Source organism: Ochotona curzoniae, unplaced genomic scaffold (genome assembly GCF_017591425.1).
Source record: "Ochotona curzoniae isolate NIBS_2020 unplaced genomic scaffold, NIBS_Ocur_1.0 contig_4105, whole genome shotgun sequence".
NCBI classification, from domain to species: Eukaryota; Metazoa; Chordata; class Mammalia; order Lagomorpha; family Ochotonidae; genus Ochotona; species Ochotona curzoniae.
In genome coordinates this window covers 6,735,671-6,803,507 of record NW_024466129.1, presented here as the reverse complement: position 1 = coordinate 6,803,507, position 67,837 = coordinate 6,735,671, and the positions used below count along the sequence as shown (strand labels likewise).

The 67,837-nt window shown below is 56.6% G+C and overlaps 1 protein-coding gene across 1 annotated transcript; it reads right to left on the bottom strand.

Annotated features, from left to right (window-relative positions):
• Window positions 1-23,868: 23,868 nt before the first annotated feature.
• Window positions 23,869-55,991, bottom strand: QSOX1 (quiescin sulfhydryl oxidase 1). Its single transcript, XM_040984346.1, has 12 exons — window positions 55,671-55,991; window positions 45,480-45,580; window positions 38,432-38,477; window positions 38,047-38,149; window positions 36,852-36,942; window positions 34,505-34,650; window positions 33,148-33,282; window positions 31,558-31,687; window positions 28,931-29,053; window positions 28,171-28,318; window positions 26,697-26,876; window positions 23,869-25,477 (listed from the first exon to the last, which is right to left on the bottom strand). The coding sequence occupies exons 1-12, from the start codon at window positions 55,936-55,938 to the stop codon at window positions 24,777-24,779; spliced, it is 2,172 nt and encodes a 723-aa protein (XP_040840280.1). The 5' UTR covers window positions 55,939-55,991; the 3' UTR covers window positions 23,869-24,776.
• Between the last annotated feature and the right edge of the window lie 11,846 nt (window positions 55,992-67,837).

Genomic DNA, 67,837 nt, shown 5'->3' with positions numbered 1-67,837 from the left:
GCGGCAGCAGGTGGTCCGGGCAAGGCGAGTGGCGCGCGTTCCCCGGGGGTTCTGGGGCCCGCGTGCCGCGTCCTCCCCGCCCCTCGGCTCGGACCGGAGGGCGACTCAGGGAAGGGAGGACCCTCCCGAGGCCAGAAACGCGTGGCTGTGTCTCCCTCCCGCCCCCCACCCCTGGCGCGCTCTCGCTCCCCGGCTGCTCTCCGCCGGACTGGGCGCGCTCCATCACCGGATGACTCCATCCCTTTCCCTCCTCCTCCTCCTCCACGTCTCCGGCCAACTCCTTTCTCGCCGGCACTTCCCAGTCCCTGCTCGCTCTCCCCCGCGTCTGGCTGAGGCTGGGCCAGGGACAGCCCGTACTCGGCCCAGAACGCGCGAATCACGCAGTCGCCGGCGGCCGGCCGAGCAGAGAAAAGCGGCCGGCCCGGCGCGCGGTGGTGGCGGGGCGCGGCTCCCCTGCGCGCTCCCGCACGCCGCGGGGATTCCGAATTTCACTCCCTTTCTGTCCAGTCCGACCCCCGCGTTCCCCGGCTGTGGGATCTCCCCGGCCACCCGGGAGTGTGTCCGCCCAGCTCTGGCTTCCCTCGCCCCTAGAGACCGCTCTGCCTCGCCGGCTACAGGAGCGGGCGCCTTGGCCAATCCCGGCCCTCGTGTGCGGATAAACGGCAGCGGGCGCGCGGCCACGGGGCTCCCCAGCTAGGACGCTGCGCTGTTGCTGGTGGGCGCATCCACCAGACGCCCACAATTGCGAGGCGTGAATGGAAACGTTTCCCATAAGAGCTGCCCAGTGCGTGTTCTCGGCGGGAGCGCCTCAGAAGGCCCAGGACTGGGGCCAGGGCTCCAAAGGTACTGGAGGTAGTCCATCCGAGATTCCTGGGAAACCCACCCTGCCTGCCTCAGGACCCAGCCCCCTCTGGGTCTCTCTGCGACACCCCCCATCCCGGATTTCGTTCCAGGGATGAAGATGGACTCATTTCCCCCAGCCTAAGGATGCCCAGCTTGAAGCAGAAGAGAAACCGTGACCCCTCCCCAGCCTTCCAGAGAGTCCCCAAGGGGGGAGGGCACCTGTCCACCCTTCAGAGTTGGCGAGGGAAGGGCTTGGGGGTGGGGGAGGGTGGCACCGTCAGTGTGGTCACAATGACTTCCACGCGTACTGAGATGGGCTGGCACCATCTCTACCCGCGTATACCTGTCAGGTGACTCCAGTTCACCAGGTAGACAATATGCTCGGGGGGGAGGGGGGGTGGGAGGGGGGGTGGGGAAGGAACAAAAGCAGAGAACCCAGTGACGTTTTCGGGGTTTGCCAACACGCTCTCTTTCTACAGAAACGTAACTAGTAAACAAACACAAACGGGGAAATGCCAGGCAACGTCCCTCTTTTTGCTTGTGAAACGTCCCACTTAGGAGGGCAGTCACGGCGTTCCGGGCTGGCGCGGGTGCCAGGGAAGCGGTATTCTCGCCAGGGTGACTGCTGTGCTCATCACCACCATATCCGCTTTGGGAAGCAGTTTGACAATTCCCAAACAAATCCATACTTTTTTTTCATGCACTTTAGCTCAAGGACTCCGATTTTGAATAAATCTAGAAATTTTTAAAAGTTTCACGCATGAAAATGCATCCTAGTTGGGGAAAGAGGGGAAAAAAAGCCCTACATTTCAAACAAAAGTGACTTGGTAGAGCCAGATTTACCTGGTAAGTTGGCTTGGTAGGATCGTTGAAACCGTGGCATCTAGCAGCATGAGACTGCTAGGGGGATACTGCAGTTTACAAAGCAACATGCGATAGTGGCCGATGACAGATATGTTAGGTAGAAAGGGGCAGTGATTATTGGTTAGGGTCTGGGGAGGTTAACAATTTCCTAAAGAGTGCACAAAGAGGGAGCATGCTTTCTGGGCAAGTTTTTTGACAATCTGGTTTACTTGCCTAAAAATGTGATGCATCTGACCCAGTGCATGTACACGTTTATCCAAGGAAACAGGCAACACTGCTGACGAAGAGGGAGCAGTCAGGTGTTCAGTACCACTTTGAGAATAACGTAGCTAGCCCTCAATGAGGGGTTATTTAGTAAATCAGGGTAAATTATTAATGAAAGTAGAGTGCGTGGGAATGCTATGAAATCATTTAAATAACGCAAAAGAGGACCTTCAATAATTAAACAAACAAAAAAAGACTCGCAGTTCCAGGACCTAGGAAAGCAACCTGCAGCAGTGGTTTCCGATTTTTCGGGAAATTAGCATGCATATGCAAATAGGCCACACGGTAAAAGCGATCTGCCCATGTTTATTTTGTTCTTTTTGCTGTTTCAGTTTTCTTGATGAGAACATCATTGTACCAAGCAGGAAACTAATAAAAGTGTCTTGTAACACTGGGAAAGAATGGATTGAAATATTATTCGAAAGTAATTAGAAAAAAATTGTGCAATCTTGTTCTTAGTTTCCAGACTTCCTGCAAAGTGTATATATGTTATAGTAATAATGATAAAAGTTAATCTATGCAGGGAAACACAGAGCATATATGGCACAGCTTTTATCATTTAAAATGTGTTTAGAACAATTCCCTGCCACTCTTGCTACCCTGCTATGAACCTACTGGTCCCCTGCCCTCCTCCCAAGGCATGGCACTCAGCTACCACTGGGCGTGAACCAGCAGCAGTGTGGTGGGAGCGCCTGTACCCCCTCTTATACCTTGTCCCTCAGTTGCCAAGCCTGTGAGCAGTGGCTCTCCCTGCGCCCCACACATGTGCACCACACAGTTCAGCCACGGTGTGCCTTCTCTACCTTCTACCAGGAATGGGGGCCATCTGGCCGTGTAAGACCCTGCCAGGGCAACTACAGGTGACACCCAAAATTCAATCAATCTACAGCAAGTTGATGATTTCATATGACCCACCAATGATGTAACTATCCAAACGGCTCTTGGCAGATAAGAAGGTTCCCCAACCCTGTAAGAGGCACTTGTTTGCTCTAGGGTCTGAATCCCACCCCCCCAAGACCCCCCAACAGTGTCTGAACATGCCATTGCCTTTATTTTCCCTCCAGCAGCCTCAGCCTTCCCAACCATGACCAAAGAAAACCCTAGTGAAAATTGAATACATATGATGGTAATTATTACAGCTGGTATTTAGTGGAAGTTTACACCTGTACTCCTGATAATGTAATTCCATCTATTTCTTCCAATGATCTAGCAGGTGGTATTATGATACCTACTTGGTAAATGTAAGAAACCAAGACTCACAATCTCATCCCACAGAGACTGGAAGAATGGCTGAATCCCAGAAGGAACAGAATACCTGGCCTGTGAAACAGCCCAGAAAGCCTCCTTGTGGAGGTAGATTTTTGAACTGACTTAGCAGGTCTTTCCTCCTGAAGGGGAGGCTGACAGGTGGCAGGATGGCAGGCACCTGCTGTGGTGTAACTTCTCCCTGGTCTAAATTCTGCTACAGAAGACAGTGAGAGGCCAGTACAGTGGACCTTTATATATTACAGTTCTGGGAACCAAATCCAATGTGACAGTGACTCTAGAAGGGAAAGAAGCAACCCAGAGCAGGAAAAACAACCATAGCTTGCAGGAGCACAAGGCTTGGCATTGCACGAACCTCCTCCACATACTGTTCCATCTTTGTTCTTGCCAATTCTGCTCTAGTGAGGATTACCAGGAAACAGAGAGGTTTAGCGATCTGCCTAAGGTGACACAGCTACTAAGTTGCAGCCAACTGGAAGTTAAATTCAGCCTTTTGCCTCACAATCTGGTGCCCTTTTCACTCTGCACAACCGACAGAGCATTTTCTGACCCACAGAGTCTGAGAGTTTGGCCGAGTGGGAGCATTCACTCTCAGATGCCAGGAAGCCAGAACTCTACTTTCCCTCTTCAACAGAACAAACCTCACCACCTCCACTCCCTGACATCCCTTCCCTAATCATCCCCTCCCAGCCCGGGTCCTCTCAAACCCTCTTCCATCATTTGCATTTTGAAACTATTCCCTTAATTATTCTCCCGCTGTAGGAAACCTGCTCTCCCCGGCTCCATGGCATCCTTTGATTTATCTCTGTCTGGATAACAGCTCCCCGATTCTCCGTGGGGAATTAAATTTTCATTCATTTTTCGGCTGGCCTAGATTGATATAGACCCCCTGCCCTGGTCCATATTACTCATCCCAGCAGAGAGAACCAGGGAGACCAACCCTCAGCCCAGCCCCTGGGGAGCCACTGTCTTGTTCAGGGAGCCACAAGGAGTTCTCCAATAAAAGGACAGGGGCCTTTGCTCTTCTCCATCTGTCCACCCAGTCCTCCAAGCCATTTGTCACAGGCCCTTTCCGTGGGCTCACCACTTTGTCATTTGTCTCCTTCTCTTCCCAGAACCTGGCCGGGATCTCACCCACTGGGATGCTGCTCAGAAGTTGGTCACTGCTCATCTTAAGCCTGCCCTGTGTCCTTGACACGGCAATCCAAGGAACAGGCACAAGAGCTGGTCTTGTACTTGAGCATCTGACGCTCCAGTTTCCGACTCAGCAAGGGGCTGAGAAACAGATCAACAAAAGGGTGCGGAGAGGTTTGCAGGAAGAAGCACGCAGCACCAGCTACCCACGCCTGCTCTGGAGCTCTCTATGGGTTTTCTCATTGAGTCCTCACCCAAGCAGCAGGGCAGGGACAGTCAGGATCCTACAGATGAGCAGAGTGAGGCACAGAGAGGGCAGGCGATGTCCCCAAGGCTGCACAGGAGCACAGGAGCATGGCACCTGGGGGGCTGGCTCCATCCCCCTGACAGCAGCACCGCATCTACCAATAACTCTGATCTGGAGGTTCTTTAGACACAGCTTGGTGCTCCAGGGAGGATTCCTTGTCCCTGTCCCTCTCTGTGGAACCACCACACTCCATGGTCTGTGTGCAGGGGAGCTATGGAACAAACCAGGGAACTGAACTTGGTCTCATTCAAATTCCAGAGTTAGTTCTCTTTATCTCCCACTCATTCAGCATCAACAGTAGGGTTGACATTGTGTTGGAGTGGGTAGAACTGCCACCCGAGGAGTTGGGCCCTCACATGGGCACTGGTTTGCTGTCCTGGCTGCTCTGCCTCCGATCCAGCTCCATGCTAACAGCCTGGGAAGGCAGCAGAAGATGGTGCCACTGTTTGAACACCTGTCACACACATGGGAGACCCAGCAGACGCTCTTGGTTCCCATCTTCAGCTGGGCCAGCCTTGGCCATTGTGATCATCTGGGAAGTGAACCAACAGATGGAAGATCTCTCCCTCTCTGTCTCTCTGTAACTCTATCAAATAAATTAATAGAGGGGCCCTGGGTGGTAAGAATGCAGCTGATGCTGCTCCAGAACCAAAAGGTTCCTGAGAGAGGATGTCAGCGCACCCCCTGCAAGTGCTTTTCCCTCCCTTGGACTGGCATGGCATCCCAGAAGCAGCCTAACCATGACATGGACTGAGCTTAGGGTAACTGCGTTCACATCCAATCTAGATAGACCCCAGCTGAGAGACCACTAGCAAGCTGTTTGCATTCCTCTTGTTCAACAGCTGAACGGGGCTAAATCTGTGTGCTTGCAGGGTGTCACTGACAGCACATTGTGGGTTCTCTCCCTGGAAATGTGAGCTGGTATCTTGATCGTACCTCTCTGCAGTATTTTGCCTTTTTCCCCTTTTTTTGTTTGTTTGTTTGCTTGTTTGAACGGCAGAGCATAAAAGAGAGAGCTCTTCCATCCACTGGCTCACTCCCTCATTGGCTGCAATGGTCAGGTCAAAGTCAGGAACTTGAAGCTCCATCCAGGTCTCCTGCAGGAGTGGCTGGAGGCCGAGTGCTTGAATCATCACCGGTTGCCTTCGTGGTGCATTAGCGGGGAGATGGATGGAAGTGGAGCAGACAGTACACAAGCTGTCACTCAGATTTGGGATGTTGACATCACAAGCAGAGGCTTAACCTGTTGAGCCACAACACTCATTTCTGCATGTTTTTTTTTTTAAAAAAAACTTCATTTTTTACAGAATATGTGTGAGAAACCAGGGGGAGCAAACCAGGAAACTGTCTTGGATATTTTGAAGCAAAGACCAGACTTGGGAAGTTCCTCTTTCCTAAGAATGCAGGTGGCATAGAAAGCCCCAGGGCAGTGACCACGGGGAATTCTTTCTTGGCCTAGCTTTGGAGATGGAGACGTGCACTTTCATCTGGCCATGTGTGAGGGATGGCTCCCTGAGTGTAAATGCAGCCCTTGAGGAAGCTGCCACGTTGTCCTGGAAGCAGCCTGGGTCCCACACTTGACCCATACTGAGCTCCCAGCGTCTGGTCCAATCCAGCTCTGGCTGCCGTGGGCATCTGGGGAGTGAACCTGCAGATGGAGAATGTTTTGGTCTGTCTCCACCTCTCTGCCTTTCAGATAAAGAAAATGAATAGAAATTGTAGAAAAGAATTCATGTGGTGGCTGCCAGCCTGATAGTCTTTGCAGGGTGCTGGGGCTCCCTTAAACTCCCTTTCTGCTCCCAGTTCCCCCTCAATTCCTACCAATTCCTGCCAATTGCCAACTGCAGAAGCCCCAGAAACTGGAGCTGCCTGCACAGCTGGCACGGGGGTTCCCTGCTGCTGCTTCCAGCTCCCACCAGGCAGCCTGTGTTCGTAGCTCATACCCATGGGAGGAGGAGGAGTGGAGAGGTAAGGCCAGCTGCACACAAACAGCTGCAAAACATCTGTAACACCACCCCATCAGCTGCCTGGGTGAGACCCTTTCCTGGAGGCGCTTAACTCAGCGGTTTCCCCTCGTGAGCTGTGGGCATGTCAGATGTGGGTAGAGGTCCTGGGTTTGGGTTTGGAGGAGCGTTGAGGGGAGGAAGGGGGATGAACCCTGGCCTCCAGAACCAGGCAGGTGAAAATGTCGGTGCCAGGGCTGCTGGCTGCCACAGTGGGGCATGCCCCCAGCCTCTGCTGGCCTTGCTGCCAAAGAGGGGAGGGCTGTAAGAGTTCCTACTCAGTGATGCTGATGATGTCAGAGGGATGGGACTGTGAGCGAAGCAGGCCTGGCCGCTCTCTCTGTGTGATCCCTCCTCCAGTCTCAGCCCTGGCTCACAAGACAGAACTCACCCCAGGCCACCAAACCTTGGCCTGCATTAAAGGGCTGGTGACATCAGGGCTGTGTCCGGCTCACAAGACAGAACCCACCCCAGGCCATCAAACCTTGGCCTGCATGAAAGGGCTGGTGACATCGGGGCTGTGACCACTTTGGGCAGTCAAGAAAGAAATCCTGGGCACTTTGGGGGCCAAGGGACTTCCCTAGGAGCCCTGTGGGCAGGTGCTCTTCAAGAGACACAACCCTGGAATCCCTGACCCATGCCTGAGAGTCACGGCCAGCGCAAGTGAATTCTGGCTTCCTGTCTGCGTGAGGACACCAGCACTTACTTAAGTTCTCATGGCAGGTGCTCCCCAAGCAGTATTTTTGTTTTGTTTTGTTTTTAAGAGTTACTTGTTTGGAAGCAGTTACCGAGAAGAGAGAGGCAGAGAGAGACAGACAGAAATCTTCCATCTGCTAGGCCACAATAGCCATAGCTGGGCCAAGCTGAAGCCAGGAGCTAAGAGCTTCACCCAAGCCTCCCATATGGGCAGCCCCAAGCAAGGCGGCCATCTTCCAGGGCTTTCCCAGATCATTAGCAGGGAGCTAGATCAGAAGTAGAGCAGCTAGGATACACACTGGTGTCCATATGGGATGCCAGCATTGCAGGCCACAGCTTCACCTGCTGTGCCACTGTCATGGCCCCATTCTTCACCATACTTCCCATGGCTCCCCGGACTGCCCTGGGCCTGGCATCTCCTGTCCCTCCGTGATGTCCAAATCTGACTCAGTGGGCCTGTAACCTAAGATTTCATGCTTCTGATGAGTTAATTACCCCGTGGCGCCTGGTGCTGGCCTGCGGGCTGTACTGTGTAGAACACTCAGGGATCCTACAGTGTAGCCCTGCAGCCACTAACCAAGTGTGGCCTCGGAGCACTGACATGTGCTGGACAGAGCCCCTAGGTGCTGCAAATGCAATCAATGGCATGGATTCCCAAAGCTTTGTGCAAAACAAAGGGTTGCCCAATAGCTCGTTCAGATCTTTTTTAAAAAAGAAGAAGATTTTGGGCTGGGCATGAAGGCTTAGCAGCTAAATCCTCACCTTGCATGTGCTAAGATCCCATATGAGCGCCAGTTCATGTCCCAACTGCTCCATTTCCCATCCAGTTCCCAGCTTGTGATGTTGGAAAGCAGTCGAGGACAGCCCAAAGCGTTGGGATCCTGGACCCATGTGGGAGACCTGAAAGACCCACTGGCTCCTGGCTTCGGATCGGTGCAGCTCCGGCCATGGCGGCCACTTGGGGAGCGAACCAACAGAAGATGATCTTTCCTTCCTTCTCTTTAAATCTGCCTTTCCAATTAAAAAAAAAAAAATCTTTTAAAAATACGATTTAAAAAAAAAAATTCATGGTTTGTGGCTATGGCAGTATTTTGGCTATTGAGGGGGGCAGCTAAATAAAGTCTATTAACATTCATTTCAGGCATTTTTCCTTTTAATGTGGCCATGGACAACTTGCAGGGGCACACGGAACACCTGTGCTGCTTCTGTTGGATGGCGCTGCTCGAGGGTGCTGTGAACACTCAACGTGCACACACATGGATGCGTACACACGCATGCACACATGCCTGCATGCAGACAGAGGTGTCTTTCCTCCTCCAGCAGCCAGCACACTTCCGGCCCAGAGGGAAGGGCGTTGGGCATGTGAAGGCACCCAGGGGAGGCTCCCGAGCCAGGCCCAGGAGCCCACACAATGAGAAGGGGAGCTCAGCTGTGGCACAGGGAGCTGAGCAGGTGGCTGAGCCTGAAGAATGACCAGCTCCTCCTTGCAGTTGACCCTGACCTGAAACCCATCCATTCTCTGTCAGCCCCAGCCCACCCTCTGCTCTTTTCAAGGCTTTGATGGCAAAGAGAAAGGAATTCCAGGGCTGGCTGGAGAGGCACTATCTCAGGATCGCACTCTCCCTCCCCTCCACACCCCCAGGGCTCACATCACCACACAGCTTCTTTCTCTGCTGTCTGCACCCCATCCCTACCCAAGGGGAATCCCAAGACACGGAGCACCAGGGAGTCCCATGGGCCTGGACACACCACCCTGAGGCCCTGTGTTCAGAAAGAGAAAGGTGAGGTGACCCTGAGAGTGACCTGGGTGTATGTGGAGGGGGAGACACCCCTGAAAATCCGGCTCCCCACTGTGTCCCCTCCTCCCCGGGGCCCTGTCCTCTGAGGCTTGCCATGAGGGTCAACTGAGGACAGATCATCCAGGGAGGGTGCCCGGGGGGGGGGGCTCGGAGCTGCTCCCAGTCTCTGTAATCAGAGCTCCCCAAACGTGGAATGGGGAGGGGAGTCTACCCCCGACCTCCACAACTTCCACATCGTCCTCTGTGCCCACTTGCCAAGCCCACGACAACAAAGCCGGACAAAGAGAATTCTCAAAGCTCGTGAACTCACCAGAGGTCAGGAGGTGGCTCTGCCTCCATGGTGTGGGCCGGAGACCAGCCTGGGGGCCCGGATGCTCCAGGGGCAACTCGGGTGCAGCTGGCAGAGGGTGCAGGTCCCCTCTGGGGCAGGCGTGGTGGCAGCGGAGGCCGGAGGAAGTCTCTCTCCTCTTTTCTCCGCAGAAAGTGCTGTGAGCCCCCTTGGAAGCCGGGCACTGAGGGTCTGCGGAGGGGAGGGCAGCACAAGGGCTGGAAACCGCCTCAGAGAAAATTAAATTGCACTTGAGGGCAAATTCTATTAGGGAATAGAGCCTGTCTCTCAACAGCCCACGTCCATTTAGGTGATTAGCTCAGCCCAGCACCTCCACCAGGGGCCCCCCGGGGAGTGCTGTTTCTCCCTTGGCTGGGGGAACCAGGCAGGGAGCTTTGGGGATCCCCTGGCCCCAGCCCTGGGAGGACCCTTCTGTCACCACTCACATGTCCCAGGCCACCTGGAGTGCGTCTAGCCTGCCCTGCGTGGGGAAGGCCTGGGATTCGTGGGGGTGATGGTGGCAGGAAAGACAGCGGCAGAGGCCCGAGAGTCCGTGTGGGTGACTTGTGGTGCAGGGACAAGAGCAGGGAGAGGTTGTGTGAGGGAGAGACCCATGGGCCTGGAGTGGTGGGAGGGCTGGGAGACAAAAGGGTGGGATGGGAGGGGCTGCCATCAGTGGCACACGGGTGGCTAGCCCTGAGGAGACAAGGAGGGAATGGAGGAAACAGCGGCACCTGGCAGTCATCTCAACCCTAGGATGGGCATGGCAATCCCGGTGGGTGCTCGTGGGGTCATGGGACTGCTTGGATATACACACAGAGTTCCATGAGGGTCAAGGGTCATACTTGGTTGGGCAGACTGAAGAAAACAACAATGATTGATTTATATTATTTCAAGGAGCGACAGACAGAAATTTCTTCCAACCACTGGCTCCCACTCCAATTGACAACAACATCCAAGGCTGGGCCAGACTGAACCCAGGAGCTTCCTCCGGGTCTTCCGTGCAGGTACAGGGGCTCAAGGACTTGGGTCAGCTTCTGTTGCTTTCCCAGGCCACAAGCAGAGAGCTAGGATGGGAAGTGGAGCAGCCAGGACTTGAACCAGTGCCCTGATTGGGGATGCCTGTATAGTGAGTGGCAGCTTACCCTGCTGTGCCACTGGGCTGAGTCCTAAGTGTGCCTTTTGAGAGCCTGTGCTGATGTGTGAAGCACTGTCTCTGGCTGGGCTTGATCAAGGGCTGATCTAGGTCGTATGCCCAGCCCCTACACACCCTGAAACATGGAATATCAGCCCAGGCACATGGCTAGACTGCATCTGGTTTGTGAGCTGAGAAGGGGCATGATTGCAAAGGGAAGGAGTCCCCCTCCCCAAGCCCGGAGGGCAGAGGATGTGTGTGCCAATTAGGAACGGGTATTCCTCAGGCTGGTCATCTGCTGGATAAAGTCCTTGCTTTGCACACCCAGGATTACACAGTATGCAGGTGGCTCCACTTCCCATCCAGCTCCCTGCCTGTGGCCCGGGAAAGCAGTGGAGGATGGCCCAAAGCCTTGGGACCCTGCACCTGTGTAGGAGACCCAGAGGAGGATCTAGGCTCCTGGCTTCAGATCAGCTCAGCTCTGGCTGGTGTGGCCACTTGGGAGTGAATCATTGGATGGAAGATCTTCCTCTCTGCCTCTCCTCCTCTCTGTATATCTGACTTTTCAATAAAATAAATAAATAAGTCTTAAAAGCCAGGCCTATTCTGCCCATGTCATCCAGCCCAGGGCCTCTCTCTGTGAGGAGGGGGTCAGTTCCTGACCCATGCCCAACTGACAAAGCTTAGTGCTGGCATCTGAAATTACTGGTGAGTCTAGGGTTCTGGCTGCTGTGACAGAGGGCACGGCCCCATCCCTGAGGAGGGTGCTGGGGTGCCCAAGGCTTCAGACACACCCCAAATCCACTCTTATCAACACAGGGGTCCTTTCCCTCTGTAGGGTCCTGGCTGATTTTAGACCAGGAACACCCTGATGTTTATCCTCCCGGCCCGGCTGCAACCAGGGACCTCTGGCCACAGGGACCCTGTGTGGTGACTCCAAGAAACCATCAGCTCCGTGCTGGACAAACAGCTCACCTGCTTCCCCACACGGCTTCCTCAGGCCCTGCCTGCTGGGTCGCTGCATTCAGTGCTTACCCTTCAGGGGCAGCAACGGCACAGCGAAGCCCCCAGCGTGCCTTTCTTGATCCCCAAAACAGGATCATGTTCGCTCTTCCACCTCTAACCCCAAGTATATTGCCCAGCATAACGTGGTTGCTAAGTAAGCACTTTTGCTGCTTGAGAGAGAGCTTGCATCCTCTGGTTCACTCCCCAAATGCTCTGAACAGCTGGGACTAGGCCAAATCAGCACTGGGGCCTGGGGTTCAAGCTAGGTTTTTTGCACATGAGTGCTGGAGACCAGCAACTTGCCTATGACTCTGCCAGCAGGGTCTGTGTTAACAGGAAGCTGGAACAGGAGTGGGTACTTGGACTCAGGTACACTGCCGTGAGATGCGGGCATCCCAAGCTGCCAGTCTCACTGCTGGTCCGGACACCACCCCTGCCTCCTTGGTGAGCGTTCCAGGGAGGGAATAAGTGAGTTTGCTGGCAATGCGCGTGGCTGAAGCCCAGGAATGGGGAGAGGCACGAGCTGGGAGGAGGGCTTGTGGGCCAGAACTGCCGAGCAGCCGCTGGTGGCGCTGTCAAGTCCGCTTATGGCAGCAGGGCTGTTATTGGTGTGGTCAGCTGGCTGGACGCTAGCGGTCACGCAGCTGTCAGGGCCCCCACTTACCGCTCCTGTCTAATGCTCCCTGGCTCCTGATGTACTTCCTGCTCTGCTGCGGCACTCTGCGGACTTCATTACCGTCCCCACGTGGTCGCCTGGGATGACAGCCACCAAGGATGGGAAAAAGCTGGGGAAGCGACGCGGGAACACAGACACCAGCCTTCTGTATACTTCTGTTCAGAAGGGATCAGGCTGGGGGACCTGACTCCACACACTCAGGGTGCTGTCCCATGTCCAAGGATGCTCTGCCCTGCTGGACTTCCAACGCCTTGGCCCTCAGTCTGGCTGTTGTCAGAAGTTCTGTCTCCAGTGCCTCCTGCAATCCCAGCATGGCTTCCAGAGGCTGCAAGGCGTTCTGGAGGTCTTCAGGCCGGACCACTCACCCCTGCAGGACCGTGGGTGGTGGTCTCTGGCTGCTGTGTTATCCACAGCAGGTGTTGTGGCCTCTGTTCTCAGCTCCACAGCAGGCCCACCACCTCCCACATCATTTGCCTCTGAGTAAGTTCAGTTGGAAGTTTGATTTTCCTGGCTGTATGTATAGGTTACATGTGTTTTACAATTTATAGTAACACTGTAAACATTTTTTAAAGATCTACTTATTTACTGGGAAAGCAGAATTACAGAAAGAAGGAGAGACAGAAAGAAAGTTTTTTCATCCACTGGTTCACTCCCCGAGTGGTCACAACGGCCAGAGCTGAGCCTATCTGAAGCCAGGAGATAGGCACTTCCTCTAGCCTCCCATTAAGGTTCATGGTCTCAAGACTTTGGGCCATCCTCTACTGCTTTCCCAGACCACAGCCAGGGAGCTAAATGAGATGTGGAACAGCTGGGACACAAGCTGATACCCATATGGGATCCTGGCACTTGCAAGGTGAGGATTTAGCCACTGAGCCACTGTGCCAGGCTCTGAAAATACTTCTGAAGTAACTAGCATAAGGAGCCATACGCTTTCTGCCATGTCTTTTTGTAATGATTTATTTTATTATTTGTCTGGAAGGTGGAGATGGAGAAATGGAAAGATACATATATAGAGAGATCTTCCACCTGTTGGTTCACTCTCAAAAGGGCTGCAGAGGCTGGCATTAGACCAGGCTGTAGCTGGAAGCCTCTTCCATGTCTCCCTTGTGGCTGCAGGGGACCGAGGACTTGGACATGCTTGTTGCCCTCCAAGGCATAGTAGCAAGGAGCTGGATCAGAAGTGGACTAGTTGGGGCTCAAACTAGCACCCATATGGGATACCAGCACTGCAAACAAGGGCTTCAGCCTAGCCCAGCCCTGGCCTTTGCAGCCATTTGGGAATTAAATGAGCAGATGAAAGATCTCCCTCTCTCTGTAACTCCGTCTTTGAAATAAATGATTTTTTAAAAAGATTTATTCATTTTATTGGAAAGGCAGATGCACAGAGAGGAGGAGAGACAGAGAGGAAGATCTTCTGTCTGATGATTCACTCCCCAAGTGTCCGCAATGGCTGGTGCTGCACCAATCCGAAGCCAGGAGCCAGGAACTTCTTTCCAGGTCTCCCACACAGGAGCAGGGTCCCAAGGCTTTGGGCCATCCTCGACTGCTTTCCCGGGCCACAAGCAGGCAGCTGGATGGAAAGTGGAGCTGCTGGGATTAGAACCGGTGCCCATATGGGATCCCGACGCGTTCAAGGCGAGGACCTTAACCATTATGCTATCGTGCCAGGCCCCGAAATAAATGAATTTTAAAAGAAGAAAGTCTAAGTTCTTTGCTGCAAAGATCACATGTAAGAGATGGGGAGAGAGGCGGAGAGGGAGAAAGAGCGAGCGAGCTGTCCCAGGCTTAACCTGAGCCGTCCCTCAGCCTGCCGGCCAGTTGATGGCAGCCACATTAATGACCTTGGCAAGCCATGCAGGAAGCTGCCCAGCTGACACCAGCCCAGACTGCAGAGTCTGAAACAAGAGCATGCAGAGCAGCCAACAGTAGGTATAACTGCAGCAGGCAGCTCCACCATTTAGCTGGACTGTGTGATTGGAGGAGAGAAACTGCGGAGTTCGAGCGCCTTGGCATGTGTCACTTCTCTCAGTCTGTCGCTGGGATGGTTCGCAGCCCAGACTGCTGGCAGAGCAGGTGCAAGGGCTGCATCCCCACCCCAGCCAATGTTTGCGGCTCTGACAGGTGCATCACCGCTTCTGCTGAAGCAGCAACTCTCCTGTTCCATGTTAACCCCAGGATCACGAGCTTCACCAGTAACCCAGCGGGACAGTAGCTGCAGTAACAGATGCATGCCTCTGGAACCCAGGCAGCAGGGTGCTGGGGGCGCACCTCAGGGGGGCCAGGGAGCACATTCACAAGGGCCTGGGTATGAAGAGCCTGAGACCTGGACATCACAAGTCCCCTTGTCCCAGGTGGGGGTGACCAGAGGGGCAGCTGGAGAGAGTAGGCAAGCATCCAGATTGGGGCCAGCCCATCCCAAGATCAGCATCTCTTTCTCAAAGCTGCCTGAAGTGCTCTGCCCACCCTGTGGCCTGCCAGGCCCACATCCTGCCCAGCAGCACACCTACCTCCTCCCCTGCCAGTCCCATGACTTCATGCTCTGCATTCTTGCCACTTCGCCACCAGGAGGAGGATTAGCACCTGGGCATTCTGTCTTGGGTGAATGGCACTGTCCTCCCCAATACGCCACCTGCCGCTTACACTCCTGCCCATGGAAAGGATGGGGATGAACCTGACTCTGCTCTCCCAGGGAGGGAAACCAAGTGTCAGGAGTGACATTTCTCTGGGACACTGTCCCACAAACTGAGGCATCAATGACCCCGGGCTCCTGGGGCCAGGTTTCCTTTTTGTTCTTTTTTTTTTTTTTACTCCAGGTTTCATTTTAAAATTTTTATTCATTCATATTCATTTTACTTGAAAGACTGAGAGACACATATAGCTGAAAATCACCCATCCCTGGGTTCACAACCCCAAGCACTTACAACAGTCATGGCTAGACCAAGTTACAGCCTGGAGTTGGGGCTCCACCTGAGTCTCCCCTGTGGGTGGCAGGGACCCAAGCCCTTGAGCCACCACCTGCTGCCTCCGGGGTGTGTAGTACAGGAAGCTGAAGGGCAGGCAGAGCTGGGACTCACTTCTAGGCACTCCCATACAGCGGCACCAAATGCCAGCCCCCTGGAGCCAGTCTTTAAGTGCCATTTGCAAATCCTTCAACAACCTCCTCTGAAACACCACACCTACTACACGGATTTGGTCTTGCCGGCCACCGAGATGGGACAGTGGGGAACAGAAGTGCTGCTGGACATCAACAGGGAATTCTTGCAGAGAGTAGCAGCATTAGCCGCCTGGGCTCCCTGGGGCTGGGAGGTGACAGCTTGCTTTGGGCTGCTAATCCACCATGAAGGCCGCATTTCACACTGGCCTCCCAAACAGGCCTGAAGGGAATTGCTCCAGGAGAGTGAAAATTGGAACTCGTCAAGGTAATTTGTGCATCCCGCCACACACACACACAGAGCTGTGCAGCCTGTGATTAAGAGTGGTCTCAGCCAACCCAGGGCTGAACCTCTGACCCAGGCTTGCGAGAGGCTGGCCAAGCTGATGGGCACGCCTGGCTGCTGGCCCTGGTGGCCCCTGACTGCTCTGTCATCCCAGAGTCACTCACCCCAGCGCCTTGAGTGTGCATGGGGAGAGCCGAGCACAGGCCTGGCCTGGGGGCCAGCTCAGAGCACGGTGGCTGCAGCTTTAGACATACCAGTCTTGTCTCATCGTGACACAGCACTCCTGGGACCCTTCACCTTCTGGCTGGTGCTTTTTGTCCTGTTGAAGAAGTGTTCCCCGTCAGCTGGTGCTGTGGGCTAGCAAGCTAATCTTTCACCTGGACCCTGCCCTCCTATATGGATGCTGATTTACAGCCCAACTGCTCTGCTCCCAACCCAACTAAAGCACCTGAGAATGCAGAGGAGAGTGGCTTAAGTGCTTGTGCCCCCCGCATCCAAAGTCAGATAAACATGCAGAGAGGAGAGACAGAGAGGAAGATCTTCCATCCGATGTGGCCTCAACAGCCAATGCTGTACTGATCTGAAGTCAGGAGCCAGGAACTTCCTCCAGGTCTCCCATGCGGGTATAGGATCCTGAGGCTTTGGGCTGTCCTCAACTGCTTTCCCAGGCCACAAGCAGGGAACTGAACGGAAAGCAGGGCTGCCGGGATTAGAACCAGCACCCATATGGGGTCCCGGCGGCGCGTTCAAGGCGAGGACTTTAGCCGCTAGCCCACTGCACCGGGCCCCAGGTTTGTATTTCTTTATTTGAGTTGACCCTTCACATTCTTGGTCCTTTAAGCATTTCTAACTATACAAGTAGTATGTATTTATTGAATAAAAAAATGAAAAAATAGAGATAAAAGAAAGCAAACACCCCCCAGTCCCACCGCTGATCACTTACGCTGTCAACATTTTGCCTTGTGCATCCCTGGTTTTGCTTATACTTCCAACAGCCATAAGTATACGGCATTTTCTTTTTCGAAAAATAAGATCATGCTATAGTGAACCATTCTTGTAACTTGATATTTTCTCCTAAATAATTATGAAAGTAATTTCAAGTTTAAAAATTTACATGGGAGCCATTGTTGGTGGTGTGTGCACTGTATTCCATTGTAATGGTGTACCAGAATTTAATCAACCCCCCATTTTGGACTTTAGGTTAATCTTGTTTTGATATTATAAATATTCATCATGTAGCAAATCTCAGTAAATAGCCTCTGTTACTTCCTTAGGATAAATTCCAGAAATAGAATTGTTGGAGCAAAGGTTACATATTTTCTTAAGGCTTTTAAAACACTGCCAGTTACATCGCATCACAAATTACACATTTCCCAAAGGCTGCAGCAGTTCATGCTGCTATTGGCAGTATCTGAGAAGACTCCGGGGGCAGACTGCACTTTCTTAAGGTGGCCTCAACGTATCTCCCACCGCATTCGGTCCAAAGGGGGGACCCCAGGACTCCCGCTTTGAACCTGCCTAGGCCTTGGGCAAGCCATCATGTCAGACTCAAGCGCCAGACGATGGCCAGACGAAGGCTGACTTCTCAGGCTAACACTTCAAAATGCCACGCGTGACTGCCTTGTTCTGTCTGGATACTTGTAGCTACCAAGTGAGAAAGTTGCAGCAGCCCAGGAGGGGCTTATGTGGGAAGAGAGGTCTTCTGCCCGCCGCCCAACCAAGTGACCACGTGGTCAGGGAAGTCAGACCCTCGCGGTGGGAGCCACACCTACACAGGTGTCAGACCCTCGCTGTGGGGGCCACACCTACACAGGTGTCAGACGCTCACTGTGGGGCCACATACACACACGTCAGTCCCTCCTGTGAGCCACACACACACAAACCAATCCCTTGCCGTGTGACACACACACATACAGAGCCGAGGGAGACCAGCTGTTCTCTGTCGAGCTCTGCTCACTTTTCAGGTTCAAGTGCAAAACGAAGGCCGTTAATGAAAGAATCTCAACTGACCTTGAACCGTGGTAATGCAACAAGGTGGAGGAATCCACCATGGGGGGAGGGCTAGGGAAGGGGTGGGGGAATCCCAGTGCCTATAAAACTGTGTCACATAATGCAACGTAATCAATAAAAAAAGAAAATTGAAGGCTGTTGCTCAAACAACTACATTCAGTGGAGACGGTGCCATTACGCTGCAACAGATACCTGATACCTCCTCTTTCCTCTCACATTAGCTGACACTATATATTATTACTGTTGTTGGTTCTGGATCCTTGCCAAGGACGAGCCAAGAGCCACATCCCGGGGCGAGTGCAACTGGTAGGTCGCCGTCTGTGACACTGCTATTCCACACTGCAGCACAGTTTGAGGTCTGACTGCTCTCCTTCCCACACAGCTCCCTGCTAATGCACCTGGGAAAGCAGCGGGAGATGGCCCAGTGCGCGGGCCCTGCCGCCCGTGGGGGAGGCCTGCACGCAACTGGGGTTCTTTGGTTTACGTTCACCCAGGCTCACTTTCCAAATGGAACCACTAGTTGTCTGGCCATAGTTTGATGTATATCCTTTCAAACTTTTTTTCTAGGCCATTCTTAGCGCATGTATGTATCATAGTAACTCTGTTTATAGAAATGAATCCTCCTGGAGCTGGTGCCACGGTGTAGCATGCTAAGCATCCATCTGTGATGCTGTGATGGGCACCTGTTGGATTGCAGTTGCTCCACTTCTTATCCAGCTCCCTGTTAATGTGCCTGGGAAACGCGCTCCTACACGGGAGACCTGGAAGACGCTCCAGGCCCCTGACTTTGAACCAGCCGAGCTCCTGCTGCTTGTAGCCATTTGGGGAGTAAGGCAGCAAATGGAAGACCTCTGTGTTTCTCACTTCTCTCTCTGTAAATCTGCCTTTCAAGTAAAAATAAATAAATCTGAAGAAAAAAAAAAGAAGAAGAATAAATGTGTCCTTAAGGGTGGATCCTTGCAGACCCAGCTCACTCTTCAGATACATACTACACGAAAGTCAGACCCTTTGCCGGATCAAGGCACATGGCTTCCCAGGTTTTCAAAAGGTTCTGTTGATTCTGTTCGTTACTTTTAGCTTATCTTTGAAAACTGGTGTCAAGTCGACCGGATGCAATCTTCAACTTTCTAGTGTTTTCCTGCCTCTGGTTTCTTTGTCACACGAGTTGACCTTTTGAAATAGATTAAAAAAAAAACAAAACATTTATTTACTTATTTAAAGTCAGAGTTATAGACACTGAACAGGAGATAGAAATACAGCTCTTCTGTCTGCTGTGTCACTGCCCCAGTGCCCACAGTGGCCAAGGCTGAGACAGGCTGAAGCCAGGAGCCAGGGAGCTGCATCTGGCTCTCCCACTTGGGAGGCAGGGCACCAACTACTGGGGCCATCCCCTGTGGCTCTTCCAGCTGCATTAGCAGGGAGCAGCCGGGACTTGAGCTGGCACCCATGAGTGGGATGCTGGGATTGAAAGGGCCTTACCTACTATGCCACAATGCCAGCCCTTATTGAGACAGATTTGGGGTTTTGGTATGAGGCTGGAGTCTTAGTTCAAGTCCCCCACCCCATCCCTAAACTCCACCCCCAGACCACTTCTCCCAATAATCAGTATTCTCAGTCTCATTTGCAATACAATTCACCTTCCCAAAGGCAGAATCAGCTGACCTGACCATGGGAACCACTCTGAGTGGGTGCTCTGCGCTGTGAACGGCAGCGCCCCCAGCAGGCAGTGGGAGCACTGCTGGGGGCCAGCGCCCTCCTTCCCCTAGAGGGCCAGGCCTGCCCAAATCAGCGCCTGGACTTGCCAGACACATCTGGTGACTCTCACCTTGGCATCTGCACAAGGCTTCCTGAGGCCCCTCAGCACACCACTCCCCGACCTTTGCCCCGTCTGTGGTACACACCTGCCACACACCAGCAGCAGCGAGACTCAGTAAACGGGCCAGTGGGAGGACCAGAGAGCCAGAGCCATCAGCCCTGTCCATGCCCAGCCCTTGCTGTGGCCTTGGCTCTACTCACAGAGTCCCTCCTTCACCTCAGGGACTCCCTTCCTTGCCAGGAGGCCTCCTCTGTGGTGAAACTTACCAGGGCTCCAACAGCTGCAATTCCGGGGGCCTGGGTCTCTGCCCAGGGGCCTGCATTGCTGGGGCCACGTGGAGAGCGTCGCCCGGGGAGGTGGGGGAGCGGGAGGGTCTGCTCTCCTGAGTGTAGGTAACCATGAGCCACGACCCCCATCCTGGTGGGGTGGGGGCGGGGGGAAGGCAGGGCAAGCAGCAGAGAAGGCAAAAACAAGTGTGGAGGCAGGCAGGCCAGACACTGGGGAGGCTGCAACCCTGCCCTGGTGCAGAGGGCACGGGTGCAAATCCATCACTGCTCCTGCAAGTTGGGTGGAGTCCTCAGCGCTGGGGCAATCCGGAGGAGCGGGCAAGATGCTTTAGGAAGGAGCAGCAAGCCCACGGGTGCAGCTGGTGTTTCAGAGATGAGGACACTGGGACGCAAGAAGCAAATGTGGCGCTCGGCTCTCCTGCCCTCCTTCGGCTGCTGGGGACTCATCCACGCCGCCCCACCCCTTGGCCGGCTCCCTGGGTGTGGGGAGTAGAGCTCTACAGGGGTGCTCCCTGAAGGATGACCCCACAGCCTGCCCCACAGACACACTGCCAGGATGGCTCGGTACGGGCTCCTCCCAGCCACGGTGCAGACGACCAGCCTGCCATGGCAGCACCAAAGCCCAGTTGGACCACAGTTGGGAGGTGAGCCCAGCAGCCCTCACATGACATCCCAGAAACAACTGCTCAGCTATTCCAAATGGGGTGCCACTTGATAGGCAGCAGTCCCAACAGGAGGCTCTAACAGTTGGGGTGTCAGGGTCAGGGGTGGGAGGGTAAGATCTGGGTTTAAGCCCTGGGTCAATTCCTTACCGTGTATAAGAACTAAGGTGAATTGAGTTATCCACCTAGAATTGCTGGCACAGATAGATGAAAGGTCTGTGAGGAGGGACCATCAGTACTGCAGCAGGACATGTTTTTAACCCAGAAGCAAGGGGCTGCCATTGTGGCACAGAAGATTGAACCGCTGCCCGTGACATGGGCATTTCATAGGGGAGTGTGTGTATGTCCCAGCTGCTCTGCTTCTTCTCCGGCTCCCCGTTCCTGAGCCTGGGAAAGCAGTGCTTGGGCCCCTGTGGCAGACCCAGATGCAGCTCCTGGCTCCTGGCTTCCGCCTGGTCACTGTGGCTTTTTAGGAGTGACCCGGTAGATCTGCCTCAATTTCCATTTCTCCCTCTCTTGTGCAGCTCTGACTCTCCATTATCACTCTCTCTTTTCTTAAAAACAAAACAAAACAAAAAACTTTGGTGTTGAAAAGGCCGAACTAGAGAGGAGAGACAGATCTTCCATCCACTGGCTCACTCCCCAGATGGCCGCAGTGGCCAGGGCTGGGCCAGGCCAAAGCCACCAGTCAGGAGCCAGGAACGCCCTCGGGGTCTCCCACATGGATGCAGGGTGCAAGCACTTGGTCCATTTGCCGCTGCTTTCCCAGGTGCGTTAGCAGGGAGCTAGACTGGAAATGAAGCAGCTGGGATTTGAACTGGTACCATATGGATGCTGACACCGCAGGCAGTGGCTCAATCCGCTGTGCAACAACACTGACCCCAATACATCTTAAACAAACAAAACCAAAAATATAGAAACACCATCAAAGGCAACTTAGGAATCCCGGCCCCCAGGAGGGGCTCCACCACTACTGAGACAGACTGGAGGGTGGGCCCTATCCCGTCAGGCGTGAGAAGCTCTGGGTGGAAGCACTTGCCCGGGTGGTTGGGAGTTGCCACCTTCCCACAATGCCCCCAGCCCCAGCGGGTCCCCAGGGTCATGCGCACAAAGCCGGGAGGCTGTGAGGAAGCGCCTTGTACCCAGCCTGGCCACGTGATGTAGGAGTGTCCAATACTCGCCGGATGAGGACAGGGCCACTGCGGGAAGTAAACTGCCCCAGCCACAAGCTTGATGTGTGGAAGCTGGACTTGAATCAGACGGCGGCAGCCTGCAGCTGAACTGGCCCCTCTGCTTATCCCCAACCCCCTCTGCCAAAGCTGCTGGGGAGCAACCCGGTCAGATGTGGGGTCACCCTTGGGCTCCCCAAGAGTGCTGGCACAAGCAGCCAGTGACCCTCAGGTTTTGTCCTCCTGGGCTGGGAGGCCTCCTGTCCCCTCCCTTGCCTTTGGAGCACTTAACCCAATTTGCAAATTGGTTCCATTTGTTATCTTCCCACCAGCCCACGGAGCAGGGAGTCTCCGAGGCCAGCACAAGACAGCACCCTTCATTTTGGTATTCACTGGACCGGCCTGGGCTATCTTTCCCCCCCACTTCTGTCCGGTCAGCACCTGCCACTCGGCCAAAGCCCAGCTCGGCCATGTCCCAGAGGACACCGTTCCCCTGTTCTCACAAGCAGTTAGTAGGCCACGCAGGTGCCAGCATCTCCATCAGGTTCCAAGAACAAGGGGCTTTTAGCTGGCCAAGCTCCTATGGGGACCTTCTCCTGGCATGGGACTCTTCCCCGTAACTCAAGATGCAGGAGAAAGCATCCGGGCGCGCGGGGGGGGGGGGGGGGGGGGTGCGGCGGGGCCAGCTCCCAGCCTGGCAGAGTGGCCCGGGGGAGGGGACCAGCTGGTGGGCCACGCTGGTTTATCGATGCTGCGGAGGATGCAGGGAGCCCTGGGGAAATCAAGGTGAAAGGCTGCAGGCCTGCCGGGGAGGACGCCCACCCGCCTATCAATCAGTGGGCTCGGGACAGGCAGCTGTGTGGAGGGAGCCTGCGTTCGGTCCGGGCACCTCTGGCTCCGCGCGAAGGCGATTTTGGCAAATTCTCAGCTCTGCCCAGTACCCACGGTGTTGATGTGTGTGTGGGTGGGGAGACAGTCCTGAGCATGGGGACTAAGATTCCTTGAGGGACCCACCCTGTGCCCACTCTGCATTGCCTATCTCGGTGTCAGGGTCCAAGTTCACCTTCCTCCCAATTGCAGGTGCTGGGAGGCAGCAGGTCCTCGGGTCCCTTACCTTAGAGACCTGCACCCAGTTCCTGGCCTGAGCACCTTGTGGGTATCTGGGGCAGTCAGTCAGCAGGTGCAAGCACTGTCTCCAACACTCAGCCTCTTAAATTTTATATGTACATAATAGACATATGTACATGTGTATTTTATACATATATAAAATGTGTTTATATAGAAATAAAACACACATATATGTATCTTTTATTCTTAAGACAGTATGGTCACCGGAGGTCCACGGCTTGCTGACAGGAGATCCTCTGCACCTGACATGGGCCACCAAATTGTGGGGAAGAGACGTGCTGGGTGTTCTGGCACACTTGGACACTGGGCCCAGCGTCCCCCGCCTGATCCCTCGCTGCCTGCCAGCCCGCCTGGTGGACCAGCAGGAGGCCGGCAGAGCCAGCCCAGCACTGGGGAGGGAGCAGGCGGGGTGGCTGCTGCAAGAGGCTTTGAGAGGTCAAGTGGAGTGATACGGGCAAAGTGGGCGGGCCCTGCCCCCCCTGCCCAGCATCCCACCCCAGCTGCCCAGAGAGGGAGTGTCCCACCCTCAGCCCCCAGTGCCGAGGCCATCTGAGCAGAGTGAAGAGGTCAGAGAAAACCCCAAATCGGATTGGGGTCCTTGCTCCCCCTTAATGAGGTTCATTATCAGCTGCTCTGATCCTTGTGTAAAACCCAGCAGACCGGATTAGGGGCAGGCTCCGTAATCCGCTGTCTCTTCTCTGCTGCCAGCAGCCAGTCCAGACCTGACCCTCACCCCCCCGACACACACGGAAGACCTGCAGTGGGGTGGGGGCAGGACACCCAGCCCTGGAGGGAGGGGCGGCAGGGGCGGGCCTGCAAGTTCCTCGCAAGGTGTGGGAGCAGAAGCTAGCAGAGTGGGACATTAGCAAGGTGCAAGGGCCGGGCACCAAGAGCTCCGTGCACAGTCGGAGAAGATGCCCCATCCCTCGCCCCCATCGCGGCCAGCACCCTGGTGTGGCTGGATCCCAGCTACTTTGTCCTCACCTGGATAAAAGGTTTCCAAGTAACAGGTTACAAAGCACGCACACTGAAGCTTGCCTTAACAAAAATAATTTATTCCACAGCCCTCCCAAGCAGTGGGGCAGAGCGGGGGCCAAACCTGGGTATAGCCCTGCCCTCACTTTCTCTCCTCAGTGGGAGGTGGAGGCCCGAGAGGGCAGGCACTCCGTTGCTGTCCTCAGCCCACAGCTTCCACATCCAATGTTGGCACTGATTTGGGGACCAAGAGCAAGAGGCGAGACCCAGTGTGGAGGGGCGGACGGAGCCCAGCTGCTGGCTGCCACCTTCTATAGCTGTGGCTTCCTTCTGCCCGGCACCCACGGGGCCCAGAGCAAAGGCACTGCAGATCTCGGCTGTCCCAGGCTGACGCGAGCACCCACCCAGCCAGGCAGGACCACACAGATCCCAACCAACACTCCCTGGAGCAGAGATCAACACCCAAACCTCACCTGGGGGTACCAGCATGGAGGCTTCTAGAAGCCAGCCCCCACTGGGAGGTGTGAGGAACAGGTGCTAAGGCCTTTTCGTGTCTGGAAGGGCACAATGAAGGGTCTACCTGCAGCCTGCCCAGCCCAGGGAACCCTCCTCGGAAAGAGGGGGAACCTTGGAAACCGGGGTCTCAGCTGCCCCCACGGAGGGCCAAGACCAAAGCAGGAGAGATTAAAGCTTCAGCAGAGAATAGGGCAGGACTTCAGAGGAGCTATAGACAGAAGAATCCGGTACGCAGCAGGTGCAGGCGAGGGGTGAGCCTCCCTGGATCCTGCTCTTGTCCTTTGTGCATGGATCTTTCCTTTCCAGCTGACCAGGGCACCCTGCTGCTGGACTCACTGGTTCTCCTGGTCACCCCACGTGGCCTCCTAGGCGGGACCAGGGCTCCACAAGGCAGGAGGGAAGGAAAGGAGAGAGGCAGCGAGAAGACCCCGGCCCCCCAGTCCTGGGCTGGGAGGCTCAGGCTGCAGAGTGGCTGGCGTGGCCCTTCAGGGCCCTCATCCTGGCCCGGAAGAAGCTGTACACGGCCAGCAGGCCCATGAAGGACAGGGAATAGAGCCCCACACACAGGCTGGCATCCAGGTGAGAGAAGCCCCCACCCAGTACCTGCAGCCACTGGCCAGGGGCCCTCCTAGCCCGGGCTGCCACTGCCACCATGGGCTCCTCCTCAGGCATGCCTGCCAGCAGCTTGGCAGCCCCGCGGCCCACGCGCCTCAGCTGCCAGGCACCCTGGGGACCATCCTCATGGGGCTGGGGCCCTGCCAGCAGCACCGCCCCTGTGTCCCGCCTGCTCAGGCGCCGCTGCCGCCCTGGTACAGCCTCCTGCTGCTCTAGCTCCAGCGTGTCTGCCTCAGGCTCATCTGCCTCGGGTCTCTCGGCAGGCACAGTGGTTCCTGGGGCCTCTGACACCTCAGGACTCAGGGTGGAAGAGTTCTGCGTGGTCAGCTCCAGGGCTGCCACCACACCCCGGCGGGGGGCCGACCTAGCCGGAGGGGGGTCCCGGGCAATGTTTCCAGGGGAGAAGTGGCTCTTGAGGAAGTTGAGGGTGGCGCCCACATCCCACACTGGCATCGGGCCCTGGAGTTCATTGTGGCAGGCAGAGCAGAGTTCACGCGGTGGCCATTGCACCTTGGGAAACTGGGGGTCCTCGCTGGGGGCTCCTGATGGGGAGAAAACACATAGGCCGGCTGAGGCACGTCGCAGCTCTCCCTCCTGCCTGCCCATAGCTCAGGGGGAAGCAGGCAACCCTGAGAAAATGCACTGTTCTCACCAGCTAAACGGACAGGACACTTCATAAAACATGAGAATCGCACACACGCCCTTTTGCAGCTAAACGCAGCCTGAGGGTTGGGGTGGGACGCAGTGGCCCCCAGAAGCAGGGGTTGGGGAATCTCTGGCAGGTGTCCTGGGTTCAGGCTGTTGGGATGTCAGGAGGGGTCAGAACATGAGGCTGAGCCCATGTCACCCAGGGAAGACCTTGACCTAATACCCCAGTAGGAAGTACCTCTTGCCCAGGTTCAATGGGGAGAGCGAAACTGGTTAGCACATTGAAGCAGCCCAGAGGGAGGTGTAAGCACAGCGGCTGCCCTGGTGGGGAGGGGCGAGGTGGCAAGGGGCAACAAGTAGATTCCGAGGGTCTAAGAGCGGTCACAGCCACCAGGCCTGGCCTGGCAAGGCAGCGCTAAGTCAGTACTCACTAATTACTCCTGTGATCTCAAAGGGCCCCCTGCTTCCCCACTCCGCCTCGCCAAGCAGGGCGACAGGGAGGGGGCACCGGCTGCTCTGGGCGCCTTGGGGGTTGGACGAAGCTCTTGGTCGTCCAGCTGCAGCTGGGGGCAGCTGGGGTCATGGGGCTGCAGGGTCAAACGGAGCATTTGGTGGCAGGGGCGGGGCGGGAGAAGCAGCCAGGCACGCGCCTTCCTTTCAGAGTCCCGCAGGAGGCCCCAGGAGGCCCTCAGGCGCCTGCACCACCACCTGCTCAGTTCAGCTCCTCCCCCAAGCCGCCCACAGCCACGTGCACACCACTGTCACCACAGATGGCTCCCCCCGCCCGGCCTGCAGGCCTGAGGCTGAGTCGCTTTTGCCTGGTCGTCCCACCCCACTCCTGTGAACCAGAAAAGGGACAACAGAGAGCAGCGGGCCCTGGCATGGGAAAATGAGTGGGCAGTGGCCTAGGAAGACCAGGGTCTTCAAGTGCCAAAGCCTTGCTATCTTCATCCAGAGAATGGGTCTAGAGACACCGGCCCTGGATTGCAGGACTGGCAGAGGACCTGTGAGCTGAGAAGCACCTGTGCAACCGAGGGGACATTCAAGTGGCCCTTGCTCACCTGAGTCAGGCTCCCCCAGGTGACTCCAGCTCTGCTGGGGGTCCCTCCTTACCTGCGAGGCGAGCGTTGACCTGGTTGTGGCTATTCCAGAGCCAGAGGACGGCGTCATTGGTGCTCCCCACCCGGTGCATGGAGCGGGCAGCCATCTGCTCGAAGTGGCCCGCGCACTCTCGGCAGCCGAAGAAATGACGGACGTAGCTCCGGATGGCCTGCAGCACCTCCTGGCCCTTGGCTGCCGGGGAAGGAGAGCCATGTCCAGGAGCCCTCCAGGCAGTCAGCCCAACCCCTGCCCCAGCACACGTCACCCCTGCACAGGGGCCCTACACCCTACAAGAAATGAGGTCACTTCAGGGGTCTCCCAAACCCCTATACTCCTACACGATTACATGACAGGTTCCCCCCAAACACACACTTTTTTTTTTTTAAGATTAATTTATTTGAGAGTCAGAACTACAATGAGATGGAGGAGAGAGAACCTTGCACCCATTGGGTCACTTCTTGAGCGGCTGCAAAGGCCAGGCCGAAGCCAGGAGTCAGGAGCCAGGAGCTTCTTCCTAGTCTCCCCTGTGCCTGTGCAGGGGCCCAGAGACTTAAGTTCTCCTCTGCTGTTTTCCCAGGCACATCAGCTGGGAGCTAGACAGGAAGCAGAGCAGCTAGGACTCTAACTGGAGCCCACGTGGGTTGCCGGCATCGCAGGCAGGGGCTAACTTGCTAAACTGTGATGCATTTCTCTGGCACCATGCAGGCCCCTGTCAAAGATGCGACACTGCAGCAGGATGCACTGCAGCCAGAGAGAAGGGGGTGGGTCGCAGCGCCCCTCTTCTGTCCTCGCCGCTTGGGCATTCCTGCTCCACCTGCCTCCATCCCCCCGGCTCTCCGTCCTGTGCCTATGCATGGGCATCAGCCAAGGCTCCATTTTCCTGCTCGCACTGGAATCGGGCTCCACCCTGTAGACACCGCTCCCCCCAAAGCCTGCTCTCCCCCGTCCTGTATTCCTCAAGCTGCTGCCAGGGCTTCTAAACCCTCTCCCCTCCCCCAGGCAGTCCCCACGCATTCTCCCCTCAAGACCTCAGCAGTCCTGGCCGCCATCTCCACTACTCCCCACCACAGCTCTTGCCCTCCCACACCTTCCTTCTGAAAGCACTTCATTTTGGAGCTCTCTTGAATTACAGCCGGGACTCCTTTCCAGCTGCTCCGCTTCCAAACTAACTTCCTGTTAGTGCGCCAGGGAAGGCAGCAGATGGCCCGGGTGCTTGGGCTCCTACCGCCCACGTGGGAGACCCAGAGAGGGTTCTAGGCTCCTGGCTTCAGCCTGATGGAGCCACAGCTGCTGTGGCTACTAGGGGAAGTGAACCAGCAGATCCAAGATCTTCTTCCCTGACATTCTGCTATTCAGATAAACTATAAGCCCTCGCCTCCTGGGACGGGCTTCAGGCTGATGCTGTGGTGGCGTCAGGGGATTCTAGAAGGGCCCTGCTCCCCATCCCCATGGCTGACGGGCCAGGGCACGCGGGACCTGGACTCACCCATGTCTCGTGGGGGTTCTGTGCTTCGCCGACTCGCCTGCACCGTCAGGAAGTGGAAGAGGACCCACAGGGAGCAGGGGAAGCCCCGGAAGTGTGGCTCACTGCCCTGGCAGCCGATCCAGTTCACCTTCTTGGCCAGTACAGCGTCCTGAGGAGGCACGCACGGGAGAGAGAAGGCTGAGTGTGGACCTAGACAGGCAACGCAGCAGAGACCCCAGGTCGGTGTGCAAAACCCAGACACTGTGGCCCCTCTGGCGGGGTGGCAACCCCAGCATGGTATGTCCCACATGGCAGCTCTGCACACCAAGCTGTTCTCAGGCCAGCCCCAACCAGGCTCCCCGCAGGCTTCCTCGGCCCACCTACCTGCAAGGCTCCGTGTGTGGCACCCATTTCTGCCCACAGAGCACGAGGGGTCTAGAAAGGTGTCCCCACACCCCCAGAGGACCACACTGCGTGCTTGCAGGGAGCACGGAGCGCTTGTTAACAATCCCTGTGCCACACACCAGCTTCTGACCCCAGCCCGGCTGCTGGCTGGCTATGTGAGCTCAGACAAGCTGCTGACCTGTTCGAAACCTCAGCTTCCGTACCCGCACCTGCTAGGTGGGGCTAACACCCACCCCCACTGCTGTCTGCACGACTACAGCAGATGGAGGACCCAACCTTCCCGGATACAGACCGGAGAAGGGGCGCGTGTGTGCGGTTAGCCCTGCTTTCCACAGAAATCAAGGTAGGGGAGAAAGTCCTCCGCCCCCAGACTCACCTCCCTCCTGCTGTCCAGAGCAGTTTTGAAATAGCTGTAAGGGATTTTCTTTTTCTGCTGCCTCTTGAGCCAGTCATCTACGGAGTACAGGAAGTTCTGTACCAAGGGCCGGCCAGGGAAGTACTGTGGGGAACAGACAGCCAGGACTGAGAGGGGGGTCCTATGCCAAAGCAGGCTGAGATGGGATTTTCTGGAATGTTCCCAGACCAGCAGGAAAACATTCTGCCTGGGAGGGTGGCGACACAAATGTGGATTCCTCACTGCTTCTGCTCTGGGGAAGATCCCAACTAGAGGGTACCGGCCCTGCAGGCACCCCCACCTGCAGCGCAACCCCCCAGCCCCCGTGGGAGAGGGAGGGATGCTGGCACCACTCCCCAGGGCTGCTGGCGGCCTGGGTCACAGGCCATCGCCTGACCGACCAGCCAGCTGGGCCAGGCCGGCTAGGGCCTCACTCCTTTGTATTCCATGGGCTGCAGGGTAGGGGGCGGGGGGAGGGATAAGCCGGTCGAGGGGCTTCTAGGCAAGATCCAAATCTTGAAGCCGACTCCCGGGAGTCTCTGGGGAGCATGGAAAGCTACTCTGACAATAAGTCGACACAAATCTGATTAGTATCAGCACTTAGAAACCACAAGGGCTCCGGGGAGGGGATAAATAGGTGTGTGTCACATGTGCGGGCGCGTGTGCACGCACGCACACACGGCAGGGGACAGAGAAAAGAAGGCAGCAGAGGCCAAGCAGGTCAAAGACATCCACCAGCAGGTAGGGGAGAGCTCGGGGCCTGCGGATAGGACCTGTGGGCAGAGTCCGGGCGCCCAGAAAGCCCATGACTGAGGGTGCTCACAGTGGGGGCGGGGGCTTCCCAGAGTGGGACGTGGCTGGTGCACCCACCGCACCGTGGCTGTGTACACAGGCCCGGCTGTGTGCGAACAGATGAAGGCAGCGGCGACAGGAAAGCCTGGTGACCATGCGCCCCCCAGTGGCCAGCGCCTGCCCACACAGAGCAGAGCGCAGGGCTGGGCGCTAATGGGGCTGCCAGACCTAGAGCACTGCCAGCTCTCCCCACTCAGCTCTGGGTGCCCCTTGGTGCCCTGCTCCCAGGGCAGGCGGGAAGTGGATGAGAACTCCGGCCGGCCCTTCCACCGGCTGGCTGGAAAATCCTGGGCTGGGTACATTACTCTCTGTATCTTCATTTTATTTCATCGTTAGAATGGGGACTGCCCTATAACCCGTGCCGAGGCCTCTGAGCAGACAGCACTGGACAGGGCCAGCCTGGCAGAGCTCAAGGGAAGGGGCTGCTGCAATAGCTGAGAAAATGCTAAGCAAACGAGAGGAGGAGGGTCAGGCCGCTCTGCTGCCTCCAGGCCGCTGGCCCTGCCCCGTTGCTCTCACTGCAGGGTACACTGCAGTGCGGCCCCTACCCCGCTAGGGCCAGCCCTGACCTTGCTTAGGGCTCCGGCCCCGGGGCACCTTCAGCCCCAGCTCAGGAGGTGCCACTAAGAGGACACAGTGGCAGCCCCCACCCAGCCCCCGGACTGTCAGACATCCTTTCCCCTCATGTCTGGCTGGACACAGCTCTGCCGAGGGTCCACAGCAAAGGCCAGTACTGAGGACGACAGCGGTGTGAGACCCACAGAACTGCACTGCTGGGGTGATGCCTCCAGGTGTGCCAGCCCAGGGCCAATGCTGTCCTTCCCACCGGCCCCAGGGCCTCGGGGTAGGGGGCACTGTCCTGCTCTCTGCCCTCTGCAGCTGTAGCTGTAAACCCTGTTGCTCCCAGACCTCGGGAAGGGCTGTCATAGTGTGACGGGGAGTAGGTTAGCGCGACTCAGTCGCTGTGGGACTTGGCAGCTTTCCCTCTGGCCACGCTGCCTCTCGTGGGACCCTCTCCGTGCAGCCACACAGGCGTGAGAAGCAGGCCGGGGTGGGGTACGGGAACAGAGATGAGGGACAGGCACAAATCCCACCCCCACCCCCCAAGGTGGCTCAGGTCCGCAGAGCGGGCACGCAGGGCGGAGGGTGGCTGACTCAGCATTTGTCCAGGAAGGGGACTGGAGCCACGACTGAGTCAGCAGTGCTCAGCGGCAGGAGTTTTAAGTAGGGCAGCGCTGGTGTGGGATCTGGAACTGGGCGAAAGGACACGGCCAGTGAGCCACAGCCCCCTTGCCCCATTGGAGGGGGAGGCGTGGCAGACAGGGGACACGGACAGCGCAGCCCCCAGACCCTGGCTCAGGTCCTGGAGGCAGCCCCTGGTAGCTGGCAGACCCCATGCAAACCACCCGAGCTCCCGGGCTGCCACCCAGCCCCTGCAGAGTCAGCCAGGGGAGCACACACTGAATCAGGTGGGGCCGACCCTCGGCTCAGGGAGGATCAGCCAGCAGTCTGCAAGGAAAGCAGGGAACCTCAGAGAGCATGCTGTGTGGGAAAGCCCTGGCTCCTGCTTCCCCAATGACCTGGGAGGGACAAGGGGCTCGGAGTGAGAGGAAGGGTCCTGCCAGGCAGGTGGAACCGCAGTCACACTGGGCCAGCTGGGGTTCTCCTCCCCCAGCCCTGGCCTGAGGCTGACCGGGGCGGACCTGAGCATGGGAGGGGCCGGTGCACTCTCCCCACGTGGGCCCCACCCAGCTCACCTTGGCCAGCACAGCCACGAACTTCTTCAAGGCCGCCAGGCGCTGTCCCTCCAGGACGGAGAACTTGCCCACTTCCACCCGCAGGATGTAATGCAGCGCAGATTCCAGGTCGGCCATGTAGACCTTGGAGCTGAGGCCCGGGAGGAGGAGTGGACAGAGAGAAAGGGGCGTCAGCTGGGTACCAGGCCGGGCTGGTCAGAGTCCTGGCAGCCTGAGATATGCCATGGGACCTTCATGAATTGCTCGGCACAGACAGGATGCTGAGAGCACTGAATGAAACACAGAGGGAGACCCTCAGTAGAGGGGGGGGGGGGGGCCCGTGCAGGCTCCAGCCAAAGGCTTCCCGGCCTGCGGTCCTTGCTCCTCTCTATGCTGCCCTGCACTAGCACCTCCCACATCAGGAAGGCTGCTTATGCACACATACGCCATGACTCCGGAACAGCCGGGGCCTCCTGGCAGGACCCAGGGTTCAGCTGCCCACAAGGCTGGGAAGTGGGGGTGCATGTGGAAGTGAGCCAGGTGTTTCCTTCCAGGGCAGATGTTCTCACAGTTGCCACATCTGGCTGTGCTCCCCGGCCCCACTACCCTGAACTATTCTTGTGTTGTATCTGAACAAGTGTTCCCTCTCCCAACAGGCTAATCCTCTATCTGCAGCACTTACATCCCATATGGATGCCGGTTCGAGTCCTGGCTATTCCATTTCCCATTCAGTTCTTTGCTTATGGCCTAGGAAGACAGTGGAGGATGGCCTAAAGCCTTGGGACCCTGCACCCATGTGAGAGACCTGGAGGAAGCTCCTGGCTCCTGGCCTTGGATCACTTCAGCGCTGGCCATTGTGGCCATCTGGGGAGTGAACCAGTGGATGGAAGCTCTTTCCCTCGGTCTCCCCTTCTCTGTAATTCTGCCTTTCCAATATAAATAAATAAATAAATCTCTCTTAAAAAATTAGAAGCAGCCATGGCATTGAATGAGGTGGCAGTGGGAAGGTGCCCAGTGCAGAGCCTGGCATGTAAGGCTAGCACACGCTGGCTATCGTGGCAGGCTGAGAAGGATCTACATGGTCCTGACTCGAATGACCCCCCTCGACCACTTCCACCCCTGGCTCTTTCCTTCCCCCTTGACTTAGTAGTCACACTCTCCACGTGCCATCCAAGAGGCCTCTTTGAAACCAGGGACCCTGCCTGATGCTCCCACGCAGCCTCTCCTGGCACCTGCTTTCCCAACCCAGCTCTGAGCTCCTTCCGGTCAGGCACTGACTGGCATTCAACAGGCAGCTGGCTGCCAGGGCCTGCAGCTGGAGACACACAACTCCATCGCCTTACCTGCCACGCCGGGAGGCTCCCACAGGGCAGGGCCCAGGAGGCACGGGGCACCTGGCAGAACTGGCATTCACGCAAAGCCATGTGCCTTCCCTGGAGGGACTGTGGGCTCCACAGCGGCTGGGGCTGCCTGTGCGTTTCTGGGTTCACAGAGTCCAGCCCACGGTAGGGAGCATTGCTCCAAGCTGTCCCCTCTTTCTTGCCCACCACTGCCCATGGCCTGACCGAGGTGGGAATGGAGGAGGCAGGAGGGAGTCAGGCGTGTCCTTACCGATCTGCAAATTTCCACACTGTGGGTGCTATCTTGTTAGACGTGGTGGGCGCCACGGTGGTGTGCGAGGCCTCCCTGGTGAGCCCGGGCAGTTTCCGCAGGTACGCCGTGTAGGATGGCCTGGACTCGGTTAGCCTGGGAGGGAGGAGGGCCGCAGAGGTGAGCATGGAACAGCAGCTTGCTCCAAGCATGTCCTGTCTGAAGGGCCAAGGTCTGCAGGTGCTGGGCCCCTGGGGAACAAGGTCATTTTTGCACACACCTCCAGGCACAGTTCCAAGGTTAGCTCCAGGCTACTGTGCCCTGGCTCCCCTCCAGCCCCTAGTAGGGAGGCCTGGTGGCTGTGTGATTCTTAAAGACAGCAACACCAACAGAGGGCTAAGGGGAAGGCGGGCAGTAGGGGGATGCTCTCCGGCCCCATTAGTCCTTCCACTTTTTCTTCTGGTGGAGAAGGGTCCTGAACTTGAACAGCCTGCTGCGCACCAGCTTGGAGCCGCCCGACAGGAGAGGCTTGGTGATGGTGCTGGTGATGGGTGGCCCCAGGGAGCTGGCATCGGCAGGCAGTGCTTTCCACTCAGCAGTCCTGGCCTGGCGCTTGCCAATGAGCAGGTGGCCGGGGCAGCGTCGTCACAAACAATTTTCCCCTCCACCAACTCCAAGCGAGGAGACAATGCCTCATCTCCCTGCCAGGGCTGGCCCCCGGGAGCCAGCCCCATCCTGTGCCCCTGCGAGTCTCTGCTGGGCCAGCCCGGGGTTGCCTGGTGACGTGGGCTCCAGGGTTGGGGCCAGGGGCTGCCCTGCTGGCCTCCTCCGGGGCAGGCACGGGGGCACCACTGGCCTCGAGGATGCTCGGTCAAGCCTGGCTCTCGCCCTGGCTCTCCAGCTCCTCACTGCAGGGCTAGGCTGCCATCAATCATGTGCCCAGGGAGGGCACTCAGGCACCATCTGGCGCCATTTAACGGGCCATTCAGCAGCGGGAGCCTGACAGAGGGCCGGGCTGGCCTAATTGTTTTCTCTCGCAATTCTGGAACAGCCTATTGTCTGGTTCCTAATGAACTTTTGTGCAATTAGGAAACCAAAGGGAAGGAGGGTCAGCATTTCTGAGTCCCTGCCAGGCCGGCAGCCTGCCCGTGAGTCTGTTGGTGCCTGCAAGGAAATGACTGCAGGGGCCGGGCCGTGGTGAGCAGGGGCACAAGTGTGCAGGCCTAAGGGCAGTAGAGACCCTGCACGCACCCCCTCCTGGTCCCCCACCCAGGGGTACGGCTCTAGCCCTCTCCCACAAGCCCCCTCCCCCAAGAAAGAGCTTGTCTCCCAGGGCAGGCAGGACGCGCCCAGGGAGCGAGGTAGAGGAAGCACTCACACAGGGACCCGGGAGACAGAGCCATTCCGGAACAGCAGGTAGCAAGATGGGAAGTCGGTAACAGCAAACCTGCTCACCACATCTCTCTGGGTGTTCAGCACCCTGCGTACCGCCAGGCCCTGGTGCTGGGACAGGTCCAGAGTCACCTGCCAAGACAGCAAAGCAGCACACCAGGGGCTGAGGGAGCCCGCGCTGGGTCCTCAACTCGCCAAGCCTTTCAATGAGGAGATGGTGGGATGGGTAAGGGACCTGGCACCAGTCACATCCAACCCCTGGGATGGTCAGCTGCTACAGCCCAAGTCGGGCCTCCAGGCTTAGGCTCTCAAGGTCAGGGCCAGATAAACACACGCTGTGTCTCACTTGAGAGCAAGCTGTAAGAACCATTAAGGGAATGTAAATTTCTGGCCTTGGCAGCTCTTGCAAGCGCCAAGATCCGATATGGATGTTGGTTCATGTCCCAGCTGCTCCACTTCCCATCCAGCTCCCTGCTGAGACCTGGGCAAACAGTCAAGGACGACCCAAAGCCTTGGGACCCTGCACCTGCGTGGGAGGGTCAGAAGAAATTCTTGGCTCCTGGCTTCAGACTGGCTCAGCTCTGGCTGTTGTGGCCACTTGGGGAGTGAACCAGCAGATGGAAGATCTTTCTGTTTCTCCTTCTCTCTATAAAGCTGTCCTTCTAATAAAAATGAATAAATCTTTTGTTAAAAACGTGGGTTCTTGTTTTCTCTTTTCCTAGGAAACTTTTCTATTTACATGGCCAATTTAAAAAAAAAAAAAAGCACTCATGAGCACGTGGGTTTGATTTTGATTTTTAGACATTGTCTGTGCTCCCTGTCAGAATCGCCTATCGCAGGAGCACCCATCAAACCGGGGAGCAGTGCTGGGCGCCCCAGCAGTCCGGGCCACATCTCTGCGACTCAGTATGACATTCACGCCACGTGCCACGGGCCGAGAGTGGGGGAACTGCACAAACCTGCTGGTGCCTGTGCTTCCGTAAGTATTTCTGACAAAGAGGGCACGGTGGAGCAGTGGAGTCAGGTTGGCCACTTGGGACACCCACAGTCCAAGCCGTGCGGTCCTGGTTTCTGATCTGGTTTCCTGCCCCTGGGAAGCAGCAGCTGCTGGCCTCCCGGCTTCCTGCAGCTCCTTGTGGGGAAGCCCTGGCCAGTCCGGGAAGCTGGAGTTCAAATCAGTGGATAAAAGAGCTCTCTCTACCATTCTGCCTTTCAAATAAATTCACCTTTTAAAAAAAGCAGCTTTTTTTTTTTTGAAGACCCTCAGGTTTAGAAGTAAGATCATGTCTCCTGGTCACAGGGCCAGCATGTATCACAAGCGGGCACTCCACTGCAGCTGGGTCTACCTCCAGGGCGTAGGCTCTTGGCCACTCTGCCCTTTTGAGCACACCGCCTGGATGCTGGGCCCTGGGCCCTGTCCCCTGGGCTATTCAGGGCACTGTGGCAGTGGACAGGAGGAGAGCAGTTGATCTCCACCAGTGTTGAACTCTTGGCCACAGGCATGGGCCTGGGTATGCATGTACCTGGAGCCCAGTGGGGGCAAGCACTCCTGCAGTGAAGCCACCTGCCTGGCACCAAGCTCAGAGGGCTGGGGGCTGAGCTGAGTGGGTCCCAGCAGAAAACCTACCTGGAGCCACTCGTAAGGTTTCATGTCAGCCCCACCTGCCTCCATGTCACCCTGGCCTCCTCCCACGGGGCAGCTCCCAGGCCCAGTTTGTCCCACTTTTACATCTAAGAAAGCCTTCCAGGTGGTCCATGGAGAATCCTCTGTCCAGGCAAGAGGTGTGGGTCTTTACAAAGCACCTACTATGTGCCAGGTAGACAGGACAACATCCTCAGCACAGGTAAGCAAGTTTCCCAAGGGACAGAGCACACATGATGTCCCCTGGTCAGGGACCTCCCCTTGCCCAGGAGGGTCTGGCTCAGCTCTCAGGCCCTCCTACCCCAGACACGTCATCCAGCAGTTCGGAGTGGGCTTGGAAACCAGCTGGATTTGTTCAAAACCCTGTCCTGACAATTTTCTAGCTGTGCCATCCTGGGCATGCGACGCTGGAGTTGGAATCATGTGTATTAATGGTGACTGGCAATTAACATGTGTTAGCAGAGGATTCTCCGTGGAGCACCTGGGAGCTCAGTGCTCCACACACAGCAGGTCAGGGTCTGCTTTCCAAGAGTGGGGACCAGATGCCAAAGTTTTCAGCTGCAAAAATGCCCAGTCCCTGCACTTCCCATTTCTCCCAGCAGAGGTCGGGCCAGTGCCAAGTTCAGGAGGAGATCCTAGACTGGCCGGAAAGCCTTGCCTTCGGAACAGGGGGCTCTCCCAGTGGGCTTACCTCTCTCCCCAGGTAGGAATCTTCTTTTTCGAAGATCAAAGCCAGGTATTCTTTATTGTTTCTTGCAAAAAATCCATCAATATCCTTCAGCCTGCAAGAGACAATATCGAGGTTAACTCTCCCCAGCCGGGAAGAGCCACAAGCCCCCACTGGGGTCCCTCCACCAGCCCACTAGGCCAGGTATGGCAAACACTTAGTCTCTAAGGATGCCGCCCTACTCCCCGGCCCGGCTCTCCACCAGTCCCACCCTGCTGGAGCTTTTCCTGTCTCTTTCAGGAGGCCCAGGAGGGATGCTCTCAGACCTGGGCAAGGCCCAATTTCCAGGATGTGCTTGTTACTGGTCCCCAGGGAGACCAAGATCAGGACCCATCAGAGGAGCCAACCAGGAAGCTGCCCTTCCCTCTTGGGCACCGGGAAAGGAACTGAAGGACCAGAAGTTTCCAGGGGCAGGATTCGATGGCAACTCAGCCAATTTCACTTTCAGCCAGGTTCCTCGGGCGGGAATGAATGGGAAGGCAAATTCTACAGTCGTGGCAGTGGCCACACCCGGCCCGGCCCAGGGCCCAGGGAGACTACGATTAGTAGTCTGTCTGGGGGCATAGTCTGTCTCGGGGCAGGGGAACCCCTCAGTTCCTGGGACCTCCACTGGGGTCCCTGTCAGTAGTTCCTGCTGGCCGTGGATTTGATTTTTCTCAGCAAGAGTCCCCGGAGCCAGGCATTGGGCTCATCTGGGTTTCTCTTCCAAATGTGAAGGACCTGGGTGTCTTCTGTCCGTCTCTGGAACACCACAGGTAAGACACCACCCACCTCTAGGTCTCATCTTCCTAGGCAAGAGGCAATGGGGAAGCCAGCCTGGCGGGGGCACAGATCTGCCACTGGCAGCACAGGCAGCTGAGGGGACTCCCACTGCAGCCCCAACAGCCCTGAGGGAGGCAGCCAGAGCTGCAGCAGGTGGGAGACCTGGAGAACCCACACCTGCTCTGCTTCTCCACCTGATGGAATGTGACCCTGCACTCACCAAGCTGGCCCCCAGAGCAGAGGGGGCCCCAGGTCGGAGGAGCGCAGCAGCTGCCACACTCGCTCCAAAGCCCCCAAGTCCTGTAGCAGAGGCAGCGACCCCCACCATGCAGTTCCCACCCCCTTCAATCCCAGGCCTGGGGCCCCAGCCCACACTGCACTAAAGCTGATCGAATACCTGGCAGGCTCCAGAGGAGGACAGGCCGAGGGCCACTTGTCACGGTGCGTCTCCAGGGCATCGATGAGCCTCTCACGCAGCGTTGGCACGTCGGCACCAGCCACTGCGAAGGAAGCGGGTGTGGGAGGGCATCAGGGGAGGACTGGATGGCATGCAAGGACATCCAGAGGGCTGGGCACATGGCAACACCCTGTCCCATCCTCCCTCCCGCCCTTGCCCCTGAGACCTGCAGTGTGCCCCCTGCCTCTTCTCCCCCTGGGCATCTCCCAGGCCTACTGGGAGGACAGCTAGAAGTCCCTGGGGACTTCCTGTCGGTGTGGGGGCTCCCGTGGGAAGGAGAGGAAAAGGCAGGCAAGGCCACCCCAGACAGGGTCAGGACACCCACCTGGCAGGGTCGTTCCCACGCCGCCCTTGGAGAACGCCTTGAAGAACTGCAAGCAAACACACAGTGATGCAGACGGCGGGGGTGCAAACGCAGAGCCGAGGCTGTGCTCACAACCCAGCCACCAGGAACTGCAGAGCCACAGCCACTCCCCTCCCCACTGTCCTCGCAGCCCGCGCCTCGCCCACGCCCACCCATGCCCGCAGGGTGCCCAGGAGCCCACTGTGGCACCCACAGCCCTTGCTGGAGACAGACTCCATCTCTAAGGAGCCAGCGCGTGCGTGGTTACAGAGAAACATTTTTACCATGGCTGCTTCTCCTGGGACACATTTGAAAAATAAAATGAAGCTGCTTCCACCTTTGGGGAAATGTCAGCTCCCCCTCCTCAACCCTCAGCTTCCCTTGTCTTGAGCCTCTAGCCTATCACCTCCATTGCCACCAATCCCGGCCTGACAGGGTCGACCCTCAATGGGGGTCCCCAGCCACATCCTCTGCAGGGCTGGACCTGAGACCCCAGAGAAACAAGCCTGCTACCGCCACTCCCGCTGCTCAGCCCGGCTGGACTGGAGGCTTCTCCTGTCCCACGGATGCGACATCCTGGGCCTGCTCTGCCCTCTCCTGGGCAACCTCTGAGCCTCAGCGTCCTCCCCTTGAAGAGGAGGAGGATTCCATGGCCTTGAAGAGCTGTTGGGAGGGTTCCCCAGCAGTGGTCCCAGAGCCATTAGCATAGGAGCCCCCGCTGACAGCAGCCAGAAGACACTCACAGCCTCTCTCAGTCGTGACGGTCGCCCCTCCTCCCTACAGTCAGCAGGCAATGTTCCCCAGCCAGGGCTGCTTTGGTCCAGCCCTTGCAGGCAGAAAACCAAAATGCAGGACTGGGGTGGTATTCTGGTGGAGTAGGCTAGGTTCCTGGCATCCCCCAGGATCCCTGGGTTGGCGTCTCAGCTGCTCCACTTTCAGCCCAGCTCCCTGCCTACGGCCGAGGAAGGCAGCAGAGATGGCTCAAGTCCTTGGGTCCCTGTACCCATGAGACCTGGGAGAGCCTCTGCCCATTGTAGAGCCAGCTGGGGAGCGGACCAGCAGACAAAAGATTATCTCTCCTTTTCTCTGCGATTCTGCCTTTCAAAAAAATTTAATATATCTTTTTTTTTTTTTTTAAATGCAGGACCGTTTGTCTCCTCCCCAAATGTCTGCCCCTCCCCCCACATGAGTAACAAAGTACAACCTGGCCACCATCTTGACCTGCCTGCACACTCTCCCCGCTGCCTCTCATCTCACCTGGGCCCTGACACCTACTCGCTGCTTGATTCTCTTGTCTCTGGCTAGATCATTAATATAAATGCTTATTCTGGAGAAAGCTATGCATTTATTTGTTGGACAAATCTTGACCTAACAGCATTAAGAAACACTAATAGTCACGGATTTCCTAGATTGCAACATGAGCTCCAATAGGTAAAGCATCTACGTACGGACACTGGTTCTCAGACACGAAATGGGAAAGGCAGCTCTCGGGGGCATGGCCGGTGACAGTCACCCAGCTAGACAGTGGTCTGGCCACAGCAGCCATTCCTGGCACCAGTGCCACTCTTTGTGTTCAGACTGGACGGACCCCGATTTGTTCCCAGTTAGAACGCCACGGAGCTGCTGAGCTTCATACAGTGCTACGGCCCCGTTGTTGTTGGTTCAGAAACCGCCAGGTTAGCCAAATCTGAGCAGGTGCCTGAATTTCAGAGGTTGGACATCGGGCATGGAGCTCGGGATGCCTGCCTGCCTGCCATGTCAGAGTGCCCAGCTGGATTCCGGCTCTGCTCCGGACTCCAGCTTCCTGCTGACTTGCACCTGGGAGGGCAGCAGACGATGGCTGGGTCCTGGTTGGGTCCTGGTCAACCACGTGGGAGACCCAGACCGAGTCCCCAGCTCCTGGATGAAACATCAACCTCTCTCTCTGACTTTGGAATCAACAAACTTTAAAAGTATGTTTGAAGAAGATAAAAGATTGGTATGACCTGCCTCCAAAGGTGCCTGCCTGGGGCTCTGAAGGCAGTGGCCGTGGAAGCGTGGAGATTCAGCAGCAGCCAAAATCGGGCAGACTGGGCAGGGGGCTCCCAGGAGACCCACCCACAGGGTCCTCGCCCCTCACGTCACCACCTGAACCCCACTTCCCACAGCTCAGGCTACCAATTCATGCCTGCTATCATTTCCCTTTTCCTCCGACAGCCTCTCCCCCCCCCCCCCCCAGACAAAGGTTAGAGAGAAGGCCTCCTTCCTGTCTGGCTGCCGCCTTTCCCTGCACCCCCACTCATCTGCTCCCTCTGTTCCCACGACCCTGGCCCTGCCTCCTATTGCACCTGTCCCCAGAACCCTCCCTGGCTCCTCTGCAGGACCCGATGCTGCTGCCCCCACCAGCTGCCCCTCCACGCCCAGCCGTGTGCCACTGCGGGGGCTCCATCTTCCTTGAGGCTCCGCTCCATGTCGCCGTCCTCCCCAGGTTCACGTGAAACCACCCCTGCCTTTTGAGCCTCCTGCTCTCTCACCCCCATTCTTGCCATGTCGTGAGCCCCAGGGTCCTCCTACAGCCCCCAAGGTAGATCTCAATGCTCCCTTCTGTTTGCAGAGCTCATGGAGGGGGAATGAACAAAGGGACAAAGCCCAGGCCAGTGCTTTCTGCTGTTTCAGCCAACAACTGCTCCATTCGCAGCCGGAGCCTTCCGCCCCAGGTCCTCACCTGTGCCACACTTCTCACTGGGGCAGGGCCGCCTTCACCCGGTGGGGAGGGAGCATCTGCCGCCGCCCCGCATGCACGCACACGACAGGTTCAGCCTCCCCAGCTGCTTTCCTCCCCCAGGGATGGTTCTCCTCCCTGCCACCCAGACTGGCAGCTTGCTTCCTCATAAGCCCCAGCGCCCGGTGTCTGGACTGCTGTGATTCTGATCTCCATGACAACCTCAACAGCACTTCTTCCGCACCTGTTGCCCTCCGCGCCCTGCCCTGAGGACAGCCCCAGTCCCTGCCAGTCCCACTACTGTGCTCCTCCTCGCATCTCTGCCATGACTGCCCGCGACACCTGAGTAAGGACCAAACTCCCTGCATCCGACCCCTGCTGGATCTGACCCCCCCCCACGTTCCCTTCTGCTGCCCCCTTACTCCCTACTACACTCCAGCCACAGGGGACTTTGGCCTGAACTTGCAAACAAGCTGCCAAGCCCCCCCTGGGTCCAAGAGGCAGGACAAGAGTGTATTCATTTCTGCCATGGAGCCTGGCATGGTGCCGGGGGCACAGCACCCCAAGGGACTCCACAGATGTCTGCTCAGTCAGACGGGATCTCTGCCTTTGATCACCCCTGGAGCGCATGGGGAAATCTAGTTTGGGCACGCTTTTGCCCTCTTAAGAAAATGTACCCTAACTCAGGTGGTAGTGGTGGTGCAAGTGGGCACCAACCCCAAGGGCAAGCAAGGCTGCTTGGCAGGCAGGAGCAGCCAGCACCCAACCCTCACACAGGAGCTCCTGGAAGGCAGCCAGCCTCTGCCATCCAGCAGGAGCCCAGATGGTACCAGGCAGGTCTGTGCGAAGCTGAGCAACAGCTGCCTGGGCACACGTATCCTGCTGCATGGCCGGGCAGCACTGAGGAGGTCTCGGGCCAGACCTGAAGGGAAGCCTATAGCTGCCACAGGGGGAGCCATGGCGGACCAGGGGCCTCGGACAGAGGCTGTTGGAATCTTGTCCTTGCCATGACATCCTGCCATCTGCAAGACCCACTTCAGGACAAGGCCCAGCCCTGAACGAACACACACACACACACACACACACACACACCACGCCTTGCTTTCAGGGACCCATTATTGCTGGGTCCCCTCCTTCCCAGCCCCCTCACCCCTCCACATGAGCTTCCGCCCATCCAGACAGGTCTCCACCTCCACTGGTCTGCCCAAGGGCCTTGGCTCTCCCCCTCTGCCCTGCCTGTGATCCCCTGCCCACACTCCTCTGTGTTGGCCACACCTCAGCTGCCCTCTGGCAATGGGGAGTCCTCCCCCCATTAGGGTGAGAGCTCCAGGAGCCCACGGAGCCCCATGCAGTAGGCTCCGGGCAGCCTGCTGGCCGCCATCCCCCCAGCTGGTCAGTGTGTGTGTGCTACAGGAGGGAGACCACACGCCAGCTCTGGGACTGCCCCGCTATGCTGAGTACAGCACCATGCACCCAGCCACCATCCACGTGGCCGTAGCTGGCCCACGCACTACCCAGGCCACAGAGAAGTACCCACTCACCCCGAGAATGAGAAGGAATAAAATGAACATTTACCCAGCATTTTCTCCAAACCCCACCATAGTCTTGGTGTGTTCACACATGAAGGCCCCACTTCAGGGACTGCTGCCGTGGCATGGCAAGCTGAGCCTCTGCCTGACGTGTCAGCATCTCATGTGCACACCAGTTCAAATCTTGGCAGTTCCACTTCCCATCCAGCTCCCTGCTAATGTGCTTGGGAAAGCAGCAGAAGATGGCCCAAATACTTAGGACCCTGCAGCCACATGGGAGACCTAGAGCAAGCTCCAGACTCCTGGTTCTGGACCAGCCCAGCCCTGTTGTTGTGGCCATTTGGGGAGCGAACCAGTGGATGGAAGATTCTTTCTCTCTGGTTGTGTGTGTGTGTCTGTGTGTCCTTCTCTCTGTAACTCTGCCTTTCAAGTTAAAAAAAATTGTTTTTAAAGAAAGCCTATTTCACTCTCAAGAATGATCAGATGAAACAGATACCACCCACTTTTCAGACTAGGAAACTGAGGCCCACGGCTTGGCACAGTGACACGCAGTAGGCAGTCGGGGGAGGACTTGGACTGCTCCTGGCCTGATGTCCAGGAATTTGGCAAAAGGAAGACCCAGCCGCTTCACCCCAGTGCTCTGTTCTGTGTCAGCCTGCTTCCAGCCCAGCCTTGACACTGAGGGGCCCCAGCTAGCATTCACGGGGAGCCCTCCCCCTGCCAAGAACACACGGCCTCCGGTCCCCATTGTGGCTGTGGGCAGCTAGCACGGTGCTGGGCAAGTCCCCAGCTTTAGTGTGCCGGGATTGGGACCTGCATTCCAGGGACAGGGAGTTTGCTAAACAGGCTGGGTTAGTGCAAGTTCGCTGTTTACTCATGGTGACAAGGGGCTTGCAGAGGAAAAGGATGGTGACACAAGGTCACCGGGTGGCCCTGTCCCCAGGAAATCGACAGCATTCTCCCCTTCCCCGCTGAGCAGAGGCTGTGGGTGGGCGACAAGCACAGGCTCCAGTGGCACAGGGTTTGCTCTGCTTTCCAGGGAGCCTGGCCTCAAAGGCCACGGGCTCAGCGCCCCGAGAGACCTGGAACCTGTCTGGGCAGTGTTTGCCTAAGAGTGGATCTGACGACCTGCAGCTGAAAGAAACTGTCAAGGCAGAAAATACCAGCATGTGTTGCCGTTTGAGTACACATTGTTTTGCGGCACCTCTGTTTTAGCTGTGACAGACACAAAACCATCTGTGGGATCAGCTTGAGGCCGGAGGGCAGAGATGCGGCCGGAGCCTGAAGCACTTGGCCCAGCTAAGCCGAAACAGAGCTGCAGGTTGCTCAGGGGAGGCGGGGGAGGCTTTGCCAAGAGAGGCCCTGACACCTGCTCTCTGGGGAAAGATGACTTGTGGGACGGCCCTGCCAAGCAGGTGCTGCCTGTCCGGAGGCAGGGGGAAGGCCCACCCGGCACCCCTCCCACAGCCAGCTGGGTGGCGACGGAGATGACGACTCCTTCGCGGCATCCAGGCTGCGTGTGCTGCGTGACTTGGTAGGAGCTAGGAGCCCTGAACAGCCACCTGCCTTGGTCGCCGCCTCCCCAGTTTCTGAGTCCAGCCTCTGCCAGGCAGGAACGGGAAAGTCCTGGCTGTCAGGCCTTGCAGGGTCCCAGCAAGGTGTGCCAATCTGGCCATGGTGGCATGGCAATGCCCAGCCCTGCACGGAGGGAACTCCATGATGCCCACGGCTTCGCCTCGGGGCAGCCCACTCGGCTTGCTCAGCCCCATTCCCTGGTTCCCAGTGCACACGCCACGGGGCGGGGAAAAGGCCAGTTCTGGCGGGGTGTAGGGGTGTCTTTTACATTAAAGGAAGGACTGTAGCACCACACAGCAGCCCAGCTTCAGCTAAGCCAGGGAGGGGGCCCAGGTCCCAGGATCCAGGAGTGTCATCACCAGGAGGAGAGGAGGGGAGGCAATTGGAGCCATGCTGCTGCAGGAGCCCGGGCGGTGCTTCCTAGACCCACGCTCGTGGGGTCATTGGGCAGAGTCCTGGCCCGCTGCTGGGAACGCCAAGTACCCAAGCTCAGAGAGCTCATGTTCCGGGGACGACAGTTGGCAAGTCGACTCTCAAAGGCATTTCCTGATTATTCTTAGGGGCTGGAGGGGAAAGTGCTTTTCTTGGATGGGGAGGCAGGGCATTAAGTCTCACCAGAGGTCAGGAGAGAGAGACTGGGGTGGAGGAGGATCCACGGTCTCCAATTTGGAAGAAAAAAAAAAACAACAGGACTAGAGCACGGTGTGTGTCCTGCCGGGGCGCCCTCCCCGTGGCTGTGGCTTCAGGGTGTGACAGCACGCACACTGCACACCGGATCCTGGGCACGTTGGGTGAGGCTACCCTTCCCCCTGTCCCCCCGGGGACCATTCTGAGCACCTACAGCTCACAGTCCTGACCTGATGGGGGGGCGGTCTGCTAGGTCTCTGGGGCCAGATCCTGCCCACAGATGGATCCCCCGAATCCAGGGCTTCTGAAGTCAGGTCAGACCTCTCAGGCTTGGTGAGGCCCAACAACCAACACTGCCTGGCCCATAGCCCTCACACGACCCTCTCTCCCTTACAAAGGACAGATTCTCCCAGACCCAATGGACCTCTGTCTTCCCACTGGGTGTTGCATGAAGCTGGGGCTGAAACCAGCCACAGAGAGCTCAGAGAGCAGGGAACACAGCAGGCAGGCCAGCAGCCCCAACAGGCACAGGATGCACAATGCCCCCTTCCTTGCCAGGACCACCCGCCCGCCCGGCCACAGGCCGGGCCACACGCACCCTCACGGTGGGGAAGCCGGGGATGTTGAAGTCCCTGCAGATGGCACTGTTGGTCTCATCAGCGCAGTCCAGGGCAGCGAGGTTCAGTGCTGGCCGCCAGTCTGAAAGGAGGAAACGCCTGGTTAGGGAGGCCACAGAGCCAGGTACCCCTGCCCCAAGGACACCGGCCCTGCCCAAAAGCTCAGAGGAACAGGCTCACTTCTCCCGCAGAAAAAGACCTGAGGGGGGCCTGGCCCCTCAATCCGCATGAATCAGGGCCTCACAGGAGCCGCCCCCTAAGCCAGGGCTGGCCTCCCTATAGTGGGGGAGAGACGCAAACAGGGTTAAGCCACCATGGGGACACCAGCATCCCATGTCAGAGTCAGCTTAGAATCCCAGCTGCTCCACTTCCCACCCAGGTCCCTGCTGATGCACCTGGAGATGGCCAGGTGGGTGGCTGATGGGGGCTAGGGGGCTAAAGGGAGAAGTAGGAGGAGCCTGGCCCCCAGGGGAAGGCTCTGATGAGGTGGAGCGCCCTATGGCCCTTGGGGCACTGGAGGATACAATCAAGTTTCTAAAGGGTGGAGGGCTTAGGGTGGGGGTCGGGGAGAATTCCCCGGTGGATCCTCAGAGATCTCTGAGCCAGAGATACAGGCAGTCAGGCCAGCTTGGATGTAGTGGAGGGATGGGGGCCCCTGCTAGACGTGAAGACAGGAAACCTACAGGAGGAGGGAAAGGGGCCTTGAATCCAGGAGCCACAGGGAGAGTAGCAGGTAGGCCCTGCTCCTCCAGCAAACCAGGCCAGGGCTCGGGAAGCAGCCAGCAGCTCCCACACCCGGGGGTCTGGAAGGCAAGACCACCTACAAGGCTTACGTTCGGCCACGCCAACTGAGAGAGAGCAGGGCAGGTGTCTGCACAGCATGGACCTAGCCCTGGGCTTCATGGGAAGTGAGCTCGGACAGCGGGGAGCACCAGCAGGCACACCGATCGTGAACAGGGCGCTGCCCCTGGGGAGGCTGGAGAGCCAGGACCGAAGGACAGCAGCAGAAAGGGGCCCCCCACCGCCTCAGCTGGGTGCCCCTGGAAGCTCCAGGGCAGGTGCACAACTCCTCCTCACTGGGCCCCAGCACAGCGACCCAGCCAGGGCCCTCCACCTCCATCTGGAGCTAACACCATCCAGGCAGCCCAGCCGGTACCCATGAAACACAAAATCTCTTGTCTGCCCCAGAACCCATGCCTAGAGTGTCCGAAAATAACACCATTTCAGAAGGCTTCAAAGCCCAGGAAGACTGGATGCCCTGGGGAGGAATGGGACCCTCTTAACGTCACGAGACAGTGGCAGGAAGGGCTGAGCTGGCCCAGCCCCACTCCGCAAAGCAAAGCAACCCAGCTGGCACAAGCTGGGCTTCTCACGGGCAGGGCAGGGTGCAGTGAGGAAGCCCCCCCCAGCCCCTGCTCCTTTCCTGGGCACTGGAGCTCCCCTGGCAGGAGAGTGAGACATCTACACGCAGGTTTGCACCCACACAAACATGGGTTCAGTCAGGACCTGCTCCGGCTCCTGTTGGCACTCTGGGAAGATCACTGCCCACTCTCACCTCATCCCACCACCAGTGGGGAGGAGGCAACCCCGTCATCACCGCTCAGAGGAGGCTGAGCCACCCCCAGGCTGCTCCAAGCCTCACTTCCTTCTTTCTCTGCTCTGCAGGCTCGGGGAGTTTTCCTTCACAGGGGTGCCAACTGCTCCAATTACAAAATGATTTTGTCTTCTAGGTGAAGCTCATTGTATCTGGCTGGCAGTGGTCAGAAGCCTCAATGGAGCTCAGATGGCATCGGCAAATGTGCCGTGTCTCTCCTGTACCCAGCGTGTCCAGGTCAGTGCTCCCACAGCCCTATCAGGAAAGCCAGATGGCATTTATCTCTAAACCCACTGCTTTCCCCAGCTGTGGATGCAGAGATTGGATAGCCATGCCCCAGGCACAGGCATCCGAGGAGCCTCAGCTCATAGCCTCTGTGCAAAGAATCCGGAGGACTCGGCCAGCTTCCTGGGACACCCTGGCTGGGGGGCTGGGCAGCGGAGGCCCAGCGGAGGCCCAGAGAAGGCAGCACTGCTTGGGGAGCTGTCTCCACCTCCCGGAGTTCCTATGCTCTCACAGGACCTGCCCAGCCCAGGTGCAGGTGGAGGCGGTGGCCAGGACCTGTGGGATGCAGGGAGAGTCCTGACTCTTTCCTGGGAATATCGGTGTCAATACCTTGATGAGCCATTGTGACCCGTCAACCTCTGGTTTGACCTGCGGACCAGACTCCTCATCACCGTGGTATGTCACAGTCTGCCTGGATGTTGACAGGGCTCCCGCACCAGGCCAGACAGATTGAGCCAGAACAGTCACTTGCACCATATCTGCACGTCACCACGTTGAACCAGGTCGTTGAGCTGGCCTTCCAAGAAACAGAGAGCCAGCGAAATCCCCAAAGGGGCTGGCTCTAGCCTACACTTGTTTAACCTTTAAAACAAGTAATCTGGAAACAGCCCCTCTGCCTTTTTGTTCCCTTGGAGGGGAGAAATCCTAGGATCCTAGCCACCTGTGTGTCACCTCCACCCAGAACTGGTCATCAAGGTGCCTCTGACAGCTCTGCTGGCCACAGACGGTGCTGATGTCCCCTGCGGAGCCAGAAGGCACCCGGGACAGGTGCCTCGGAGTCTGCGTCAGGTCCCCCGGCCAACCCCAGGGTTGGACCCTGCCCTTTTTGCATTGAACCCTGGCGTCATTGTGACTTTTAAATCCAGAGTCCACATGTGCTGGGAGAGGACAGATGACCTTTCGGGATTTGCGGTGGCTGATGAGTCACTGGCCAGAGTGGAAACGGAGACAAAAAGCAGGACAGGTCCTGTAGGGGAGGCCTCAGGTTCGTGACTCAGGTGTTAGACAGAAACTGACAGTAAATGCCGGCAACTGCAGTGCGGGCTGTGAACCCCAGCTCTCGGAAATCCATGAGGAATGCTGTCTTCTCCCTCTGCCTGTGTCTTGTGCTCACTTGGGGGGAAATCATTGCCAGGTCAGACGGGAGAACCTCAGAGCCAAAGCTGCTAGCAGCGTATTCGGGAGCTGTTAAAGTACTGAGCAGCAAACCAGACTCCTGAGCCAGGATAAATGGTTCAGCAACACAGGTCAGCAGAAAACCTCCTGCAGTGAAGGGACACCAGGAAAGCATTACAGGACGAACCCCTGCTGCCTTCATCTCATTCCGGATCCAAAGTGCAGTCCGGTCCTTTGTTGTATCAAAGAACCTGGGACTCTAATCTTCCTAATCTTCCGGGGACTCTAATCTTCCTGTTACACCTGCCTAAGCCCCAGGGCCTGCGCAATGGCCACTGTGGCTAAATCCTTGACTTGAATGAGCCTGGATCCCATATGGCGCCGGTATGTGTCCTAATTGCTCCATTTCCCATTTAGCTCCCTGCCTGGGAAAGCAAACGAGATGGCCTAAAGCCTTGGAACCCTGCACCCATGTGGGAAACCTGGAAGAAGTTCCTGGCTCCTGGCTTCAGATCAGCGCAGCTCCAGCTGTGGCAATCACTTGCAGAGTAAACCAACGGAAGAAAGATCTTTCTCTCTGTCCCTCCTGTCTGTAAATCTGCCTTTTGGCACAAACCAATAAATATTTAACAAAGAAGAGGAGGAGGAGAATTAAGGTCCTTTTCCATCCTGGACAAAGCAGCCACAGGTGCAGCTGCAGCTTGCAAGGCCAGCACCCCATACAGGACACCAGTTGGAGGCCTGTTTTTCCAGGTCATAAGCAGGGAGCAGGATGGGAAAAGGAGCAGCTTTCCCATATGGCATGCATGTGGAGGATCTGCCTATTATGTCACAGTGTTGAGCCTTGAAATAAATAAATCTTTAAGAGAGAGAGAGAATATTAAGCCCTGAAAGCTACAAACACAGAAGTGGTAAAAATCTTTCTTTTTCTAAAGATTTATTTTTATTTGCTTGAAAGGCAGAGTTACAGAGAGAGGGAAACATCTTCACTCTTCTGGACACTCCCCAAATGGCTACAACAGCCTGGGCTGCGGCAGACTGAAGCCAGCAGCCCAGAGCCTCTGTCAGGTCTCCTACACGGGCACAGAGGCCCAAGCACCTGCGCCATCTTCCACTGCCCTCTCAGGTGCACCAGCAGGGAGCTGCATCAGAAGTGGCAGAACCAGGCCTTGAATCAATGCCTGTATGGGATGCTGACGTCACGGGTAGCAGCCTAACTTGCTAAGCCACATTACTGGCCCTAAAGTAGTGAAATCTCATAAAAGATAATTTAGAAGTATGATGGCCTGTAGGTGGAACAACCCAGACGAACAACATCATGGGTCCAGCGTGACAGCCTAGTGGCTAAATCTTCGCTGTGAATACATTAGGGTTCCATATGGGTGCCAGTTCGTGTCTCGGCTGCTCCAGTTCCCACCCAGTTTCCTGCCTGTGGCCTGGGAAAGCCGCAGAGGATGCCCAAAGCCTTAGGACACTGCACCCACATGGGAAGAAGCTTCTGCTTTTGGATCAGCTTATCTCTGACCACTGCAGCCACTTGGGGGAATAAACCAGTGGATGAAAGATCTATCTCTTTGCATCTGGAAATCTTAATTTCCAACAAAAATACATAACTCTTAACAACAAAAAAAAGCTGTCATCATGGCACAGCAAACAAAGCCACTGCCTGTGACACCCGTGTTCATGTCCCAACTACACCAACTGTTCCACTTCAATCCTCCCCTCTGTTAACGTGTGTAGGAAAGCAGTGGAGGATGGTCGAAGTGCATGGGCACCTGCCACCCACATGGGAGACATGGATGAAGCTCCTGGCTCCTGGCTTCAGCCTGGCCCCCCCTTGGCCACTGTGATCATTTGGGAAGTGAACTAGTGGATGAAATACGTCTCCCCCTCTCTCTCTGTCTCCATTCTCTTGCTCTCTGAAACACTGATGTTCAAATAAACAATGAAGTAAACCTCTAAAAATTTAAAAAAAAAACATGAACATGTGGGAGACCTAGACTGGGTTCTAGGCTCCTGGTCTCTCTCTCTTGCCATAGAATATATATATCCCTACCTTTCAAATACATTTTGAAAAATAATTGTTAAAAATATCTTAAATTTTTATTGGAAAGGAGATTCAGAAAGAGAAGGAAAAAGATCTTCCATCTACTAGTTTACTAAGCCAATCCAAAGCCAGGCGCTAGGAGCCTCCTCCAGGTCTCCCACATGGGCACAGGGGCCCAAAGACTTGAGCCTTCCGCCACCGTTTTTCCAGGCCACAAGCAGAGAGCTGGATTAGAAGTGGAATAGCTAGGACTTGAACGCGTACTCATGTGGATGCCAGCACCAGAGGTAGAAGCTTATCCTATTATACATGACGCTGGCCACTAAAAAATAAATTTAAAACATAATAAGGGTCCCAAATGGGGCCTCCCACAAATGCCTATCAATATACAGAAGCTTTTAAGATTAAAAAAAATTTTTTGTGTGTGTGTCTTTTAAAGGACTTCACAAAAAGGCAAACTGAAAACTTAAGTAATCAAAAAAAATTGAAGCTCTTCCACCCTCCTGCAACACACCCAGAGGAGAAGCACCCTTGGGCGTGCGTTCAGCTCCTCGGCCCAGCAGGTGCACTGCTGCGCAGAGCTGCACGCAGAGTCTGGGCCCAGTTCATAAACAAATGCTGCCCCGAGCCTGGCAATCAAGTGAGTAAAAGGGAGCCAGCTGAGACCTTCCCTGTGCAGGGGCACTGCCTTCTGAGCAGTGAAGGGACGTGGGCTCAGGAAGCGGAGCTGCTGGGCACAGCTGGGCATGCACACATTCCTGGGAGGCCATCCCCATGGCCAGACACCAGAGGGCCAGGGAAGGAAAGAAACCCAGTGCAGGGATGCCCCGGTTGGAGGGCATGTGTATGGCCAAGGGTGTGGGCAGTGTCCTGTCTCCAGGGCCTCCAGCACAGGAGGGCATGGGTCCCCCGGAAGGCCTGACCACTGGGAGCTCCAGAGGGCTCCTCTCTGTACCCCACTCAGCTTGCTCAGGATGAGGGCCAGGATCCATAGGCTCTCAGACTCTGACAGTTGTATCACTCGGGTGTCGGTGGCAGGAAACTCAAGACCCAAAAGATGACCATGTGGCCTCTTGCTGATCAACAAGACTGGGCCCAGACTCTGCTAGACCACCAGGAGCGCCTGGGGCCTGGCCAGACCCTGCCTGGTCTCGGCTCCAGCCCCTCTGCAGAGCCTCCAAGCAAGTCCTCCAGATCCGTTAGCTCATCCCTCCTGGCTGGAAATTTCTGGGCTGTGGAGTCACGGGATAGACGCCACGGCCTTCCCTCCCCCTCCCCCTGGCTGACATCCAGGTCTGAGAGGAGCCACTGCCCTTGCTCACATTCACACATGGAGTCCTGGGAAGCATGGACGCTGCCACCCCTGAGTGCTATGTGCTAGATGGGGCTCCTGTCGCTTGGAGTACCAGGGCTATGAGGAGGAGGTGTTATGTGTGCCCAGTAAGAGAAAGGGAGGCCGATGCTGTGCGCCCGTGCCTGCCTGCAAGGCTCACTTCCGTGGCTCCGCACCTGCTGTCCCACCCCTGCCAGTCCTCCCTGCCCAGGCGCTGGATGGCTGGAAAGGACGGGACGGGCTCAACAGCTTTCTCCAGTACCAGTGCCAGCTTGGGCGAGTCAGGTAGTGCCTGTGCTTTGGGTATTTCCTTTGGTGGTGATAACAAAAGCTTATAAAGGCCCCTCAGCCAAGTGCTGGCATCAGGCATATGCCAGCTTAAATGGCTGCCTGAATGAAGGCTTTCAGTGACCAGGTCGGCCTTCCCCAAAGCCTCTCCCCTTCCCTGAATTCCTGCAACAAGAGAGGGCTTAGCCACTCCTTTGGGGCCCTTTTCCAACCTAGACTGCTGGCCAAGTTTCCTGCTGTGCGTGGAAACTTGTAATGTAAACAATGCTTTGTCACTCAATAAATATTTGCAGAATGATTAGCACCGATGAAGGTCTGCATGGGCACAATCAATGCCAGCCACCTGGTGGGGCAATGAGTGGCTCTGGGGCAGAAGGGGAGTGGGTGGCGGTTGGGGGCAAGCCAGTTTCTCTGAAACAACTGCTGTGCCCCAAGGCAGCAACTAGCCCACAGGAACCCAGGCAACCTACCACCCAAGTCACCCACCCAAAGAGCCCTATCTAGTCCGATGAAATATCTGCAGCCAGCTGGGCAGGGTTGCAAAATGCTCCTCCCCAGCCACCATGCCCTTCCACACTCTCTCTGCTCCTGCCCACACACTGAACCGCCTTCAGCATGGGGCATGTGCCAGTCACACAGCACCCAGGGGGTCAGGCCACAGCAGATGGCGGAGCACAGTGAGGTTGGACCCACCCCAACTGCTCAGCCTGACTCAGCTAGAAAACACCCATTTGGGCTGGAGCAGAGGACGGGGGTCACCACTACCGGCCTGGACCGCGCAGTGGCTCCCCTGCTGAGATCCTGCTGCGGTGTGTGTGGGGGGGGGAGTGACCACCTCCAAACCTGTGCAGAGGCCTCAGCTCCACTTCCGGTCCATCCGGGTTTCACCTAAAGACCTTGAGCCTTCCGTTTGCCTCTCAGAGGTCAAAGGGAAAGACTGTCAACTCCAGGCATAGGAGGAAAGACCTTGGCTGGGGCAGGCACGCTGGCTCAATTTCCTAATCCTCTACCTTTAAGTGCTAGTATCCCAGAGGGACACCAGTTCATGTCCTGGCTGCTCCACTTCCCATCCAGCTCCCTGTTTGTGGCCTGGGAAAGCAGTCGAGGACGGCCCAGAGCCGTGGGACCCTACACCCGTGTGGGAGATCCAGAAGCTCCTGGCTCCTGGTTTCAAGTCGGCTCAGCTCCAGCTATTGTAGCCATTTGGAGAGTGAAACAACAGATGAAAGATGTTTCTGTCTCTCCTTTCTGTACATTCTTCTTTGCAAAAAAAGAAAAAAAAAGGAAAAAAAGAAAGAAAGACAAGAAAAGAGTGGCGATCATGGCCCTGAGGCAGGCAGGGTCAGCATCCGCATGTGCTTTCAGAGGCAAACTCTGGGTTGCTAAGAGGCCAAGGCTCTGAGTCAGCCGGCAACTCCTCTTCCCTCCAGCACTCTCGGCCAGGAGCTCCTCGGAGCCTGAGTCAGGCACAGCCACCACGGGCCTCTTGAAGCCGCACGGAGCAAACACACAGCACACTGGTCAGATGGCTGGGCCCGTGTGTCCTCCAAGACCACCACCACTCTGGTGCTCCCCCACCCCTCCTCTTCTCCCTTCCTCCTGCCCTGATCCCATATGTTGACAACACCAGAAGAGTGAGCAGGGCTGCTGAGAGATGGCCCGACTGAGAGGCACGCACGCTGACGTACGACCTAGAAGAGTTTGTAAGTTCTGCTTGTTTTCCAGAGGGCTGGGGTTGTGGTCTACCAAGCTAAGCTGCTGCCTGTGATACCGACACGCCAGGCGAGTTCTGGCTCAAGTCCTCCTGGCTGCTACACTTGGGATCCAGCTCCTTGTTAATGAGCCCTTGAAAACAGCAGGAGATGGTCCAAGTATCTGGGCCCCTGCCACCCATGCGAGTGACCTGGATGGAGTTCCAGGCTGCTGGCTTCAGCCTGGCCCAGTCCCAGCCACTGTGGCCATCTGGGGAGTGAATCAGCAGATGGAAGACCTCTCTCTCTCTGTTAATTCCTTCGAATGAACAAATAATCAGGAGGCAGCTCAAATCCTGTCTGTTCTGCTTCCAAGCCAGCTCCCTCCTGATACGCCTGGGAAACCAGGCAGACCAGCAGCAAGATCCTGGGCTCCTGTCATCCACCTGGAAGACGCAGGCAGAGCTCATGGCTGCAGACTTGTGACCGGCCCAGCCCCAGCCACTGCGGTCTTGTGCGGAGTGCACCAGCAGGTGGCAAAACCTTGTCTGTCTCATCCTCTTTTCTCTGCCTTTCAAACAAATAAAAATCTTAAAAAAAAAAAAAAAAAAGAAAGAAAAACAAGGAATTTTCAGGCCCACACACACCACAACACATGCCCAGTGCCGGCCAGCCTCTTCAGTCACTGTGCTTCAAGCTTTGGGGGTGGGAGGGGGGTGTGGGGTGCAGGCAACGCTGAGCTTGAAAACCCACAGCTGTGGATGCACCCCTGTATGGCGCTGTGCAGCGAACACCCACGGCACACTGGGCACCCTCTCACCTCTCCCACTCTCCTTTCTCTGGGAGGAGGCCCATGCCTGGTGATGCCCACAGCTCTCCTCCATGACCATTTTAGGGCAGGAACCCCACTCTGCCCTGGCACCAAAATCAGGAAGTAGTACCCAGAGGCAGCAGATCGGAAACCCATCATCACCACCCGGCCGCCACCGCCGTGGCACTCTGTCACGCCACGCCCGCCCCACGACCCACATCTGAGGGCTCCTTCCCTTGGGAACAGAAACTCGGTGGTAACTAGATGCAGTACTCGTCGGCCGTGGCCAGCACGCCTTCCTTGCTGACTATGCCCTCGGCCTGAAGTCGCAGGTTTTCAGTAATGCTAACAGTATCTGTAATAGGGTACACCTTCAAACCTCTCTCCATTAAAGGTAGTGGTTTTCTTAGCCCGTTACCCCTCAGGCTCTTATTAAATGAAGGGCCCTCAGGAACCAGGAGAAACAGGATTTTCTTGGCCACATCAGCGAGGCTCGGGTGGGAGGGAGGGCCCAAGGGAGGCGGGGGGCCTAAGCCAGCCACACAGGTGAGAGCACGCACGCACCTTGAGGACGAAGCTGAGAAAGGAAATCTGGGTGGCCAGCTGTGTCAACTGACCCTGGGGTGCAGACAAGTGGTGGGGGCGGCAGAATGAGGCCAGATCCCTACCCACCCCACCTTCCTACCCCACCCACACGCAGTGGGGCGAAGCAGCGCCCTGGGCGAGAGGAAGGGGGCTGCCACAAGGCTGGACACGAACAAAGGGACGTGTCCCTCGGAGGGACGGGGCGCCCCTGGCACAGGGGGCGCAGGGCAAGCGGAGAAAGAAGCTGGCTACGCGGGCCAAGAAGCCAAGCCTGGATTGAAAGGAGGGCTAGGAGCGGAGGGCGGTGAGAGGTGCGAGGAGGAAGCGGTGGGCGCAGGCTGCTCGGACGCGGCGCGCCGGTCCGGGAGGAAGGCGGCCAGTGGAGCCCCGGGGCGCGCCAGCGGGCTGGCGCAGCCTCTCACCCTTGACGTCGTTAGCGAGGGCCTTCCACGTCGGGGCGAAGGCGATGCAGTGGCCGCACCAGGAGGCGAAGAACTCCACGACCCAGGCGCTGTGGGAGCCCAGCACCGCGCCGCGCAGCGTGTCCGCCTGCAGCAGCGTCAGCGGGTCGGAGGGCGAGTAGAGCGCCGAACGCGGGGCTGCCAGGGCGCGGGGCACGGCGAGCAGCAGCAGCAGCAGCAGCAGCAGCCCCGACGGCCGCGGCCGCGAGCAGCCGCCGCACTTCCACATCCTCCGGGGCTGCGCCCACCCCCGCCGCCGCGCACGAGTTGGGGACCAGTCCGTGCCTGGGCGGCGCCGCGCGGCTGCTCCAGGAGCTTCTGCCCGCCGAGAGGAGGAGGAGCCTGGAGCCCCGCCCCCGGCCCCGCCCCCGGCCCCCGGCGGGGCGAGCGCCGGGTTGGCTGATGGCCTGCGGGAGGAGGAGCTAGGTGGCCCCACCCCCGAAGCCGGCCCCGCCCCTGGCGGAGAGCGTCTCCTAAGCTGCTGGGTTGAGGGAGGCGGGGCCACGTGGCCCCACCCCCGAAGCCGGCCCCGCCCCTGGCGGAGAGCGCCTCCTTGGCCGTTGGCTTGAGGGAGGCGGGGCCACGTGGCCCCACCCCCGACGCCGGCCCCGCCCCTGCCCCGCCCCTGACGGAGAGCGTCTCCTTGGCTGTGGGCCCGCGGCCTGTGCCCCTAGCTGGTCGGCTTCCCGCATCAAGTGCCCAGGGACCGGGCACGTAGGCCGGGCGCGGAGCCCCCAGCTCCACACGAAGGGAATCGGGCGCCCGCCCAGTCCTGCCGCGGGGACTCCCGGGAAGTCATTTGGCCTCTCGCGGCCCCCGTAACCCACAGAAGGGGATCCCATTTGGGTTAGCTAGCAGCGAGCCGTGGACGCGCTGTTCTCTGGGCAGCTCCGAGGGCAGCCCCCCACCCGCCCCCGCAGCGATAAGACGTTGTGAGGAGATGGGAGGGAAGATGGACGCGCGGGAGGGCCGTGAGCAGTCTGAGGGGGAGGCCGGCTCCTCTCCGCCCAGGGTTGGTGGGGTTCCTCCCGTGGGGATTCTCAGTGGCCACCCTCGACCCCTGTCCGGCGCTTCCGTCCCGGAAACTCCCCTCTCTCGGGGTGCTCGTGGGCCCTCGCGCCCCTACCTGCTTTGTCTTGAAGTGAGCTGCTTAGAGGCTGCCTCTCTTGTCACAGGTCGCGCCTTCGTTGGCTGCTGGGCTAGGCCATCTCCACTAGGCCTCTGCCAAGACTGGATTTGTTAGGGGCAACAGGGGGCTGCACAGTGACAGCGGGTCAGATGATGACAGCGCTGTAAAGAAACACGTGCGAGGGGGACCGAAGTGACAGAAGCTGTGGCTATGGACAGTGTGGTGGAGTTCAGCCTCCTGGCCAGCCTGCGCCATTGGAGCCACTGGCAGTGTACCCACAAATCGGAGCTCTCCGTCCTCTCTCTTCTGTCACAAATATTTCAAATAACAAATATTATTTTAAAAGAATTACTGATTTGAAAAACACAGTGACAGAGGGAGAAGGACTCTCCCAGCCACTGGTTCACTCCCCAAATGGCTACAACAGCTGGGACTGGGCCAGGCCAAGCCAGGGCTCCCATCTGGGTAGGCGCTGTGTGTGCAGGGGCTCAAGCATTGGGGTCATCTGCTGCTGCTTGCCCAGGCTGCTGAGCTGGAAGCTGGATCAAACATGGAATAGCCAGAGCTCGAACCAGCACTCAAATGCTGCTTCACCCAGCGGTCCCGCTGAATTTTAAAAAGAGCGGTGGGCAGCAGCAGTGCCCGCTCTGGGCAGACGCACATGCCCTGGTCCAGGGCTTCTTGTTGCATGGAGAGGGATGTGGCTCAAGGTAGACCAGAGAGCTCATGGGCTCCTCTTGGCTCCGTCTTTTTTATGTGTTTATTCAAGATTTATTTGTTTGAAAGGCAAACTTTACAGAGAGGGGCAGAGAACAAGAACTTCCATTCTGCTGATTCACTCCAGAAATGCCGCTTCATCCGGGTCTCCCACATGGGTGGCAGGAGCCCAGGCGCTTAGCCCATCCTCTGCTGCTTTCCCAGGTGTACTGACAGGGAGCTGGATCAGAAGAGGAGCAGCCTTTATGGGATGGCAGCATTGTGGGTGGCAGCTTCACCCACTGTGCCCCAACATGGGCGCCTCTTGCCCCCAATCAGGAAATGTTTGAACCAGAGAGCCCGGTGAGTTAAGGGAGGGAGCCTGTGCTGAGAGATGTGCGTTCCTGGCCGAGCTCTGGAGGTGGGAACTTGTGCCCCACATCTTCCTGCTCCTTCTGCTGGAGTTTCAATGTACAGTACTGATCAGTTGGAACCTTCGGTCCTCCACATCCCAACCCCCGACCCCTTAAGTCAAGGTACTGGAGACCCCTCCCTGGGACTCAGTGCTATGGAGCTTGCTGCCTGTTCCCCTCCCTGCTGGCAGCCCCTGGGACCAGGCCTGACCCAGGCTTCAGGTGAGGTGGTGTCCCGCTAGCTGTGGACCCCAGGGTTTGGAAGCCCTGCACTGGCTGGAATGCCAGCGGGACTCCGCAGGCCCCTCCAGTAAACAGTGTTGTGGCTTTTATCTTCCCCCTGGAGGCCTGGGAATCGAGAGGACAAGGTCTGCTGCTCCTGGCAGCCGCCTGGGAAAAACAGCCCAGATAAACAGACAGAAGCATGCTTGTTCATCTCGGGGGGAGGGCGGACGGGGAGCCCAGGCTGGCTGACGGGAGGCGAGGGCGGCTCCAGAGATTAGCGCTGGGATTTTGAAAGTCTGAGGCTCTATTCCCTCAGCAGGTCAAGGATTTTCAGCTTTTTAAAGGCTTGTATGCTTCTGTTCAAATAGAATCTGGGAAGGAAACTTAAATAGAGGAGTGTGGTACACGATGGTGCCCGCTTCCTGTCCTTTGCGGAGCCTAGGGGGAAGCCCAGCTGCACATGCCCCCGTGCCAGGCCGCCTTTCACAATCCACTAGGAGTGGGAACAGCAAAACGGAAGAATCTCCTCTGCTCACTGTGTCCTTCCTGGGGTGAAAAACACAGTGAAGAACATGGACTCGGGAGTGGGGTGTTGAGGGCCAAGGGTGCTGAGAAGAGCAGTGCAAGCGGGGAGGGGACTTGGGGATCCCTAACCATCCCCCCTGAAGCGCCCTGCTAAGTGCCTAAGTTGTAGAAGAGTGGGCCAAGATGCAGTTTGATGGGAGGATAATGACAGCATTAGCTGGCAGTCTCCATCAGCTGCTGTAAGAGCTTCCAAATGTTACTCAATCTCCCCGGCCCTGCCACGTGGGCACTCGTCTGTATTTTCACAAATGAGACGGCAGTGGAAGGAGCCCTGGGGACTTACCCCCTTGCGAATCCTTCACGTGTTGTTAGGAAGTCTGCCACCCACCAATGAGATCGCTGGCAAGAGGAATGCCGCTTATACCCAAACACAGATAATTACAGTGAGCCACAGCGGAGTGTTGGGGCAAATCTGTCACCCGGAAGCAGAGCGGGAGCAGAGCGTGGGCTAACTTTCCACTTACTCATTTGCCCTGAGGACCAAAGAGCTGGGTACTGCTGGAGGCAGGCTCCCAGCACCTGATGAGGGACTTTGTACCTTCACAAGTAGCCACTGCATCTTCCCGCTGAACCTGTTCCCATCTAAGAGAAGTTAGAATTCCAATTTGTAAAATATATATATTTATTGAGGTCAGGGATGGAGATGGAGAGGAGAAAGAAATAGCTCCCACCCGCTGATTCACTCCCCAAGTGCCACTTAGACCAAAGAGGCCAGACACACAATTCAGGTCTCCCCTGGCTGCCAGGAACGCCATTACTGGAACCATCATCCTGTCTCCAAGATTTGAATTAGGAGAAAGCTGGAGTCGGGTGCCAAAGGAGGCACCCTGATGTGAGCTATGGGCATCTTAAATTGCTGCATCAAACAGTTGCCCATCTCTGTGTATCTGACTTTCCAATAACAATGAATAAATCTTAAAAAAAAAAAAAGTACTTGGCTGGAGTTCTAATTCTGAAAATTGTGAAAGAAGTGGTAAAAGAAGGGAAACTTCCAAAGGCTTGCTGAGGGTTTACCTGGAGGACCTGCTTCCGGAAGAGCTGCTTCCGGAGGTGTGGGCAGGGAACCAGCCTAGGGACTGGAGGAAGCACAGAGCCCCCTTCCCGGAGGAAAGGACGGAAAATAGAGAGAGGGCGGAGTCAAGGGAGGCGGCGGTGGAGGGGTGGGGCTAACTGACGCTGGAATCACCAACGGACCCCAGCTGCCACCCACCCTGCCCCCAACCCCCAAAAGGACAGCTTGCACTTCCTGTTCTTTCCATCCTTGTCAGTGCCTCCACTGGCCAAACCCAGTCAAGCCAGAGGGCGACGGTGCCCTGGTTACACAGTCTGTGGATGGTGGTGTCTGCAGCAGGGGGCAGGTGAGAGGAGACCAGAACAGGGCCAATACTGAATGTACCTCGAACCAAGTCGCTCCCCTCGGGTCCTATAAGGCTACAGAAACGAGAATGAGAAACGCGAATCCGCTACAGAGCCTCCAATGGGCGTCCTGAGTGAGCGTTGAGAGCTGGTGGCTGGCTGGCTACTGGAACCAGCAGGCAATGTTAGAGTGTGGGTAAAATGCTATATTGTTGGGCAGCGTGAGGTTCCTTTGTGTAGAGAAAACTGCCTGGAGCTTGGGAGGATTCTGCTTTAGTGATAAATCTGTTCTTTGCTGTCCTGCAACTTTGTGAACCCAGGTGCAGGGGGGCAAGGGCACAATTCTTCTCCGGTCCCAGGAACAGGAGGAAGATAAGGGTGTGAGAATGGGATGAGCCATACAGATAATGGGTATGGGAACAGAACAGGCTGCCTGTGCCTGAAGGCCATAAAAATGAACATGCCTAAGGTTGTTACTTTTGATGTATTTCCCAACCCAAAAGGGCCTATATAAGCTTCTGTCTTGGGCTGTTCGGGGGTCCAACTGCCCAGCTTGGCTGGCCTATGTGCCCCAAGTGCAGTCGGGCCCCAGCATGCTGGTGCAATAAACTCTGTTTGCTGTTTGCATTACCAGTGAGACTCTTTGTGGTTCTCTGGGGGTTGACTAGCTCGCACCCTGATGTCCGGGGGTTTTGGCCCAGACTCTAACAGCGGCTGAAGAAGAGAACCAAGCTCCCCGTCTGCCCTGCTCATCCTCAGTCTGGTTGCCTGGTTCCGTGTCTGGGAGGGGCCTCAGCCCAGGGAAGCAGAATGTTTGTTTTGCTCGGTGGTAGTGCCCAGCCTTCCCCACAGCCAAGCTCTGGGGACCTGGCCAACTTTACCATGCTGCGAGACAGTTGTAGCAAGCTACTCCTCGGTCTGTGGCAGCACATCCTCTGTGGGCACTGGCCTCGGCTGCTCCACTTTCCACCCATCTCCCTGCTTATGGCCGGAAAAGCAACAGAGGATGGCTCAAGTGCTTAGGCCCTTGCACCCACGTGGGAGACTCGGAATAAGCTCCTGGCTCTTGGCTTCAGATCAGCTCAACTCTGGCTGGTGTGGCCCTGTCGGGAGTGAACCAGCGGATGGAAGAGTGGACTTTGGTCTCTCTTCTCTGTAACTGTGACTTTCAAATAAAAATTTTTTTTTTTTTTAAAAAAGATGACCATGTGTTTTGCCCCATGCACGTGTGCCTGTGAACTTGCTAGGATGGGATACCTGGTTCTCAGCTCTCCTGGAAGACGCAGGTGTGTGGGAGATGAGCACTTGACCTGGGAGTATGGGCAGTGGCGCTTCCATCGTTAGCAACTCCCTTTGCCTCTTTGAAGTTTAGTGTCTTCGTCTATGAGGTAGGCCCAGCAGTGTTTTTCTCCTGTGGTTGCTGCTGAAATTAAGATTGATTTACTTTTATAGGAAAGGCAGAATTAGAGAGGAGGAGAGATCAAAAGACCTTTCATCTGCTAGTTCATTCCCCCAAATGGCCAAAATGGCCAGAGCTAAGCTGATCTGAAACCAAGAGCCAGGAGTTTCTTCTAGGTCTCCCATGCAGGTGCAGCATCCCAAGGCTTTGGGCCATCCTCTGCTGCTTTCCCAGGCCACAAGCAGGGAGCTGGATGGGAAGTGGAGCAGCTTGGTTGTGAACTGTTGCCCAAATGGGATGCCAGTGCTTGCAAGAGGATTAGTCAGTTAAGCCATTTTGCCGGCTCTTGTTCTTCTAAGTTTTGTTTCTTTCAAAAATGGAGAGATGGGAGAAGGACAGATGGAGCACAGAAACCCTTCAGGGCTCTGAATCACTCAGCATCATCTGTTGGGCCTCTGGGGACAGAAGCACACAGATATGCAGACAGAAATTCTTAATTTTCTGACCTTGCTTTATTTTTATTTTTAAAATTATTTACTTATTTTATTTGAAAGAGTTACATAGATGTGAGAATAAAGAGATCTTCTATCTTCCGGTTCACTCCCATTCTAGGCTGATCAAAGCTGGGAGCCAGGAACTTCTTCCAGGGCTCCCACACGGGAGCAGGTGCCCAAGGATTTAGACCATCCTCCACTGCTTTCCCAGGCGCATGAGCAGGGAGCTGGATCAGAAGTGGAACAGCGGGGCTTGAGTTTCCATACAGAATGCTGACCTAACAAACTATGTCTCAGCAACAGACTCAATATTTTAATTATCTTAATCAGCTGATTAAAAAAAAAATCATTCATCTTTATGTGAAAGGCAGATTAAAGGGCCCAGCATGGTAGCATAGTGGTAAGGTCCTCACCTTGCATGTGCCTGGATCCCATATGGGCACCGGATTGCATCCCAGCTGTTCCATTTCTCTTCCAGGTCCCTGCCTGTGGCCTGGGAAAGCAGCAGATAACTGCCCAAAGCCTTGGGACCCTGCACTCGTGTGGGAGACTTGAAGAAGCTCCTGGGTCCAGATCAGATCAGCTCAGCTCTGACCGTTGCAGCCACTTGGGAAGTGAAACAACAGACTAAAAATCTTTCTGTCTCTCCTTCTCTCTGTAAATCTGTCTTTCCAATAAAAATAAATAAATCTTAGGGGAAAAAAAAGAAGAGGAAGAGGAAGGAGAATAAGAAGAAGAGGAGGAAGAGGAAGAGGAGCAGCCAGGACAGGAACCAGCACCTACGTGGGGTGCCAGCACCACAGGGTGGTCTTAGGGGGAGGATTAGCCTGTAGAGCCACAGTGTTGGCCCCTAATCAGCTAATTTTTATTTTTATTTGAAAGACAGAGTTACAGAAAGAGAGAGAGATCTTCCATCTGCTGGCTAACTACCCAAATGGCTTCACTAGCTGGTTCTGGGCCTGTCTGAAGCCAGGAGTCAGGATCTTCCCTCAGGTCTCCCATGTGAGTTCAAGGACCCCAGGACCCAGGCATCTTCTACTGCTTTCCTAGGTCATCAGCAGGGAGCCACAATGGAAGTAGAGCATCTGGGACTCAAACCGGAGCCCACATGGGATCCTGGTGCCACAGGCAGAAGCTTAGCATGCTATGCTACCATGGCACCAGAACTTCCTTATAGCATCAGACCCATAGTTAGTGAGCAGGCAGCCTAGGCCTGGTTCCTGAAACTGTTTGCCACATCATTAGGGCTCCGTTGAAGCAATTTGAAGATTGCTTCTGCTGCAGAGTAGGCCTGCAAGGCAAGAAGCAGCTAGCTGGAGATGGCTGTGCAATGCTGTTTGGTACATTTTTTTACTTCCTTGCTATTTCCTCTAAGAACTTCAGCCAAGTCTTGGTCAGTCCCACCCTCCTAGCTGTGCTAAGAGAGTTCTTGGGCCTGGAGCTATGAGCCGGGGCTGGCTTGCTAACAATGTTACAGAGGAATCGAGAGAATTCTAAGGGGGTATCAACACTCAGGGGACCGGGATGGGAACCTCTTGGTCTACCTTGGGGGCTCCAAGGGACTCCCACATTTGAATCAAGGAGCACATTGGGCAGGACTCTCGGTAACACACAGTAAGATCCTAACTTCAGCCAAGCTAAGGAGGAAAAGGGGGGTGATTACCTTGAAGTACCGGATCCAGTCTAGGCGAAGCTGTGCCCTGCCTAAGACACGATGAATCCATGTCTCTTTCCCTCGCTCTCTTACAGAGTTATTTTTATTTGGTAGGCAGACTTAGAGAGAGGGGGGGAGGGAGAGAGAGAGAGAAGGCAAGTCAAAGAGTGAGAGAGAGATCTTGTATTCACTGCTTTACTCCCCAGATGGCTGCAGCGGCTAGAGCTGAGCTGATCCAAAGACAGGAGGCAAGAGCTTCTTCCAGGTCTCCCACTTGGGTGCAGATGCCCAGGGACTTGGACCACCCTCCACTGCTTCCCCAGGCCACAAGCAGAGAGTTGGGATGGAAGTGGGGCTGCTGGGATACGAACCAGCGCCCATATGGGATCCCAGCACCATAGGCAGAAGCTTAGCTTATTCCATCTGGTGCCAGCCTCTTGTCCCTCTTGAGCATTGGCTGTTTGCTCTCAGCCTGGCTGCTTCCAAACGCTGGCACTCTGGGCACACGCTCAGAACTGGGCCTCTCTTCTGACCCTGGTCTTAGAAAACACTGGGGGCAAACGCTGGGCTCATCCAGGTTATGTGTCCTGCCTCCATCACTCCCTGGGGTCACAATCGGCTTGTCCCAGGCAGTTGACTCGTGCCTACAGGTGTAGCTGCAGCCAGAGCTGCATGTCTGGGATCAGGAAGGAGTAGCCTCTGCCCCTTGGATGAGTATGAGCCACAGTCTTCACTCTCCAGGAGTCTGCAGGTTAGCGGAAGACGTGGGTAGGTCCTTGTACAGTACACAAAGGGAGGGGGAGCACCTTGGAGATGTGAGGGGCGCAGTGAGAGAGAAGGTGACCATGAAGCCTCCTGGGCCGGCAGCTGCTGGGTGAGCAAGTGGCAGGCAGGCAGGAATGTAGGCAGGGGAAAGATCCCAAACTCCTCTGACGCTCTGTGGCTTACAGACATTCTGTCTCCAGCTCAGATCCCAAGTGTCTGTCCTGGACACTGAGGCTGTGCTGGCCCGTCTCTCGCTGGCTGCTCCCGGGGCCTGTCCCAGAGCACCTCATGCTCTGCCTAATCTGTCCCTCATCCCCCCCTGGGGACAGCACACTTACCTGGATGCCCACCTGTGTTCTGTGGCCTGCAGGCTCTGCCTGCCCCTCAGAGCCCACTTCTGCTCTGCGCCTTGCTCCATGCCAGCAGCCCACATCTCTGGGCAGGCGCGAGACGGTCATTGGCCCCAGCTGGCATTGCTTGGCTGGCCTCTGGCTCATCTCCTTTCAGCACCAATTGCGCTCGCATTATTATCCCTATATTGCTTCTGCTTCGTTTGTTTGTTTTTCCTAAATAACAGCTTCAGCAGCAATATGTAGAATGTTACAGCCTTTACTGTGGACCAGGATACGCCGTCAGCCTGGGTGCGGAACAGTGCAGCTCCCGCCCCGGGGTTGTCCTGCCCTTTCTGCTTGGCCGCTTCTGCCATGGTTGCTTGCAAGGCTGGGAGGTGGGGAGCTCAGAGTTCTCTCCCAACCCCGTTCTTCCTCACTCCCAGGCCTGCAGTAACTAAAGGACATAAAGGGACTGAGTGTAACTCTGACAACAGAAACACACCATCTGCCAGTTACGGAGGCCGCGAGTCCAAAGGCATAATGTCTTGGGGGGGTTGGGCCCTCCAACGGTTGTGACAGAGCGTCTATCCAGGCCCCTCCCAGCCTTGACCGATCCTCGGCTTACAGGTGGGTCTCCTGGCACTTCCTGCCATCTTCCCCTGCCCGCCCTGTGTCCACAGCTCCACTTCCAACAAAATAACTGTGGCATTGGAGTCAAGCCCACCCTACTGGCCTCACCCAACTTGATTCCTCTGCCAGGTCACGTGGCTGGAGTAGGTCCCTGTGGGAGGCCCTGGGCTCAGGAGCCAAGCAACACTTTTCTGAAACTCATATACAGCTTTTTTTTTTTTTTTAATATAACGCAGATTTTCTATGAGTTTTGAGGCCCCCTCGTAGATCTCAGTGTTTGGGTTTCAGCCGCTCAGTTCTTTTCTCCCGAGAGCTTTTCCTGCCCAGCCTTCAGCATCCGTTTCCAGAACTCCGTTCAGATCTTTCAGCGACACCCAGTCGAGCGCTTCGGCTGGCATCTGCTATCTTCCAGGCACGGGAGCTGGTTTGAAAGCTGGCCTTCACGCCAGCATTCCCCTTTGGGATGCAGGCTTCCCTGGCAGCAGCTAGACTGGCAGTTTCCTTCTTTGGAATTATTTGAGTGCTTTTTGGAATCCTGCTTAAATCTGCACCAGCTTCCAGGGAATACCCCTGGCGCTTTCCAGCACTGTCTTAGGGGGTGGGGAGTGGGGGAGGCATCTGGCCCCGTCTCCCTGCCCTGGGGCAGTTGGCGATGTCTGCTGGTCGACACAGCTGGGAAGGGCAACATGACTGGCATCCCAGGGATGCTGGTCCACATCCCCTCAGCGCTCAGTGCAGCACCTGTGCTGTACCAAGGGTTCTGCAGCCAGAAGGGCGGCAGAGCTGCTCTTGGGAGCTCACAGCCCACTTGGAGCTGACTTTGTACTTCAGGCCAAATGCAAAGACTTGGTAGTTGAAGTGGCCCCTGTCCTTCCCGACAAGGTGTGCAGATGCCGGAATCTGCAGACCCGGTCCCGCCTGCTGCCTTGTTTGTGCATAAGGTTCTGCTGGGTGCCAAGCATGCCCACTCATGCATGCCCTGTCCATGGCTGCCTTTGTATGACAGGGGCAGGTGGCAGGCTGGCGACAGGGATCCGGTGGCCCATAGGTCTGAAACACGTAACTGTCTTGTTCTTTACAGAGCCTACAGGGGCTCCACAAAACATATGGAAAATCAGACCAACAGCTGAACTTCTCGTAAACTCTGAGTTCATGACCGCTCGTGGTGGTCATGCATTTAATTCTATTTGCTTATAAAACCCATTTAAGACAATGCTAACTCTTCAAATGACCCATATGTATTTTAAGGAGAATCTGGGAGAAAAACAGCCTTTCCTACTTGCCTGGGAGGTGATCGTTTCCAACACTGCTTGCATTTCTTTTTCTCTTTGGTGCTTTAAAAAGGTTTTCATAACTAATGATGAGAAGTCTGCTTTTTGTAAAAAAAAAAAAGATACATTTATTTTTTAATTGAAAGATAGTGTTACAGAGAGAAGGAGACAGAGAGAGAGAGAGAGAGAGAGAGAGAGAGAGAGAGAATCTCGCATGTGCTGGTTCACTCCCCAGATGGCTGCAATGGCCAGAGCAGGGTCAGGTAGAAGCCAGGAGCCAGGTGCTTCTTGTCAGTCTCTCACATGGATGTGAGGCCCAAGGTCTTGGACCATCCTCCTTTGCCTTTCCAGGTGCATTAGAAGGGAACTGAGTTGGAAGTGGAGCAACCAGGATACGAACCAACACCTGTATGGGATGCCGGAGCTACAGGGATTAGCTTGCTGCACTGTGACCTCAACCCCCATTTTTTTTTTTCTTTTAAGAACATTTATTTTTAGGGAACTGGTGCGATGACTCAACTGGATAATTCTCCACCTGCAAGCCATAGCATACCATATGGGCTGCCTCCAGCAAACAGGACAGCCGAAATCCACCTGGCTTCCAGAAGGCGCGCCTGCTCCCTTTAGACCTCTGGTTGGCGGGGGCTGGCTGTGAATTTGTCCTCTGGACTGCGAGCTTCTCCAGGAACCTGCCCAGTGAAGATATACAAAGCACATGGCCCCTGGTGAGCAATTAATGCCGGCTTCTTCCCTTCCTGGAACTCAGGCGGGCTGCATGGCCTTGTGGAGATAGAGCCGAGGTTCCAGAAAAAAAGGCAGTCAACCAGACCTGACTGGCTTCCCAGGTCCTCAGCTGTCCCCTGTGTGGCCCTGGACAAAGTGCTTGGGTTCTCCGGTGCCTTCTGCCGCTCCTTGGTGACAGTGAGCCCTCAGATGTCTAAGTGTTATAAATCACCCTCCCGAAGACCACCTACACGTAAGCACAGGTTTAGTGATCACCTGTGGTGCCAGTGTCCCGTGTGAGTGCTGGAGCCAGTCCTACCCTCTGCACCTCCAGCCAGCTCCCTGCTGCCTGCAAAAGCAGCAAAGGATGGCCTGGTGCTTGGGGTCCTGTCACTCAAGAAGGAGCTGTGGATGGATTTCCAGGCTCCTGGCTTCCGTCTGGTCTGGTCCAGGCCA

Bases quoted from the DNA above. Each gene is read 5' to 3' on its own strand.
- QSOX1 (XM_040984346.1), bottom strand. From the start codon at position 55,938: ATGTGGAAGTGCGGCGGCTGCTCGCGGCCGCGGCCGTCGGGGCTGCTG. The intron at 36,943-38,046 runs GTATTCGATCAG...TGTCTCTTGCAG, and splicing joins CCTCCTCTGGAGCCTGCCAG to GCTGAAGGATATTGATGGAT. The intron at 33,283-34,504 runs GTGAGTGCTTCC...CCTCCCTCCCAG, and splicing joins TCTGTCTCCCGGGTCCCTGT to GCTAACCGAGTCCAGGCCAT.